At 47.4% G+C, this 72,089-nt stretch overlaps 1 protein-coding gene across 1 annotated transcript; it reads left to right on the top strand.

The window, feature by feature from the left end:
• Positions 1–27,887: 27,887 nt before the first annotated feature.
• Positions 27,888–49,372, top strand: WLS (Wnt ligand secretion mediator). Its single transcript, XM_073643868.1, has 12 exons — positions 27,888–28,117; positions 37,008–37,283; positions 39,604–39,728; positions 40,692–40,853; positions 42,214–42,350; positions 42,434–42,602; positions 42,835–42,932; positions 43,287–43,350; positions 45,402–45,545; positions 46,280–46,363; positions 47,452–47,605; positions 49,196–49,372. Exons 1-12 carry the CDS (start codon positions 28,012–28,014, stop codon positions 49,303–49,305), a joined length of 1,629 nt encoding a protein of 542 aa, XP_073499969.1. The 5' UTR covers positions 27,888–28,011; the 3' UTR covers positions 49,306–49,372.
• Positions 49,373–72,089: the final 22,717 nt, after the last annotated feature.

The raw sequence follows: 72,089 nt of genomic DNA, 5'->3' as shown, positions 1-72,089 counted from the left end.
AACCAAGGAAGGCCAAGCAAGAGGGGATGAGAGAGACCGGACAGCACGTAAAAGGAGATCTTCTCCGAATGCAGCATTCCCACCTGAAGAGTTACAGGCTCAGTGACAAACAAGATGGTCTCAGAGAGAAGCTTTCCATCCACAGAGGAAACCGCTAAAGGATCAGCCAGACATATGGTAGGAATCTGATAATGCTCCACAACGGCCTGTTGAATGAAATTCCCCGCGGCTCCGGAATCCAGATGGGCAGTCATGAAGAAGCGGGTCTCATCACTGGTAACTGAAACAGAGAGAGTCAAGGGCGGAGAGGAAGAACTTTTGCCTAGGACGACCTCTCCAAGCGGTCCTAGACACTGGAGTTTCCCGGTCTCACCGGACAGGAGAGGATTTGAAGCTCTATACTGCCACAGTAGAAGCAACTCCCCTCAGCGAGGCGTATCTTCTGACGAGACTTGACCATGTTAACTTGGTCTATTTGCATAGACTCTGGAGAAGACACTGGAAGGGATGCTGGTTGCGAGACTGGCCTTTTCTCACGGGTCGCCTCCTTAGAACGCTCCTGGAAATGGATGTCGATCCGTGTAGCTACTGACACCAGGTCGTCCAGAGAGGGAGGTATATCACGACCGGCTAGCTCATCCTTGATCCGTCCAGAAAGGCCCTCCCAAAAAGTGGACACCAGACCCTCATTGTTCCAGGCAAGTTCCGATGCGAGGGTGCGAAAACGCACGGCATACTGTCCCACAGAGAGACTCCCTTGGCGGAGTCGGAGAAGAGAGGAGGCAGTCGAAGATTTTCATCTGGGCTCATCGAACACCTTCCGGAAAGCCGCGAGGAAGGCCTGGAGGTCAGACACCAGAAGATCCCCTCTCTCCCACAGAGGGTTAAGCCACGCCAACGCCTCTCTGGTGAGGTGAGACATGATGAATGCCACCTTGGTCTGGTCGGAGGCGAACTGCTGTGCCAGTAGCTCAAAGTGCAGCGTGCACTGATTAATGAAGCCCCGACATAGGGCAGGGTCACCACCGAAATGTGGAGGAGCAGAAAGCCGGGGTCCTAAGCCGGATGCCACAGCGCCACTGGGTTGAGGTGCCGCCGGAGCGGGTGCCAGCTGGTTAGAGACTGACACAGTCGGGGGGGACAGCGCGTCCAAGCGAGAGTTGACTGTCCACAGATAGGACAGGATAGTATCCTGTTGGGATCTCTGGCAAGAGATCTCTTGGTACAGGTCTGAGAGTGAAGGAGTCTGCAAGCCACCGGATTCCATGGCCTGTGCAAACTGTTACGGATCCGGGTGGTGGAACCTCTCTGCTGCGATGCAAGGAGGGACCAGAGGGGCGTAACTAAGTGCCTACCCGGACCAACCCTGGCCACACGGCGGCTTAGTCAACTCCGTGAACCAAGGAGGGACCGGGAAGGTGGACCAGGTGCCACTCTGGGACCAACCTTGTGTGAGAGGAGGTGACTCCCACGGGACTGATGGCTGAAGCCGACAGGCACAGCAGATGAGCACAGCTGGTAGACAGGCCGGTGATGCGGGTAGGCAAGCAGGCGGGCACGGCAGGTAGACAGGCAGGCGGGCACGGCTGATAGACTGGCAGGCGGGCACAGCTGATGGACAGGCAGGCGGGCTCGGCTTATAGACAGGCTGGCGGGCACTGGAACCTAAGGGCTGAGGAGAGTGTTAGCACACAGACAACAACCTTGCACAGGCACCTCCATTTTGAAAGAGGTGCTTTAAATAGGAGCAGTCCTCCGGCGATTGACCGGGGACTCTTTAGGACGGCGCGCGCGGCCCCTTTAAGAGGGAGGGAGCGCACGCGAGTGCGCCCTAAGTACAGTGCCCGGGGAACTGCTGCTTGGTGTGCACACCCCGGGCAGATGCAGCAGGAAAGCTGGAGGATGCCGGACCGAGACCGCGGCGGTGAGGGGATCGGCGTCTCTACCTGGCAGGAGGCAGAGACGCCGATGCTACAAAATTTTATGTATTCAAAACGGAAAGGTAGGCAGTGCTTGTAAAAATATACAAAGATGTTGCAAAATCATATAATCACATCTAATAAAAGGGATAACAAAAGAAAAGTACTAAACCTGTGTCACATAAATGGCTCAAAGCTTAGTGGAGGGAGGTACTCCTTAGGGAAAACGGACAGAATTACAGCAAGCTGTACCTTCCAGGACTGAAAAATGACCAAAACCCAAACTCTGATTTTTTTAGATCAAGGTGACGCCCATATACCTCACTTTGCTGAGCTCATATGGGGGCTGGTTTTGGGATGTGCTAGGTCTTTCAGAAGCCCATGAGATCCCCACCTTTCAAGATATCTTCGCCCATGGAGGTCCCAGGCGGGGGATATTGTTGTCAGATAGAGATGAAACATGGCATGGATAGCATCATCCATCTTCCTGATATTAAGTTGGAGGTTTTCGACCGGCCTTACTGTGATGTGAGTGAATGTGTTATGTTCATCCCTTCTCCGTGACACCAGAAATATATCTCCCATAAATAGCAGATTGATGCAAACCCAAATATTCATCACTGACCACTGGCTCCAGAGAGTCTGAGATAACTTCTTTGAACAGAGGAAGCTAATTCCTTTGAAAAGAGAAAGCCGCTGTACTTCTCCACCTCTGAGTACAAAAATCCTAGGCTTTTTGGCTGGGTCTCATCAAATCTCCCTATGGTAATTACCTGATCATTGCAGAGGTCCTGCTTCAATGGAGGTTGAAGTAACATCTCTTTCTCACTTCCCCAGTTCTAATTAATCTCATATGTTCAATGTGAGGGTGATATGTCCCCTCTCCAGAGATGTCTTTATGGATTTTACAATTTTTCTCTACGACAATGACATATCAACAGGAGACAAAAAACACAGTGTCAAAAACGTGATAAAAGCGCATATTAAAAAAACCACACTAAAAATGCAGTGAAATAATGTAAGCAACCTAATTAGCATAATAGGTGCCGAAATTATGCCGAAAATCTGCAACATTAAAAACTCACCAACAGCTCATCGTGGGAACGTAGTCAAAGTGATATATGTTTTTAGCCCAGAATTCTGATATAAAGACATCAGCTGTATTGGCTGTAAACTATAAAATGATAATTACAGTCAAAATAATCTGTATAATTTTCTTCAGCTTCAAAACAATCACGGATGCTTTACATTTTTGTTTACTAACAGGGAAAAAAAATTACCTTATTTTTATGGACTGTACAGTTGGCAACCCTGACTGCACTCTGTTTCGGCTCTCTGCCTTTCCTATCACTTGTAATATTGTAAGAGGATAGGCACAGACTGGAGGAGCTGTGCTACATTTAAAAAAGTGTCCCCTGTAAAAAACAAGCCAAAAAAACCCCAAAACTAATAGTATACTAAACACTAAAATTACGATAAATTTTGCATTTTTACACACCTTTTCCAACCTTAACTAGACTTTTGGCTAAGATTGGGGTTAGGGCTAGGGTTAGAGATAGGTCTAGGGTTAGGTCTAGGGTAATAAAACCATTAAAAAAGAAAAAAAAAAGTTAAAAAATACATAACAATGTATAACTTTTTAAAATAATGTTATGTCCAATTTCATCAAAAAAGCTGAAAAAATAGAGGGCCAAAAGCCAAACTATAATTACATTGGTATTTTCTTAAAATACAGTACAATTTTGGCATTATTTACGTATGTGGCACACTCAGTCCTTAAGTTCTTGTTGTTCTTATACAATTTAATAAATAAAGAAATTAATAAAAAATACATACAGTATAATTGCTCCATTTGCTGCCTGCACCAGTTTTGATGAATCTCATTATTAGTATTATTATTATTTTTCCCAATCTCATTATTTAAAGGAAACTTCACCTGGTATCAGGTTCCCTTCAGAGAGTAACTGAGAGTGAATGGAAAATACTAAAAAAAAATCTAATTTTATTTTTCCTCTAGGAAGTCTAAGAACTAATTTTAATTGAGGACCTTTTTTCGTGCCCTTGATTTGCCAGCCTGAAGGTAAAACTGGAATGAATGGGGGCACAAATGCCGCAAAAGGGACAGAATTAAGAAAGTGACGTCTGTGTCCTAGTTCATTCCAAAACTGTTTGTACGCCCGATCCTCTCCGTCTGTATCATTTCCCTTTAGGGGTTTTTGAAAGAAAATCAGAATATATGTCACATTAAAGCCCTAGCTCAATGTATTCAGTCGCAGCAGGAAGTCTGGGGATTAATCAGGGTGAGTGCTGTGAATTTTAGAGAAAGCTTCTCCTTTCAGCTTCACAGCGGGTGGTAAGGATACAGCTACAGTACATGAAAGCAGACGCCTCAGATCTTGCCATCATTACTTGCACTGCTGCATTCCTGCAGAGTCCATTGCACTTTACTATTCTCTACCCTCCTCCCTCTTCTTATCACCCTTCTTCTCGCCACCAATCCCACTTTCTTCTTTTTCAGCTCAGACAGAAGAGGGCCCCTGTGCAAGACCAATAGATGGAACCCAATAGCTCATCATAATGCACAATTCCTGCTGCTTTTAGGGTGGAAATGGGCCCCCTTAGCCCTTGGGCCCCTGTGGAGCCGCACAGGTTGCACCAATGATATGTCCTCCCCTGCTATGATATTCTATGGGGCTGTGCACACGTGCAATTTTTTTTTCTTCAGAAAATATCGGAGACATGTCCAAATTTGACCCAAGAGTGGGATAAAAATCGGCAATGCAATTCTATGGGTCTGTGATAAAAATTCGGACTGCACTCGGATGCCATACGAGTACGGTCTGATTTTCATGGACAGTCACAAATTAGAAGGTCGAGAAGCTTTCTTTTTTTTTCTCTCCACGTACAAGAAAAACGGATGACAGTCGGACCACACTCAGGTCACACTAGGATCAAACTCGGATCAGAATAATCAAGTCTGTTTTCTCATATGCGGAAAATACTGGCATCTGAATGAGTCCTTACATTTTTATACATTTGGATAAGAAAAAAATGTCACTGTCCAGAGGCGTACATAGGAATCATGGGGCCCCATAGCAGAAGTTCTAATTCCCCCCCCCCCCAAAAAAGTAAATAATTGTCGGGGTCACAGAAGAGCAGATCTCACAACTTTCCAGCCTTTACATAGTAATTTTCCTCCTGCTGAAGTCCTAGATTCCTTTTTCATTGCCCCCATAAAGTACGATGCCAACAAAAGCTCCCCCCCAAACACAGTATGATATCCCCATGGTAAATTCCTCCACATGCACAGTATAATGACCCTACTGTACCCCACCTCAACTCCTAAGGTAAAGTATCGTGACCCCAACACAGTATGATCCCCCAACTGTGACCCCCACACAGCCCCCCACACAGTATAATGGCCCTACATACAGTATAGTGGCCCCACACCTCTCCACACTCCACAGAGTATAATGCACTGGCCATGGTCCTCCACGCAGTATAATGCACTCCCTATGGTCCTCCACACAGTATAATGCACTCACCATGGTCCTCCACACAGTATAATGCACCCCCCATAGTCCTCCACACAGTATAATGCACTCCCCATGGTCCTCCACACAGTATAATACACTCCCCATGGTCCTCCACACAGTATAATACACTCCCCATGGTCCTCCACACATCATAATGCACTCCCCATGGTCCTCAACATAGTATAATGCACCCCATGGTCTTGTACGCAGTATAATGCAGCCCCCCATAGGGTAAAATGCAGCTTCCCCCCACCATAGGGTAAAATGCAGCCCCCAGTCCTCCAGTTTTATCAGTACTCACTGATTTATAAATATATACATACTTACCGCTCCTCGTTCACTGCTGCTTCAGTCTCTACAGCGCGTCTCTGTCATCACCTCAGCAGCTGCCAGCTCCACTGTCTGACAGAGCGTGGTGCGTCATCACGCCGCTGCGTCAGAAGCAGAGGAGGAATGATGGGAGAGAGAGGGTCACATGACGTTCCCTGCTCCATCATTGCTATCAACTAGGGCCGACTCCAGGTTTTCGTGGGCCCCGGGCGAAAGAGTCTCAGTGGGCCCTGTGGCGCCCTGCTCCGCATTGGTGCCACAGATCCCGGAGGGGTGAATGGACGGATTCCTCCACAAGAGGCCCTCATAGCATTCACACACCTCCACCTTCCACCTCAGACCACCAGAGGGAGCCCGTTAGGGATATAAATAGGGAAGGTGGAGCTAGGCAGTTTAGTCAAGTCTGAAGTCTGGAGTCTGTGAGGAAGTCAGTCTGCTGCAGCCAGAGAGGTTGTCAGGTCAGTACAGACTCAGGGGGCTCAGTTAGTGAGCCTAAGGAGTGCCGACGCCGTAAGAGCGGTGAAGAGTAGCGAGGCCTACTGCCAGTGTGAAGCCTAGTGAGGGCCCCGAACGTGGCCGAAGGCGAGTGGAGTAAGCAAGCTACATAGGGGGCAGAGGAGCTTAACTAGCTCACCCCACAAGCATTTTCTGGACACCGGGTCCGCGTCTGCAGGGATCCCCAAGGCCCAGCAGAAACAACCGGAACCCCTGGTGAACTACATGTCCCAGGAACACAAAAAGCTGACTGTCATTCCAGGGTCAGGAGTCACTGAGGCCCAAGAGACCAGGGAGTGTGATCTCCAACAGAAGGCCCTACCACCAGGTCAGCAGGTGCAAGACAGAGACCAAGTTAGGCCTAGCTCCAGGCAGGTCATAAACTTATCAGGAAAAGGCAAGAACCAGGAGGCCCCATACCCGCTCACTTAGGAGAGTCCTGAAATGCACCCTTCACCCTACAGTGCCCTGGATCGTGTCTGAAACACCATCAGTAAAGGTACTGAAGTGAACTGTTGTGAGTGTGCCTATTCTTCCTCTGACCCGGCTGGGTCCCCTCTGTCCTGCATCCCTTCTCCTACGCTGCCCTGAGGCCCTTCTCCACCTGTGGGGAGCCGCACCAACTAAGCTGCCTGATCACCGGCCTCAGAGGACTGTCGCAGTGCTGGTGATCCTCACCAGACACCACGGGTGGCGTCACAAACTTTCCCTATCCCATATAACTTTCCCCATTCCTTGCTTTTTGTTAAGGGTCCGGGAGGTGGAACCTCTGTGCTATGGTGCAAGGAGGGACCCAGAGGGGCGTATCTAAGTATCAACTCGGACAGACCCTGACCGTACGGCGGCTAACGACTCCGTGACCAGGGAGGGACCGAGCCAAGGGACCAGGTGCTACTCTAGGGACGACCTTGTAAGGGAGCAGGTGACTCCCACGGTACAGATGGCAGGGACTGACCGGAATAGCAGTTAGGCACAGCAGGCAGGCTGGCGAGCAGAAGCCTCCAGGTAGGCTATCAGGTAGACACGGCAAGTGACGGAAGGAGTCTCTAGGTGGGCTGGCAGGTGGTCACGGCAAGTGACGGCAGGAGTCTCTAGGTGGGCTGGCAGGTGGTCACGGCAAGTGACGGCAGGAGCCTCCGGGTAGGTACGGCAGGTAACAAGCAGGTAACAGGCAGGTCACAGGCCAGTGCTCCCAGGTGAGCGGGCTGGCAGGCACAGCTGGTAACAGGCAGGCAACAGGCAAGTGCTCCCAGGTGAGTGGACTGGCAGGCACGGCAGGTAACAGGCAGGCAACAGGCAAGTGCTCCCAGGTGAGCGGGCTGGCAAGCACGGCAGGTAACAGGCAGGCAACAGGCAAGTGCTCCCAGGTGAGCGGGCTGGCAGGCATGGCAGGTAACAGGCAGGTAGCAGGCTGGCGGGCAAGACTGGTAGTCAACCTAGCAGCGGGAGCTGAGGGCTGAAGCAGAGGTCAGAAACACTGTGCAACAACTTTTGCTCGGGCACCTCCATTTTGGAGGAGGTGCCTTATATATGGGAGCATCCTCGGCTATTGGCCGGGGACTCCTTAGGACGGCGCGCGTGGCCCCTTTAAGAGGGAGGGAGCGCGCGCCCTAAGCACGGTGCCCGGGGAGCTGCGCGCGCCGGCAGCAGGAAGAGGAGCGCTGGAGAACGCAGAGCGGGGAGCGCGGGGAGCGAGGAGGTGAGTGGGACAGCGTCTCTGCCTAGCAGGGGGCAGAGACGCCGATGCTACACTTTTTAAGAATGACCCCAGGGTACGGGCCTGGGAGCCGACCACCGCGACATCCCCCAAGGTCAGGCAATAACAAGGCCCGGGCGCCAAGTCGTCCCCATCCCCTGGGCGCGTCAGCCCCGTTAGCACGTACCACTATTCATGATGCACAGATACGGCAGAGAAATATCGGTATAGTACACAGGGCCCAGGCTGTCCCCTCATCCTTCATATATGCAGACATGCACATGTAGCGCCCCGAGGGTTCGGTCGCTACAGAGGTATTGCATCTCAACCAGATGTGCGATATCTCACTTCCAGGTAAGGATGAAGTGTGGATCAGGACCCTGACCCCTGCATGCATTACACCACATTTCCGGGGGGCAGGGCGACCGATATTCTCCAAGTGGAGCACGACAGTCCCTGTCCCTGGCTGGAGTGGGGGGAGGGAACACCGAGGAAGGGGAACCCTGTAGTGCATAGGAGGGAGAGAGCAGTTCCTGGGTGCACTGAGAAGGAGGTATAAAAGGTGGGCACCATCTTAGTTCAGTTCTGTGTTCAGTTCAGTCAGAGAGAAGAAGTGACAGAGTAAGGGCCTCTGCATGGGGCTCTGCTCCGGAGGCGGGCCTAGCCTGTGAGGCCCAGCCAGCACTGAAAGAGCAAGGAGAGAGAGTTGAGAGTAAGAGGAGAAGACAGGGAGCAGAGGCTCAGACCGATCTCTGCTCCGCAGGCAGGCCTGAGAGAGCGGCCAGAGCCTGGAGGAAGGAGAAGGAAGGAAGAGGAGCGGAGGAGGCTCCAGGAACAAGGAACGAAGGGACCCCAGGGGTGTGGACCGGCGAGTCGCCACCGCACGCCCGAATCTACCTGCGTAGGGAGGTCAGGCCAAAGGGGGAGACCGGTCCCCGAAACTAGTGGAGGCGGGGAACTACCCTCAGCTAGAAACCGGAGGCTGTGACATTTTATGTGGCGCAGCCCCTCGCTACACCCACTAGGAAGGCACCACATATGGTCAGGAAAACGGCACCAACGTTTACCCGAGAAGGCCCGAGGCAGCCGGACAGAAACGTGGTCACTGGTGGGGAATGACAGGCTAGAGAAAGGACACGCAAAGGGGGTCCTGTGAAACGCTCCAAAGTTATCTGGGAGTCGGCCGAGCCCCTCACCTGGTGAGCACAGTGCGACGTGGGACGTTATGACCAGCTGGAGTAACGTGGATAAAGAACTGTGAGTAAATACCCTGGACTGCATTACAGGACTCTGTGTCGTTACTGCTGCTCCCGCGCACCATCACCCCCAACATCCGCACTCGCTGCCCTGAGGCTATACTCCTCCCGTGGGGAGTTATACTACCCTATGCTGCACCCACAACACCAGTCTCAGCGGTCTGCCCTGCAGCGGCAGTTCACTCTGACCGCAATCCACGGGTGGCGTAGTCGGACATTCAGTATATAGACTGGCCATTTGGTTTGACCGCCCTAGGCACGGACCGGGTCGCAGCCACGGAGACTACAACCTCCAGCATCACACGGGCCCCGGCTCCGGGTACTCCCCCACACACACGGCCCAGGGGGCGTGTCAACTTTGGCGTAGTCGGCAGGATTTCGTGCCAGCAACCACCGGGTACTGCGTGCCTGAAAAGAGACTGTTTTACTGTATTGAATGTGGCGCCCGCCCCAGCAGAACGGACGCCATTATGTGCGCGCCAAAAGACAACAAGAAGCCACCTCCCATCGTGGGCCAGGTCCCAGAATGGCACCAAAGAAGGAGCCCACCCCCAACAGCCATGAGTGCGGCTGTAGAGATGTCCATCAACGTGGGGGGGCTGCCCCTGAGAGTGATTGCCAGCAGGTTGCCCTGGGACCACCCCCAACAGGGGCGGAAGGAGAAGAAAACCAAGGGGCAGGGTGTGGTTTGGATCAGTCTCGGCAGACCACACCTGGAGATGGCGGGCAGCACCAACTCCAGCACCCTGACGAGTGGCCTGCTGCTGGCCGAGGCGGTCCCGTACAGCCTCACGGAGCTGATGGCTCAGCTCCCTGGAGAAGACCCGGAGTTCCTTCGGACTGCGCTGCAGGATCTGGACCGGAGGATGGTCCAGGCGCAGCGGGAGGCCATCGCGGGATGGGGAGAAGAGATGGCCCGGCGGGTCGCGACCCGGCAGCAAGTGACGCCGCCATCATCGGACAGCGAGCCAGCCCCTGAGGACGAGGAGTGGAGGCCGGAAGCCGAGAGCAGCGCAGCCCTGGAAGCAGGTAGGGGGACACCCCTGCCACCAGCCCTGATGCTACAGACCTGCCTCTTGACCCTGTCGCAGAGTCAGACGTCCCGGGAGTCGCTGCGCCTCCCCCGCTCCCGCCGCCGACACCTAGGCCCCAAGCCGCGAGCACAGCCGCCGGACCACGCCCCAGGCCATGCCCCCTGACCCCGGGTGCAACCGGGAGCGGCCCGCCCCAAGCCTGGTCGCAAGGCCTGATACCCCCGGGCGCTTTCCACCCATGAGCGCCCCCGCTCCCAATACTACCACCCCTGGGCACAGACTTATACGCCCAGCTTACCGGTCCTGAGGGAGAGCCGGTCCCCCTGCTGCACGGATGGGTCCACCCCTGCCAACGGAGGGATCCGTCCGCAGAGGCCCTAGCCCCACTTCCTCCGCTCCCTCCAGCTTCCCAGCCAACCACCGTCCTCCAGCTCTCGGATGAGGAGGTCCAGGTTGAGTGGGACCAGACCGGGGAAGACCTAATGGGGTTCTCGCAGGAGACGCGGGCAGCCGCAGCCCGCAGGTGGGAATTCTGTCGCCGGGAGGTGGCGCAGCTGGAGAAGGAGGAGCAGACGTGGCGCCAGAAGAGGGAGCAGCTGCAGGCCCGGAGCGCGGAGGAGAAGATGCGGACCCTCCGAAACCCCCAAGCTGCCCGCGGTCCCAAAATTACCGGGACCGTGGTTAAATTCCATCAGGAGAAGGGGTGGGGGTTCATCCGGGACCCCACCACAGACACTGACATGTTTGTTACCCGGAGGGACGCGGAGAGCCACCTGCCCGAGGGTCACCGGGGACGGGATCTGTTTCCGGGGGACTTGGTGTCTTACACCCGACATCGAGGCCTGCGGGGGTGGTACGCTCTCAATGTCCAGCGGGTAGAGGAGTGGCACTACCCTGAACCCTACTACCAAGAGGACCCGGACGGGTCTGAAGAGTACAGCGAGGAGGAGGAGCGTCCACAAGGGGGACATCGCTACTAATGAGCGACAGCCTGACTGTACAAAGTTACCCGTCGGGGTAAGAGAAGAAGAAGTTTGATAAAAGTTCATCCCGGCTGGGGACTGTTACCTGTTGTTTTGCTAAAAGTTACCCAGAAACGGGTCAGTAATATCCGGCTGAGGACTGGGAGCAGCCAAACCTCTGTGAACTATCCGGCTGAGGACTGGGAGCAGCCAATCCATGTAAATAGTTGCACTTCCTAAAGTGCCCTCTATTGGTTTTATAAACGTTGCAACAACAGACCTCAGAACAAAAACTCGTTTGGCGTGGCGGAAGACGTGGTCCAACGGCCGGATCACCTATGCCCTGCAGCCACGCCCAGGGCCTACGTTGAGGGTTTAAGAACGGGTCCCTTATGTTCAAAAGTTTTGCCAAGTTTGCACCTTAAGAAAAATGGACACCTGGTCGCAGAAAGAACTGTGACCTGTTGAAAAGAGTCATCGCCGTTGATATGCTGCTGATGATGTTTTATATGTTTTCTACTAAAAAGAATGTTTTATATGCTGGTGAAAAGAGAAAATGTTTCCCATAAAGGGAAGTTGTGTGCAGTTGGTAGTTTTAAGGTGTGAAAAGTTTAATATAAAAATAAAATTTTTGCATGTCCTAATTTCCCTTGTCTTTTGCTATGTTCCAGCCCGCGGACGTGCTGTGATTTACCAGGGGGGAATGTAGCACCCCAAGGGTTCGGTCGCTACAGAGGTATTGCATCTCTACCAGATGTGCGATATCTCACTTCCAGGTAAGGATGGAGTGTGGATCAGGACCCTGACACCTGCATGCATTACACCACATTTCCAGGGGGCAGGGCGACCGATATGCTCCAAGTGGAGCACGACAGTCCCTGTCCCTGGCTGGAGTGGGGGGAGGGAACACCGAGGAAGGGGAACCCTGTAGTGCATAGGAGGGAGAGAGCAGTTCCTGGGTGCACTGAGAAGGAGGTATAAAAGGTGGGCACCATCTTAGTTCAGTTCTGTGTTCAGTTCAGTCAGAGAGAAGAAGTGACAGAGTAAGGGCCTCTGCATGGGGCTCTGCTCCGGAGGCGGACCTAGCCTGTGAGGCCCAGCCAGCACTGAAAGAGCAAGGAGAGAGAGTTGAGAGTAAGAGGAGAAGACAGGGAGCAGAGGCTCAGACCGAGCTCTGCTCCGCAGGCAGGCCTGAGAGAGCGGCCAGAGCCTGGAGGAAGGAGAAGGAAGGAAGAGGAGCGGAGGAGGCTCCAGGAACAAGGAACGAAGGGACCCCAGGGGTGTGGACCGGCGAGTCGCCACCGCACGCCCGAATCTACCTGCGTAGGGGGGTCAGGCCAAAGGGGGAGATCGGTCCCCGAAACTAGTGGAGGCGGGGAACTACCCTCAGCTAGAAATCGGAGGCTGTGACATTTTATGTGGCGCAGCTCCTCGCTACACCCGCTAGGAAGGCACCACATAGGGTCAGGGAAACGGCACCAACGTTTACCCGAGAAGGCCCGAGGCAGCCGGACACAAACGTGGTCACTGGTGGGGTATGACAGGCCAGAGAAAGGACACGCAAAGGGGGTCCTGTGAAACGCTCCAAAGTTGTCTGGGAGTCGGCCGAGCCCCTCACCTGGTGAGCACAGTGCGACGTGGGACGTTATGACCAGCTGGAGTAACGTGGATAAAGAACTGTGAATAAATACCCTGGACTGCATTACAGGACTCTGTGTCGTTACTGCTGCTCCCGCGCACCATCACCTCCAACATCAGCACTCGCTGCCCTGAGGCTATACTCCTCCCGTGGGGAGTTAAACTACCCTCCGCTGCACCCACAACACCAGCTTCAGCGGTCTGCCCAGCAGCGGCGGTTCACTCTGACCGCAATCCACGGGTGGCGTAGTCGGACATTCAGCATATAGACTGGCCATTTGGTTTGACCGCCCTGAGCACGGACCGGGTCGCCGCCACGGAGACTACAACCCACAGCATCACACGGGGACCCGGCTCCGGGTATTCCCCCACACACACGACCCAGGGGGCGCGTCACACACACAGTACGCAGACACGCACACACACACAGTATGAATATATGCACGCACACACACAGTATGAAGACATGCACGCACACACACAGTATGCAGACATGCGCGCACACGGTGTGCAGATGTGCGATCACACACACACGGTACGTAGACATGCGATCACACACACAGTATGCAGACATGCAATCACACACACACGGTATGCAGACATGCCATCACACACACGGTACGCAGACATGTGATCACACACGGTAGGCAGACATGTGATCACACACGGTAGGCAGACATGTGATCACACACGGTAGGCGGACATGTGATCACACACCAACGGTACGCAGACATGCTATCACACGCAGTATGCACACATGCGATCACACACACACGGTACACAGACATGCGATCACACACGGTACACAGACATGCAATCACACACACAGTATGCAGAAATGCACGCGCACACACAGTACGCAGACATGCACGCACACACAGTACACAGACATGCACACAAACACAGATATGTACACATACAGACATACACACATATTTGAACACATTCTTAAAAACACATAAAACAGACATAAATATATATATATATATATATATATATATATATATATATATACACACAGTCATGCACACACACACACAAGACACATTAGAAATATATTTAAAATGGGGATTGGGGAATCTGGCGACAAGCCTCACTTACCTGCCCCCGGCCTGTCTCCCGTTCAGCCGTGCAGGGCCGCTGGCATGTCTGATGGCCATCACAGACATGGCCCTGGACCATCAGGGGGGCTCGTTCGCTGTCAAGGCCCTGGACCATCAGGGGGGCCTCCTCACCGTCGGGTCCCCTGGACCATCAGGGGGGCACCCCTCACCGTCGAGGCCCTGAACCATCAGGGGGCCTCCTCGCTGTTGGGGCCCTGGACCATCAGGGGGGCCCCTCACCATCAAGGCCCTGGACCATCAGGGGGGTTCCCTCACCGTCTGGGTCTGGGCCGCTCCCCCAGCATCTGTACAGCCAGGACCTCACTCCGGCGCTGCAGCTTGTCTGCCGGCACTTCCCCAGACATAGCCGCGCTGTGTGTGGCTGTGTCTGCTAGTAATGACGCAGCAGGGGCGACATACAAGCACAATTAAAGGTGCAGTGTCGCCCCTGCGTGTCATTACTACCATACACAGCCGCGCAGCGCACAGCTATGTCTGAGGAAGTGCCGGCAATCTAGTTGCAGCCTGCAGCGCCGGCGGATCAGGGGGTCAGGAGCAGGGAGGGGCCCGATGCAAGGGTGGCGGGAACCCCCATGCAGGTACATGGTGCAGGCGACTGCTATGGGGCCCTCTGGCTCACGGGCCCCATAGCAGTCGCATGGCCTGCCGCCATTGGCGGTACGCCACTGTCACTGTCCAATTGTGCACGTTTCTTCAGAAGTGTCTTTAGTTTGAGCCCTTTTAGAGAGAGCTCCTAGAGGCAAACTTTAGGGAGATTTCCTAGTACCCACCTACGATCAGCAGAGAAAACATTGAGTTAGAGATTTACTCCTTAACAATGAAATTGTAACATCAAAAAGGAAAAGTTTTGGAATTATGGAAATGGCGTTGCCCATGTGGTCTCCAGACCAACCTCTGGCTATCGTTGTGTCCAAGACGAAAGCTGGATTCATTGCTGAATAAGACAGACCTTCATTCCAGCCTCCATTGCTCCATTTGGAGACCGCTTAGACAACTCCATGAAGTTATGGTCATTTCTCCAAAGCGTCCCATGAGATGTTTTCAACACAACAACTTCATGCCGCATGTTGTTGGAGCTATTGTGAGCAGCCTGCGTGGCCTAAATGTGCTTCCATTGCTTTTTTGGTCTCCAGACTTGTCTGTCATTGTGCATATCTCTGATGTGACTGGTCAGTTATTACACAGAAGCTGCCAGCAGCGGATCTTGATGATTCCCCCAAGTGCATTCAGCGGCAGAACCTTCCTCAGACGACCATTAATAACCTCAGTGATAGCAGCTGAGGATGGAAGTGCCGGGATTTCTGCACGTGCCACTCATTCAATTCCAATTTTTAATCATTTGCAGATCAGTAAAATGTCTCCATCTTGTGATTTCCAGAATTCTACAACTTCTCCTTCTTGGAGTTGCAAATCAATGTCGAGGAGCGTATAATATTAAGTGTTATTCACCAAATGACTGTAGACATCTAGGTATTCAGATATCAACAGAAAACTAACTTAACCCACTATGGACAATTGATTTCAATGTTAACCTCTTCATCCCCACCACCGGTGGTAGCAAGTATAAACAGCTGAGCCACTCTTGACCCTGGAGGGTTTAAAGTATTAGAAAAGAAAAAAATAGTGTCCCGAGGAAGGGCCACCGAAACATGTAGCCCTGTTTAATATAATCACGAATAAATGCTTTAAAAGGATAACCTGGATTCTTCTTTAGCAGTGCTGAGTTACTGCCACTCTTTTTTTATTTTTAATTACTAAAGTATTACTCATAATCACACTAGACCACCATGGCTAATTAATTTCAGTATTTATTTTACTCACTTATATAGCACCATTAATTCCACAGTGCTTTATAGACATTATGGGCACTGTCCCCATTGGGGCTCACAAACTAAATTCCCTATCAGTATGTATTTGGAATGTGGGAGGAAACCCACACAAACATGGGGAAAATGTACAAACTCCTTGCAGATGTTGTCCATGGTGGGATTTGAACTTAGGACCCCAGCGCTGCAAGGCTGCAGTGCTAACCACTGAACCACCGTGCAGTATGAAACTTTTCCACATACCGTATATACTCGAGTGTAAGCCAACCCTAGTATAAGCCGAGGTACCTAATTTTACCACAAAAAACTGGGAAAATTTCTTCACTCGAGTATAAGCCTAGGGTGGGAAATGCAGCAGCTACTGGTAAATTTCCCCATCCTGGTAAGTATTGTCCAATCATCACCAATCCTGGTACGTATGGCCCCCTCATCCCAATCCTGGCATGCATGGCCCCCTCATCCCCAATCCTGGTATGTATGGCCCTCTCATCCCCCATCCTGGTGTGTATGGCCCCCTCATCCCCAATCCTGGTATGTATGGCCCCCTCATCCCAATCCTGGTATGCATGGCCCCCTCATCCCCCATCCTGGTATGTATGGCCCCTTCATCCCCAATCCTGGAATGTATGGCCCCCTCATACCAATCCTGGTATGTATGGCCCCCTCATCCCCAATCCTGGCATGCATGGCCCCCTCATCCCAATCCTGCCATGCATGGCCCCCTCATCCCCAATCCTGTATGTATGGCCCTCTTATCCCAATCCTGGTATGTATGGCCCTCTCATCCCCAATCCTGGTATGTTTGGCCCCCTCATCCCCAATCCTGGTATGCATGGCCCCCTCATCCCCAATCCTGGCATGCATGCCCCCCTCATCCCCAATCCTGATATGCATGGTATAGAGATCTAAGGTTGTGGGTTGTAAGTAATCACCTAGACAGGTTAACAATGCAACAATATTTTATTAATCACAGCCATGGTAATAAAGCAATTCCAGGTAAATGGCCAAAATACAGTTCTCTCAGTCCTTAAATTCCCAATCTGGGTTCAGTAGTTCCACTGGCTTTGGATAAGGCCATATTCACTGTCTTCCAACTTTTGGTTGGCCCACAGATTTCATATCTCCAGCCAGTATAGTCTGTAGCCACAGTCCACGATCCTCTTGACGGCAGATAAAATGATGAAAGAACAAGTATCCAGCAGCAACAGTCCTTTTAAGAAAGTTTAAATCCAGACGACATAATCCATAATGGTAACATGTTTATCCATCCTTCCAAGTCCACGGTCTCCATCCTCATCCTTTAATGTCCTTCCACACAACTCCTCACTAAAGCATGTGTCTGCTTTCTTCCTTGGGGTCAGCCCCCTCCAAAGGTCAGAAGTGATGACACTCTCCCCCTTAAGCATTTACTTTAACATGAGACTGCATGTAAGACCTCCTGTGGTGGCAGCTCCGCTGTGTCCACTCTTTCCATCTACATAAGGGGTCCCTTGGCTAAAGGCCCCGTCACACTAAGCGATGCAGCAGCGATCCCGACAACGATACGACCTGTCAGGGATCGTTGCTGCATCGCTAATACATCGCTGGTGAGCTGTCAAACAGGCAGGCTCGCCAGCGATCAGGGGAGCAGCGATATCGTGGAAAGAATCGTTCCACGATGTCCTGCTCCCGTTACCAGCCTGCTGAAGCAGGAGCAGGCTGGTAACTATGGTAAACATCGGGTTACTAAGTGCGCGTGTGCCCCTAGTAACCCGCTGTTTACCATGGATACCACTCTGCTGCGGTGCGCGGGAGGCTACCGTTCACCTTAGCAGAGTCATATCCATGATAAACATCGGGCTACTAGGGGCACACGCGCACTTAGTAACCCGATGTTTATTATGGATACGACTCTGCTAAGGTGAACGGTAGCCTCCGCGCACCGTAGCAGAGTGGTATCCATGGTAAACAGCGGGTTACTAAGTGCGCGCATGCCCCTAGTAACCCGATGTTTACCATGGTTACCAGCCAGATCGTTGGTCCCGCTGGTCACACACAGCGATGTGTGCTGGCCAGCGGGAGGCCAACGACCAAAAAATGGTCCAGGACACTTTGCAGCGATCAGCGACCTCACAGCAGGGGCCTGATCGTTGCAAAGTGTCACACATAGCGACATCGCTGGTGAGGTCGCTGTTGCGTCACCAAAACCGTGACTCAGCAGCGATCTCGCTAGCGATATCGCTATGTGAGACGGGGGCTTTAAAGAACAATGGTCCAGTGCCCCTGAGATAAGTTCACAGAATGGAATGGATACCTGAGATTGAACTGATGAGCAAACAAATCACTAACAAAATACAGCAAGCAAATCACTAACAAAATACAAAAATAAGATCAATGAAAATGGGTGCTCAGTGCTGGAAAAGTATTTAGTAAGTGGCCAGGTCCTCACACTCCTCCCCCACTTTTTCAGCACAGACACGAATGTAAGAGGTCTCGCCTTTATGAGAACAAAATTTTGTATCATCCAGTTTCCTCAAAGCATATTCCATGTCGCCCTTGTGAATATACTCCACAGTCCCCATTCCACTCTGGTATACATCAGTGTAATAGACATCTCCAGCTTTTCTCATATGATCTTTCAGATCCTGCCAACTTACCGATGGGGGAAGTCCTGAGATGAGAACTTTGTATTTAGTTAGCTGGTTCATGGGTCTGTCCCTTCTGCGGGGTCCTCCATATCCGCCCCCTGATCCCCGGTTGTCCTGGGAAACTCCCCACGTGCCTGATGAGAACCAAACTTGTATTCATTGCGACCAACCCCAGAGTGCTGACACTCAGTTAGGGGAATGGTCACTTGAGACCAGGTAAATAGTGTTCTGGGGGGACAATATCTGGGCTGACCAGGGTGATGGTAGAACCAGTGTCCCGAAGTCCCTGGGCCCCCTCCCTGATGTCATTTACCTCCCCCAGGTCACATTCCTTCATGATAGAAGTCATTGTATTTTGTGTATTACTCACCACAGGTGGGGGGTTAGTCTGCAGACAGCGCCGCTCCCTCTCGGCTGAAGCAGTGAGAACCGATCCCTGGCTTACGGTTACAACATTGGCCCAGTGGCACACCAATCCTGCTCCCAGATTGTTTCACAGCAACACATCTACTGGTAGGTGCCTTACTACTCCTACATCCACCATTCCATGACTGTGACCCCAGTCTAAATGTAGTCGGGCCCTTCAAATGTTCAAAGATTCTCCTCCAGCTATGTTGACTAACATATGGCTGCCGAGGATAATACATTGGTCCGGTACTAAATAGTCTTTTATCAATGCGACTGAGGCTCCGGAGTCACAGAGCCCCACAGCCTCCACGCCCTCTACCCAGACCGGCTGCAGATGCTGGTTAATAGACTCTGAGGTGTCCCATCTAGTCCGGGACACTTCTCTTTGTACCACATATGCCTCTTCTTCTTCCGGTCGGGGTAGTGGGATCCTCTCTCCCTCAGCATTCCAGCCCCATTGCAGCACAGTGTTTACAGGTTGGGGACGCGGATGATGTGGGCTAGAACGTACCCGGCATTCCCTGGCAAAGTGTCCCATGCGTCCACAGTTATGGCAGTTAAGCCCTCCTCGCCCCAACACGGGCTGTACTTGGGGGCTTGAGCAACTTCCCCCTCTTTGTGAAGTTCGAACTCCCTGCCGTTCCTCCCCTGGCCAGTCCATGGGTTTCAATGGCCTCCCTGTAAGCTCCTGTTCCCTATCACTAGGGTTGAACTTCCACGTTGCCCTGGCCGATTAGCAGACCAATCATCATCCAATCTTGCAGCCTCATCCAGGCTGAGTGGTTTTCTATCTGCCACCCATTCTTTTAAATTACCTGGGAGCTTTGACATAAATTGTTCCAGCGTGATTATATCCATTACATGTTCTGCTTCCCGAGCCCCCAGTCCTTCTATCCACCGAGTGCATGCCATACGTAGTGTGTTGGCAAACTCCCGATGTGTGTGTGCAGCAGGCTTGTCAGTCTCCCGAAACTTCCTCCGGTAGGTTTCCGGTGTGACGGCATACCTCTCTAGTAATGCGCTGCGAATGGAAGAGTAACATCTCTGATCCCCAGAAGACAAGTTATTAAAAGCTTCTCTTGCTTTTCCGGTCAGACCAACGCTCAAAAATCTGGGCCAGTCACCGATTGACACCTCATGCAGCAGACAGAGGTTCTCAAATAACCGGAGATGTTCACCAATATCTGAGGTGTCCTCATTAAACTGTGGTATATCCCGGTACCTTAAAGATGCAGGCCCCTCTCTCCTGTTATCCACTGTCATCTGTGATGGGGCGGGTGGGGGTACTGCTACATGCACACCCAGAAATTTGTTTAACACTGCCGCCCGCTCTATTTCCGTGGCCCGCTCTCCTAGCGCGTCCAGCATCCGCCTCAACTCAGTCGGTCCATCCTCCGTCATCTCTTCTGCCAAGTCACCGCTCAGTAACTTTCCCTGGTATGCTCTCTAGAGATAGGTGATCCCACCCCTTGCCACCAGAGATCTGAGGTTGTGGGTTGTAAGTAATCACCTAGGCAGGTGCAACAATATTTTATTAATTACAGCCATGGTAATAAAGCAATTCCAGGTAAATGGCCAAAATACAGTTCTCTTAGTCCTTAAGTTCTCAATCTGGGTTCAGTAGTTCCACTTGCTTTGTATCAGGCCATACTCACTGTCTCCCAACTTTTGGTTGGACCACAGATTTCGTATCTCCAGCCAGTATAGTCTGTAGCCACGGTCCACGATCCTCTTGACGGCAGATAAAACGATGAAAGCACAAGTATCCGGCATCTCCAATCCTGCTATGTATGGCCCCCTCATCCCCCAATCCTGGTACGTATGGCCCCCTCATCTCCAATCCTAGTATGTATGGCTCCCTCTTCTCCAGTCCTGGTATGTATGGCTCCCTCATCTCCAGTGCTGGTATGCATGGCCCCCTCATCTCCAATCCTGATATGTATGGCCCCCTCATCCCCAATCCTGGTATGTATGGCCCCCTCATCCCCAATCCTGCTATGTATGGCCCCCTTATCCCCAATCCTGGTATGTATAGCACCCCTCATCCCCCAATCCTGGTATGCATGGCCTCCTCATCCCCAATCCTGGTATGCATGGCCTCCTCACCCCCCAATCCTGGTATGTATTTCCTTAAAAATCAGGAGCATGTTACCTTAAATGACTGCACCAGGACACGAGAAGCGAAAACCTTGTGCCAGACAGCGGAACTTTACATCACATCAATGTGAGATGACGGCATCCTGCCAGATACAACAATGTCCTTATAAAACCTTCCAGGATTGATTGCACATTTAATAATGAACATCAAGGTCATCGCCGCACAGACCTCGCTCCTGACTATGACACTAATTCACCATGGTTTTACCAATGAGGTTTTAGAAGAAGAAGAAAAAAACAGATCTTTGGCGACTCGCTGGGGTTGAACTTCAAGCCTCAGTGGTTTTGTTAAAGTGTCTCCGTCAGTCCCATAGAAATCGTGTATGGCCCACGGCGGCTTCTAACTGCTCCTCAGTGCAAGAAACAAGTGAGCCGAGCACCCCTGATTCCTGAGAAAGAGTCCGTCTACCAACACTCAATGTGCAATATCTTACATCTCTTCTCGCAAAACAAAAGAAAACAGGTATTAGTGCAATTCCTCAAAACCGTCTCCTCAATACAAGATGGAAACCGCTCACGTTACTTGAAGACCAAATGCAAAATGTTTAACAGGATCCCCCCTAAATATTCCATTTACATTAATGGTGTCTTGTTATATGGCAGAGCAGCTGGGGATTTAACAAGTAAAGAATACTTTTTTTTTTATTTTATTCCATCCACCCCCAACACCTATCCACAGCCTAATATTTTGTCTCCACAAAAGTTAAATTTTTATCTTCTGGACCAGAGTTTCCCATCTAGAAATCCCCTTCAGTGTTACTGTGACATCCTGGGGTAAATGGCGGCGAGAGCACAGGGCACTAGGCAGGAAGCCTCCCATGGCGTCCTGCAGCTACGCTGATTTATTCAGATGCCTCTGTGTCTTTAAAATATGGATGCCATTTAATAAAGCAGAGGTGCTGCAGGAAGCAATAATCAGCAGGGGGCACCATGTGTATAGCTTATATTCTGGGGGCACAATGTATTTTATATATATTTAGGGGGCACACAGTGTATATTGTATATATTCAGGGGGCACAGTGTGTATATTTTTATATTTAGTGGGCACAGTGTATTTTTTATTTATTTTCAGGAGCCATGGTGTATATTTTATATATTCAGGGGGCACAGTGTATTTTTTATATATTCAGAGGCTAAGGGTATACTCAGATAATCTTTTTTTCTATATGTAGCGCCAACATATTCTGCAATTTACAGACATTATGGGCACCTTCACCATCGGGGCTCACAATCTAGATTCCCTATCAGGATGTCTTTGGAGTGTGGGAGGAAACTGGAGAACCAGGAGGAAACCCAAGCAAACATGGGGAGAACATACAAACTCCTTGCAGATGTTGTCCTTGGTGGGATTTGAATCCAGGACCCCAGCGCTGCAAGGAGGCAGTGATAACCTCTGAGCCACCGTGTACAGTGCTAACCGCTGAGCCACCGTGTACAGTGCTAACTGCTGAGCCACCGTGTACAGTGCTAACCACTGAGCCACCATTCTGCCCTAATATATAAGTTATTTTGTCAACAAAAAGGTTGGAATACAGTGTTCTAGATCCTTGATACACAAATATGGAGGCCCTCCCAACTATTATACATCATTAATAACACCACTATTTTGTCATATGCAGAGGGACCACCCTGCCGGGATAAGACCACAACTTCTTTTTAACAGAAGTGCAACCAAAACTTGAACGGAAAAGGAAGAACTTGACGTCCCCACCAAACAGCAACGTCATCAAGTATGTGACGTGTGGACAAAGACTTAGACAATCTCATGGCAGGGGCCACATTTTAGGGTTCACATTACAGCCATCATGCATAGACTTCCATTCATTCTGTATTGACCATATAACCCTATGATGATTCAAAACAAGTTTAGCAGAACAAAAGGAAAGTTTTTTGGTATTTTGGCTGTACTATGACTAAAATATTTAATACAGCGGCTGATTGAAACTGGACAAAAATTTTAGAGAAATTTTGCCAGAGAGTCCTGGGAAAGCCGTATTAGCCGCCATATTGGTTGTCGCCTAACTTTCCTAGAAACTGAAGAAAACAACTCACTTGTTATTTAAGCAGAATTGCTTTTTTTAAAGGGGGAAATGCTCTATAAATATTAAACTTCTTCCCATAAGTTATCAGAATTGTAAATTGACCACTTGATGGGTAATCGCTTCTACATATTTTTCCATAAATCGCTTTGTAAGTCTGTGTTTCCAGCAGTAATTATTCCCGTCGAGCTTATTGACTTGGAATATTCATGACTTAATTAAAGTGAGTAGCGACAGGACCCAGGCATAACAAAGATACCCCCGTCTAATTGGTCTGGTTGCTGTCAGTAGCGTTTGCAACAACAAGCTCTGCGCTGCCAATTCCTGCTCATTAGTCCAAAAAAAAATAAAATAAAAAATAAAAAACTCTGTTCTGTTTGATCAGAAATGATTATGTACTGGCCAGCAGGGGGTTAAAGCTGGTGCTCCTAATTTAACAAAAGAGCCATTTTGCTAGATGGCAAATGTTTGGCAGGAATATACACAGTGTCCTCTGAAATACTGGACGGGGTCCAACTGTGTGGAATTCTCTCATCATCCGCAAAGTCAGGTCCGGAATGCTAACAGACACTGGAGGGTTGTGTAATGCAAACAGGTCGAGACTGCAGCATAAAACACAATATAGGGAGCCCTGCAAAGTGCAAAAGCGACCATGAGCCTCAGCCAGTCCTGATGTACCATGGAAGCGCTACACTGTATCATCAGGACTGCATCCTCCTCTGTGATGTCACATAGACCAACACCAGGGACTCATTAAAAAGGTTTAAGAATTTTTATTTCTTCGCCTTTTATGCCATTTATTTTGCACTGGATCCTCCACTCTAAAAGCTCAAAAATGACTTCATTGCAAATCTCACATTGAGCCACATATGAGCGTCACTGCAAAACTGGAGAATTAACTGCAACGCGCATAGAAAAAAAGGGGCCACACAACACAAATTTAAAGGGGGTCTCCGCTCTGACAAACCATTCATGTTAAACTTATTTTAAAGTATCACCATCACCTTGCTGGGACCCCCACTAATCACCTGTAATCTATTTTACAGGGAATAGGAAGCATTACATAGAACTAATTCATATATAAGGACTGCAGGACAATCAAGGTCCTCCAAAGCTACTCAATAGACCAATTGTTTGCCCTTCACAATCTCTAGTATAAAATGCAAACATATATTATTGTGCCAAGTTATACAGGAGTAAAAAAAAAGCATGACTTTCTAAAAAAAAAAATTAAAAAACAGCGCCACACCAGTCTATTGGTCGTGTGTGGTATTGCAGCTCAGTCCCAATCACTATATTATTTATTTATTTATTTTTAATGAAAAAATAATTATTTCACGTCTACTTTCTGGATAATATTCTGTAGTTTTTCATACATTATTAAATGTTGGGATTGTTAGATTGTTGATCACTGATTTAGTTTGTACATGTGTTCTCTGGATTGTAAAGTGCCTGGGGAATAATTGGCACCATGTAATTAAAGATTATTATTCTTACACCTTATATTAATTGTACCAGTTGTAACGATCATTTGTTTAGTAAAATTACTTTTTATTAAAAAAAAAATAATGGTGTTCACAGTTTTTTGATTCTGGAGCTATGGACCTTTTCACTTAGTGCTAATTTTTATGGTGTTTACCATGGGGACGGTGCTAACAGGATAATTATGCCGAGCAGCCTAAAGATCCCCCCTATAGAATCCTATGAGCCACGCCCCCTTGGCTAAGACCATCAAAATAAGCCAGAGGTCCATATCTATGGAACAGTATGACAAATTAAAAAATAGAAAAGTGAATAATAAGGGGAGCAGTGGGAATAAAATAAAGAGTGCCCACTTATCAACTGTTGAAAGGTTCTCGCTAACTTTTTTATTTTCAGTCCCTTAAGGGGACTCTTTTACACAAACATCTGTTAAAGGCATTGTCCCATCAACAGGCTAGCTGATCACTCGTGGTTAAAGGGTTTTTCACAAAATTGCAGGTTACTGAATAGGGGATAACTAGGGGCCCGACCGTGATTACTCGAGAACAGAACCCCATCATGAATGGAGTAGAAGTATGCATGCCCGACCTCCTCTCCATTTATTGCTATGAGACTGTCAAAAGTAGTGGAGTGCTGTACTCGGCTTTCTCCAGCAGTTCCATAGTCAATGACTAGTGCGTAGGTTGAGCTTGTGCTCCTCAGCCTCATTCATGTCTGGGCTCTGAAGGGCTTTGTTCTCAGGATCATCATTGGTTCCAGCGATCAGAAACATAGGGGATAACTTGAAATTTTGGGAATAACTCTTTTAAATTATCCCAAGAACAGACTTGTTTATTGTCTCATTAGAATTGAGCATTGGATGAGCATTCCCTCCACCGCCTCATTCATCGTCTATAGGGCGGAGATTGCTGAGTCCAATACTCAGCTATTTTCAGCAGTCCCATAGACAATGAATAGAGAGGTGGCATGCACGTCGGGTAATAGCCTTTGGCCACAGCCCCACTATCAGTATTATTTCTCGGGAGTGGGAGACAAAACCAGGAGTGGGTGATAAATGCAGAATCGGTGACTTGTTTCTATTATACCTTTTCTCTGATTTTTCCTCACCTGGCCTTAACATTGAGAATACTGAGCCATATATGTGACATTGATGGGGGTGCCAGTGCTCGGACCCCCAGAGAGTTATTACCAATCCAGTAGATAGATAAATAGGTGCTAACCTGCTAAAATGAGAATAAGGCTTTAATGTATGTTATCAATTCTGCAGACCCATTGTATGTCAGGTTTCTATCAATGGTGCAATGACTTAGTGTTTGCTTCACTGTCGTGCAGCTGTCAGAGGTGCGTCCAACGGAGATTTCATCCCTATATTGGGCAACAATGAGCTATATGTCTCAGACATGGTGACACTGCAGTAGTGAGGAAACATTCATCAGTTCAATGAATCTGGGGAATCTCGAGTCATAACCTTGATAGTTGCTTTGCTGAACTCACAGGAGTTGGAGCTGTTCCTCATTATATGGCAAGAATGAAAACCTCCAGCCATCGGTGGAACTCAGTTGCATTTATCCATCATATAGATATATTTATCAGCACCAGGTGCGGTGCACTACACCTCCTAGGAAAACTGGTGACTTCCCGGACAGTCAACGTGTACTACAAATACCAGCGCTCCCTTCTTTTCATGATCTATGCCATCATTTTTCAATCATGAAACAAGTCTAAGAAGATGGGGAGAAGAAAAAGGCGTTTCATGGGGTTAGTACATAATTACTAGAAGTAATAAATGATAGACTGTATCTGCAGGTTGTGCTGGAGACGGTACAACACTCTGGAGCGGCACCTGTAGTGTACACCGGACCACGCTGCCGGTACTGGTATCCTTCAAAGCTTGGGTTGCCAACATCACTAAGTGGTAGAAATAAAAGAAGAGAAAGATCGCCTGTGTTGGGGAAACATATAATATCAGCACCACTTGGAAGAGTAGTAAACTTGTTGGTGAAAATGTGTTTATTCTACAGCTGTCAATGAAACAAAACAACGCGTGTCAGGGATTCTCATCCCCTCTATCAAATACACTTGGTAAATAGGACCAGTATTCAGAATGCATTATTTTGCTTTACTTGATAAAGATGGACCTTGCTCTTCTGCTATAATTTTTCAAGGGAAGGTTTTATCAAGGCTTGGAGTTTTCCTGCTGTAAGAGAAATGAAACTGTGGATATATTTCCTACATGAATATTTGTCACCTTTCAAATATATTCCATTATATATTGTACTGATGCTGAAGTGACTATTGTATTATAATTCAGAGCTTCACTCATCATACATTACTGATCCTGAGTTACATCCTGTATTATACTCCAGAGCTGCACTCACTATTCTGCTGGTGCAGTCACGGTGTACATACATTACATTACTGATCCTGAGTTACATCCTGTATTATACTCCAGAGCTGCACTCACTATTCTGCTGGTGCAGTCACTGTGTACATACATTACATTACTGATCCTGAGTTACATCCTGTATTATACTCCAGAGCTGCACTCACTATTCTGCTGGTGCAGTCACTGTGTACATACATTACTGACCCTGAGTTACATCCTGTATTATACTCCAGAGCTGCACTCACTATTCTGCTGGTGCAGTCACTGTGTACACACATTACATTACTGATCCTGAGTTACATCCTGTATTATACTCCAGAGCTGCACTCACTATTCTGCTGGTGCAGTCACTGTGTACATACATTACATTACTGACCCTGAGTTACATCCTGTATTATACTCCAGAGCTGCACTCACTATTCTGCTGGTGCAGTCACTGTGTACACACATTACATTACTGATCCTGAGTTACATCCTGTATTATACTCCAGAGCTGCACTCACTATTCTGCTGGTGCAGTCACTGTGTACATACATTAATAATAATAATCTTTTCATTTATATAGCGCCAACATATTCCGCAGCGCTTTACAATTCACACAATTTACAGACATTATGGGCACTGTCCCCATTGGGGCTCACAATCTAGATTCCCTATCAGTATGTCTTTGGAGGAAACCGGAGAACCCAGAGGAAACCCACAGAGAGCATACAAACTCCTTGCAGATGGTGTCCTTGGTGGGATTTGAACCCAGGACCCCAGTGCTAACCACTGAGCCACCTTGCTGCATATGTTTCTTTTTCCTGTTTGTAAACTGTTCTTTATCTCACTGTGCTGGTCAGTATCTATATGTAGTGTGCATTAGATGTAGTGTAGAGGAGTGGGTGCAGGACATTAGGGCAGCAGAGGAGAGGCTGCAGGTCACCGGTCTGGTCACTGTGGGGCAGTGCAGCTGCAGCAGCAGAGCAGGCAGGGGAGGTGCAGAGCCCCGTCACGTGACCTGGAGGCTGCGGCAGCTTCGGCTGATAAATCTGGAGGCTGCAGAGCGCTGTGTGCGAGTCCGGGCACCCCAGGAATTGACACGCTGAGAGCAGCCATGGCGGGGGCCATCATCGAGAACATGAGCACCAAGAAGCTCTGCCTGATGGGGGGCATACTGTTCGTCTTCCAAGTGCTGGCTTTCCTGGTCGGGGGTCTGATCGGTGAGTTCTACGCTGCAAAACTTTTCTCCTTGTGTCTGCAGCCTCCGTGCTCCCTCCATGCATCCCAGTCTTCCTCCCCGGGGGTCCCCGGTCCTGAGCCGCTTATTTTATTCCTGTTCCCGCTGGTTCTGATCTATTACTGGGGTGCAGAAGTTTCTGGGCGCACCATCCCCAACTATTCCTCGGTCGCAAAGGGGTTAATGTACTTGGTCAAACTTCGGACACTTTCTAAACTTGAAGCGGTTAACCCAAATAGTTAATTTTGGATTTTATAGGGGACAAAGTGCCCCCCATCCGCCTCTTCCTCTACTCCCCCCACCCTCCAAACTCCTCCCTGATCAGCCATTGTTAAGATTTACACCCCAGGAAGAGAGGTCCCAGCGGAATCCTCCACCTTGTGGGGTCTGGACTTTATAGAGGGGTCTTCCTGCACTTGTCACCTAGATTACATTGTATCTTTCTTTTGTTTTTTCTTTCTCCCTGGTGGAGATTTTAGCACATGCCATGTTTTACTTTTACTATTTACATTTTCTTTAAGACTTTTCATAAATATTTAAAAATAGCAATTGATCAGAAGAAAAAATCCGGTTCCTAACTTGTTTGTTTTTTTTCTTTTTTTTTTCTTTTAAAGACAACTATCTGTCTAAGCATAGAAGTATTGTGATAATGGGAGAGTTTCACAATTTTTGAAAACCAGTTCAATAAATGTTATGACCGATTGAAAAAAAGATTTCACTTTGTTGAACTTTGCTCGGATCCTCTGAAAAAATATGCAAATTTCTGCTAACATGGGAGAATCACAGGCTCTAACCAGACATTCTGAGCGAACACCATTACATTTTTTTTTTTTCTTTTAACTTCCTAATTGTCATCCTCCATTATCAGGGTAAATAGTGTCCTCCCAGCTTCTTCTCAAGGAGAATACTATCATTTACTGCACTTTACACAGGAAGCCCATTCTCTGCACTCCATAAGTTTTATGTGAAATCAGGAGATTACTTAGCTTGTCCCTGAGGCCAGACATGGATCACGGGAAAAAAAAAGTCTTCCTCCCAACTTTGTAGCTTCAACTTATTTCAAACGGCCTTATGCCAGGTTCAGATTGTGTCTTTGTGTGAAGTTAAAGCTTCCTGACAGAGGTGCAGAGGCCGGAGCATTCCTGCGTTCAGTTGCGAAATCTACATGTGAAGAATATTTCATTTCTATTTATTTTTTTAACTTTTAGTTTTTTGCTACACTGTCTTTGATAAGGACTCAGTAACTTTCCTTTTGGGTCTCATGCACATGGTTTTATTATGGATTAATGTTGAACTGATCCATAATATACCCATTCATTGCTTCGTTCTTGCATCGTGACTATACATTATTATTATTATTATTATTATTATTATTATTATTATTATTATTATTATTATTATTATTATTATTATTATTATTATTATTATTATTAATAAATATATATATATATATATATATATATATATATATATATATATATATATATATATATATATATATAATATATTTTTTTCCCCTGGAAGCTTGCATCCCTTATTATGTAAAAGCTCTGTTTTATAGCAAAGGAATAAAGTGCATTTGGTAGCGCCCAGGTCTATAGTACAGATGCATAGGGACTGCTGTGCAAATAGCAATGTTGTACAGAGCAGCATTAACCATTTGCTATAACAAATCGGGGTGAAGTATCTGGTGTATATGACTGTGCCGCCATAATATTATCTAGTAATGTAAACAATCAGCCTGGATTTGGTTGCTGATCTTTAAAATGTACAACTATGAATCATGAAATGCCTTGATCTATAGGAATTTTCTATACACTTTTTTTTTTGGGGGGAGGGGGGAGTGAGCTAATGTGCTCCCTGCTGACCCTCTAGTTTCAGTACCATTCATGCTCCTCCTTTTGGTTAATCTTGATTTACTTTGACTCACAAATATAAAACTTTGTGCCAAAAACCTTGCATCCTTTGCATGAGCTAAATAGTGTCCGATATCAAAAGCAAAGACTGAGTGGTCTTGTGTTCTTTGATTTTTCTTCTTGCATCTGTTCTTTCTGGTTGGTTTACATCAATGGCAGTGGAGAGGAATTTGGCCTTGGGATTTTGGAAAGAGAACTCAGTTTGAGTCAGGACTGACCTTTTTTAAAAAAAGATGAGGGCAGAGGGACAGAATATATACTTGGTCAGGACTGTGTGGGTGCTGGACATCTGGGGCTGCTTCCAGGATGAAATGTTAGAAAATTCCAGCTATCACCTTTCCAGAAAAAATCCTAAAGAATAAATTGAAGAGGCTCCCAATTCAGATGAAGCCCCATTCACAGCCTGCAGCAGGAAACAATTCTTTTCCCAGAGTGGAGTTTTGTTATATAATAATAATAATAATAATATTAATTAATTTTTATTTATATAGCGCCAACATATTCCGCAGCACTTTACAATTAAGCGGGGACATGTACAAACAATAAATTCAATACAAGGTGAGACAGTGAACAGTTACATCAGGAGTGAGGTCCCTGCTCGCAAGCTTACATTCTACAAGGAAATGGGGGGACACAATAGGTGGAAAGTGCTTGTTTTTTCAGGTCAGGCAATTATAATAAGTCGGGATTATCATATAAAGCTGTATGATCCGGTCATCAGCCTGTATGTTAAAGTGCAATACTCAATTACCGAGTGCAGTTATCGTGTGCATGGAGGGTGTAGAAACAGATGAACCATAGGGGGCAGATTCTGAGTAGTATTCAGGAGGGATCAGGGGAAAGTTAGTTTACTGGGTATTTGGGATGGTAGGCTTGTTTAAAGAGATGGGTTTTTAAAGCGCGCTTGAAGACATCGGGGCTAGGCATCAATCGGATCGTCTGGGGTAGAGCATTCCAGAGAACTGGCGCAGCACGAGAGTAGTCTTGGAGACGGAGGTGCGAGGTTCGGATTATGGGGGATGTTAGCCTTGGGTCATTTGTGGAACGGAGGGCACGTGTAGGACGATAGACTGAGAGGAGATATAAGGTGGTGCAGACCTGTGGAGAGCTTTGTGGGTGAGAGCGATGAGTTTATGTTGGACCCTGTAGTGAATGGGCAACCAGTGTAATGACTGGCACAAGGTGGAGGCATCGGTGAAGCGGCTGGACAGAAATACGACCCTGGCTGCCGCATTCAGGACAGATTGGAGAGGGGAAATTTTGGTAAGAGGGAGACCGATCAGAAGAGAGTTGCAGTAGTCCAGACGAGAGTGAATAAGAGCGACAGTAAGAGTTTTAGCAGTTTCCAAAGTGAGAAAAGATCTGATTCTGGAGATGTTTTTAAGATGCAGGTGACAGGAGCGAGTGAGTGATCGGATATAGGGAGTAAAGGAAAGGTTAGTGTCGAATATGACCCCAAGGCAGCGGGCTTGCTGCTTGGGAGTTATGGTTGACCCCTCCAAGGTAATTTCGATGTTAGGTAGAGTTCGGTTAGTAGATGGGGGGGGAAACACAAGAAGTTCAGTTTTGGAGAGATTCAGTTTGAGATAGAGGGAGGACATGATGCTAGACACAGCAGACAAACAATATATGGTCTCTCGCTCTGGAGGATAAGACCTGACCTGTATTGGGCTCTGTTCACATGACAAGTTATAAGATTGTCGCTGATTCAGTATAAAAAAAAATCCAGTTGCTTGTTTTTTTTTTTCACCTCCTGAGGTGGCGCTGCATGGAAATTGTAGGTTCCAGCTGATCAGAGTAGATGCCTTGTTCAGTAAACTCTGTATAACTAGTGCCATCTATTGCGATTTCCTGTGTGATTATTGCCCAGAAACCTCAACAGTCTCTTAAGTGATTCACGTCCCCCCCCCCCCCCTCCATGTCCAGACGTGTTGTGACTTTTATAACTCATCCCTCATGTATTTTCCCATGGATCTTGCATTTTGTGCCATTAGATCAGAGGAACCTTTCTCCCTTTTGATGTGCGGAGGTTCCAGCTTCTTGAGGAATGCTCTTTTATGTGGAGCGAGGAGGCGCTGACCTGTTTCCTGGGCCGGGTGCACAAGTTACGACCTGCACCTCGCTGATCCCTGATCTGTGCAGGAGCTTTAATATCTGCAGAACCACAAAGGATGAGATTGTGCCATTAATGTACCAGAATAAAGTGTCTGATCGCTGGAGAGCCGGCCTTACCGCACTTCATGAAAGTTTGTTATAACTCTGCTCTAACGAAGTAAAATGATTATAAATTGCACCTTTTTTTTTTTTATATAAAAGGTGCTAAAATCTGTGTGCCGCCTACTCCAAATCTGCTTAGAAGGATCATGTAAGCTGAGCTCTAGGATGCTGTATGTAGGGCTGATTTAGGAGGTTACCGTCAGGGAGAAACGGCAACATTGAAACCCTATTGTCGTGCTGCAACATCACATCAAATGATTCCTTAGTGTCACATTGTCTCCTGCTGAGTCACAAATGTTTCATATATATATATATATATATATATATATATATATATATATATATATATATATATATATATATATATATATATATATATATATATATATATATATATATATATATATATATATATATATATATATATATATATAATTTTCCCTTCTGCATAATCACAGTTCTAAAATTGTTGCATGATGGCAAGTTGTGTAACCTTTCTGAGAATTATTATCGCCATGTACCCATAGCCTAAAGTGAGGTTTTATAAAATCGAGGGCCCAAGGTAAGGCTACGGTGCGAAGAAAACAAAACAAAAAACTGCAAACGGGGTGCCTTTGTTTTACCTGGTATGGCCGCATGCCTGGGGATTACTTGTTAAAGGTCAGACCCCACTGAGGTTCATGATTGTGTAAAGGAAGCAACATCCCTTTAAGAAACTCTGTGTGAGAATCCTGCACACAGCAGCCCGAATCTCTGCTTTCTGAATGGTGTACATCAGATAGAAGTCGGATAAACCCTCCAATTTCACTGTGGACAGCCGACTGTCTCGTGTGTATGGACTGATTTCCTGATTCTCCCTCACTGCAAAGGGCAACTAGATGGGGCATGTTGAAATTCAACATGCCCAATCTTTCCCTAACCCTCTTCCTGCAGATAAAGTTACTATTACATTCTTGTGTTCTTAATGGGGAGAAGGAAATCTGCCTCTGCCAGTCTCTCTTGCTTGAGAACCCAACATTGTTGGGAAGAAACTTGTGCCCCCCTCATTATATTTGATGGCTTTGTGTCCTCTTTATGGCCAGGCTTCATCTATTTCACCTCCTGATACATCCCTTATTACTGTAAAGATCCTTTTTGCCGAATGCTCATTCTCTACTATTGGCCCATGTAAAGTTCCCGGTGTAGAGGGGTTGGTAAACGAGCGCTCGTTAGCGGTATCCCCGCTCTGTAAGTGATCTGGACATGTTTATTTTTCCCATCCCGCTGCTTGGTGTAATGAACCGTTGCCCATTGTGCTGGGCCGAGCCGCATGCACACAGGAGGGGGTAATTGAGCATAAAGCGGACTGGACGGATGATTCTCACCATATCTGTGCACTTGACATCCAGCAATTAATTGGTGCGGACAATAAATGACTAGGACTCTGACAAGACCTTGTTTTTAGTGCCAGCCCCGGAGCGCTCGTCTATTAAACGTGTCCTGACTGTATTCTGATCTGAACAGTTGGGGAAAATCTGTAATTTGTCACATCAATAAAGTATGAAAGTTTCAGCTCTGTGCTGATCTGCCATTAATCACCCATATATATGTTTTTAATTAAGAAATTTATATATTCAAGCAAAACTACCACCCCCGTTTTCGCTTTACCTGGCATGGTGGCCTCCAAAAGTATTCTCTGGCCCCCGGCAGTGTCAAGGTAAATGTCATTTTGCAGCCTTTACAAAATAATTTTACTTTTACCGAAACCCTAGATTCCTTCTTCATTGCCCCCACAACATATGAAGCCAACAAAAGTGCTCCCTAAACACTGTATGATGACCCCACAGTGAATTCCTCCACATGCACAGTATGACGACCCTACTGTACCCCACCTCAACTCCCCCGGCAAAGTATGGTGACCCCCCACACAGTATAACTGCCTGCATACATTATAATGACCCCCCCCACATAGCCTTCCAGATATTATAATGCCCCCCCCCATAGGGTATGATGCACTCTCCCCCCATAGCCCTCCGTACGGTATGATGCACTCCACAATGTACTCACTGACTTTAAAATAAATACTCTCCTCCTCATTCCCCCGCTGCTCCGTTCTCTGCAGAGACCGTTCTAAAGCGCCACACATCTCAGCGCAGAGGGCGCCATGTAGTGACATCATCACGCCCGCTGCGCTGAGACGTCAGACACCGAGGAGGAAGCTTCACCTGACGTTCCCTCTTTTATTACTTTCAACTGTATCTGCAACCAAGAGGCCAATACAGTTGAACATGCGATGATGGCCGAGTGACCTGCCGCCATTGGAACGCCACTGTTGCTGTGGCATGCTGGCACTTATAGTGCTCAAGCTGCAGTTAACCATTGAGTGCAGTCTGTCCCTCTCTCTATTAACTTTTTTTTTTTTTCTTTTCCTCCCTCTGATCAAATCGTGTTCCCAGGTCATTGCTCACGGGCAGAAGCATGAGGGGTTATTAAATGTTGCAATTACATGAAATAAAAGTTCATTGTATTTTATATCCATAGAAGAGAATATTAATGTAAAAAGAAAATCTTTTTTTTCATGAGGCCAGTGGGTCATTAAACCTTTACTACTTAGTTGGACAGAACTCCAAAACCCTAATGTTGTAATTAAGTTGCATGTCTGCACCAGGGTATTGCAGCTCTATATTGGGGGCAGGGACAGTTTGATAGATCTCATGCCCACCAGTGTTTCATCGGAGGACATGGCCCATGTCAGCGATCTGGGTTCTTCCGTTCCCAGGAGACTTTCATCCATCAGAAAACCTTTTAGCACTTGTGCCGCCTCCATTGGACCCCAGCAAAGTGTTTGTTTTATATCAGTCATTTAACACCAGAGCCATAAAAGTGCAGGCAACTCTTTTTATTGTGTTGTATACAGCTCTAAAATATATAGAACGCCCCACATCCTTCCATCCTGCGATAGGATTGCATGAAGTTTTTGTCCCCTTTCACCCTTTCTCGGAGTGCTGGGCGACACGACCTTCCGGCACTTTTCTCCATTAATGTTCTATAGGGTTGCATTAACTATCATTTTCCAATTTTCCCCCACTCATAAGAAGGGCAGACGGGACCAACATCGACTATCCTCCAATGGCCCTATGGTAGGTTTGCTTTCGAGCTGTGTGCTGGGCGTCCTAACTATCAAATTGCCATTGTTTTTTTTTTTTTGTTTTTTTTTGCGAATCTGATGGTCAAAGGGGTTTATGCAAACTGAGGGGCTTTTCTATAGGGAGGGATTAAATTTGGGATCAGTAACTTTGGGAGATGCGGTTACCATTGTTTAAACACGTAATATTCTGGATAATTCAATATCCAAAAGATCGTGTCCATTGTGCTTAGCTGTCATTGCATCTAAAGAGGTTGTACAGGATTAGAGAGAGGGGGAAAAAAAAAAACTTCTCAGAACAGCGCCCCACCTGTGCACAGGTTGTATGTGGTATTGCAGACCCAGACAGTTTAGATGAGCTGTAATATCAGACACAACCCATAGGCGGATGTGGGGTAGCTTCTGAAATAAAGAACAGGGGAAAAACATGGCTACTTTATCACCTTTCCTGATTTCTCGCGCCCTCCCCCCCCCCAGCCCTTGTGGGACTATTGTCTCATCAAGAGATCAGCAATCTCCTGCAAAGCTGTTAATCCTGGGACCTATGTAGGAAATGTGGGACCCCCAACACTGAAGGTCACTCTACGACACTGGGGTATTCAACATCCGTAATTGGCACCTACCTCCATGGTGTGATGCTTCTTTAATGCCGTCTATAATGGCATCTCTCTTGTCTGCTTTTTACATGGCCATTAAAGGGATGATCCCACCACTAATTTTCCTACCAAAAGGCCTGGAATGCTGTTAAGTCTTTTTGATTTTAAATTAAAAAAAAAAAAAAAATGTTTCTAATAAATACATACATTTGTAGTAATACATTGGTTTGCTAACTCTGGCCAGAACCTTTTCTTCTGGCAGCTGCCAATATAATTCTTAACAAGCGGGTAGACAGCCATTTCTACTGTCTCCTCCGTGGACGGAGGGTCCCTATGCACAGCGAGGTCTCTGCAGAGAGTGAGCGCTTGGCTCATTAGGTGGACGTGCTCATTACTATAAACTGTGAACACCAGGTGGCGCCATGCGATATAAGTAGGGTTGGGGCCAGATGGCAACTTTTGGCCATGACACAAGTTGCACAGCCAAAGATCGCGTTGCGCAGGTCAATGAGCGGCTGCATTGCGACCATGAGGGCATTGATAGGCACATATAATAAAAAAAAAAAAAAGTCAGATCCAGTTGGATATTATTTTTTATTTTTTTCACCTCTTGTCTTGCTTGCTCCATGTATCTGCATTAAGCCACAGCCCCACTATCAGTATTAGTTCAGTATTTTTTTTCTCCGGAGCGGGAGCCAAAACCAGGTGAGGAACAATCAGAGAAAAGGTAGAATAGAAACAAGTCACCAATTCTGCATTTATCACCCACTCCTGGTTTTGGCTCCCACTCCTGAGAAAATATACTGATAGTGGGGCCGTGGCCTTATGCTGCAATTAGCATTTACACAGCGCAATCTTTGGCCACGTCACCGGTCATGGCCAAAGTTGCCATCTGTCTCCAGCCTAAATGTTGCAGCTCTTCACTGGACCTTTTTCTTCTTCATGATGTAACCAGTTGATCTAATATTTAATTATCAGCACGACCCCTTTTTTTCTAATCCCTTATTTTGCTCTTTCCAGCTCCAAAGCCGACGACCTCTGCCGACTTCCTAGCTGTAAAGTGTGTCGATATACGGAAAGGTAATCACGGCGCCCCCAAGTGGCTGATTCCATGGGGAAGGGATCGCTGTGCCAGCCTCCGAGGCTTTGAGGAGGCGGCCAGTCGGCTTATCCAAGCCAACGACATCGTGTTCTCGGTGCACATTCCCTTCCAAGGCCAAGAGATGAGTCCCTGGTTCCAGTTCATGCTCATCATCCTGCAGCTGGACATCGCCTTCAAGCTGAATAATTACATCGGTGAGTGCTGGTGGGGGATGTGGCCGTCTATTGGCCTCCGTGTGCCCTCCCCGCCTGGTGCTGGTGGGGGATGTGGCCGTCTATTGGCCTCCGTGCGCCCTCCCCGCCTGGTGCTGGCGGGGGATGTGGCCGTCTATTGGCCTCCGTGCGCCCTCCCCGCCTGGTGCTGGCGGGGGATGTGGCCGTCTATTGGCCTCCGTGCGCCCTCCCCGCCTGGTGCTGGCGGGGGATGTGGCCGTCTATTGGCCTCCGTGCGCCCTCCCCGCCTGGTGCTGGCGGGGGATGTGGCCGTCTATTGGCCTCCGTGCGCCCTCCCCGCCTGGTGCTGGCGGGGGATGTGGCCGTCTATTGGCCTCCGTGCGCCCTCCCCGCCTGGTGCTGGCGGGGGATGTGGCCGTCTATTGGCCTCCGTGCGCCCTCCCCGCCTGGTGCTGGCGGGGGATGTGGCCGTCTATTGGCCTCCGTGCGCCCTCCCCGCCTGGTGCTGGCGGGGGATGTGGCCGTCTATTGGCCTCCGTGCGCCCTCCCCGCCTGGTGCTGGCGGGGGATGTGGCCGTCTATTGGCCTCCGTGCGCCCTCCCCGCCTGGTGCTGGCGGGGGATGTGGCCGTCTATTGGCCTCCGTGCGCCCTCCCCGCCTGGTGCTGGCGGGGGATGTGGCCGTCTATTGGCCTCCGTGCGCCCTCCCCGCCTGGTGCTGGCGGGGGATGTGGCCGTCTATTGGCCTCCGTGCGCCCTCCCCGCCTGGTGCTGGCGGGGGATGTGGCCGTCTATTGGCCTCCGTGCGCCCTCCCCGCCTGGTGCTGGCGGGGGATGTGGCCGTCTATTGGCCTCCGTGCGCCCTCCCCGCCTGGTGCTGGCGGGGGATGTGGCCGTCTATTGGCCTCCGTGCGCCCTCCCCGGCTTTTGCTGCCAACCGTCAGTTATAAAAGTGTAACAGTGCCAACCTCTAGGCATGACCCCGTATCCAGTATATGTGACTGGCGCACCCTTTGGTACTTGCAAACCCAGACCTCCATAGTCCCTAGCATGTGTCACACTGCCTTGCCGCTAGCTATGTCTCCAGGAAATACTGGCTTCCATTACCGATCCCACAAAGTATCTTGCCCAACATTTCCTGGCTCCTATCTGGCAAACTTGCATCATGGTGGATTCCTGCATTGCTTCCTAACTGGGTAGATGAGAAGTCTGGGTAAGCTGGGCGATGAGCCCTGAACTGTAATGTGCTTCTTAAGGGGGTTGTTTAACTAAGAATGAGGGTATTTGGGCATCGTAGAGGGTCTGATTTCTGCCCCCCCCCTGTATGAGCTGGAACAGATGGATGGACTAGATTTAAAATGTAGCGGTATATGGTGACCACCGTCCTTGTGATTAAGGACTAGTGTCCTGGCCTGACACTGCTTACCCCAGTGTTGTATTTGCCAGGGGGGGGCTCTGTGCAGAAGTGTGTGACTCCGGTTGATCTGCGCAGGGGCCACATTTTTAAATGGGTTTTTTTAATATTAGATAACCCTTTTAAGGTGAACCCAGCTTATTGCTTCCGTGCTGTCCTTGCACACGACACCGGTCTGCTCTGCTCACTATAGAGAAATAGTTGAGCTTTTCTGAGTCTGATATTACATTGATCGGAGAGAATTCACTTCCATTTCCTGGACACTCCAGACTTTTCCATATCTTTCTCTACAGATTAGACGGGTGGTGGTGCCATAGTATGGGAATCTTTCCCTGCCAGTAAGAGTTCAGTTTCTTTAGTCACTTGTGGCTCCCGCCTCCGTCCCGCATTGTTAGGCGGCCACGATTAGAGAAGTAACCTCTTTAAATAGCACGCCGCCTCATCTGCAGTGACTGATTCACTAAATGCAGAGTCTGAGTTATTCTGGATAAACGCCAAAAACAACACGAGATTTATGAGCTGTTCCCTGAACTCCGCAAACAGAATCCCAAACCTTTCAACCGATATCGGAATGTTCTGCGACTTGCTGTCTTCAAGATCCCTGCTTGCTGTCAATGGATGGGAACTTGGTTATCACCAGAGGTGCACACCGGGCCTTGCTGACTACTCACAGCTGAGGGTTTGTTAAAATTATAGCCGGCCTGGCCGATCATATGTGACTTTCAGAAGCTGGACTCGTGTTCTCCTCTCTGGTTGATACATTGTTGCACATTATCAAGACAGATGTGATTTACACTGGATACAATTACAACAACCTGCGAAAAGTATCGAGCCTCTGATTGTCGGAGAATGGTCCCATTCACTGACCACTACCACAGATCTTGTGGCTTTAATAAATTTACAGAATTTTTTTTTTTTCTGCTTTTAGAGGATAATGCGATGGTGACTCTTGACGTGGTGATGGCGTACCGGGATGAGTTAAATGATCCGTGGACGGAGCTGGCACGTTCTGTAGAGCAGCGGAAACTCCAGTGCGCCTTTCATGCCCCTAAGGTGATAAATTCTGGGGTCTGTAGGGTGTGGATTGGACCTTATTAATTTAAGGCAGGGAGCGTCCTCTGTACCTTAGTCTGTAGGGTGAGTAACACCCGAATGTAGGATCAGACTGCTGTATAGGACCTCGAAATGGTAAGAGAAAAAAACGGCAATTCTGGCATTTTTATATTATATTTAAATTAATAATAAACTGTCAAAATGCCAGAATTTTTGTTTTTGTCTTACTTTTTTCTTTTCCCTCTTACCATTTTGGGCTCCTATACAGTAGTCTGCTCCTGCATTCACGTGTTACTCCACTCCCTCTGGAGTAACACTATATTATATAATACATCTTTTAATTTGTTCCCTTTGGGGACTGGACCCTGCAGTCACTTGATCACCTATCCAAAACACTGTCACAGACCACTTTGCCAGTAGATGTCGCTGAGGACTTGAATGGCCTTTGCTTTATGATCAGTAAAAGTTCACCCTATTGTCCTGAGAATAGAGGCGCTGCGTCCTCCTCGCATTGTCTCCTGGCCACCCGGCTGTGCATCTCCCTGTTCTCATGAATGGGGCTAAGCTGCAATTCCGCTGTTGACTATATGATAGAGAAGAATGTTGAGGGAATAATCTACTTTTGTTTCCCATCTTATTTTTATTTTTTTTTTTCAAATGAATTTGATCAATAATAAAAAAAAAAAAAAAAAAAGTTGCAAAAGTGCACACACCCTATTTATGTACTGCAATATTGTATGCCCCAAGTGACTGCAACCTGGGGTCAATAGTTTGCAGTCAACTGTAGAGTAAATTAAGATAAACTTTAGGTTTGTCATTTTAAAGCGGTGGTCTCTAGTAGATGTGGAACTACAACTCCCAGCATTTACTGACAACCAGAGAGTTTAAGGGCATGTTGGGAGTTGTAGTTTCTCCATAGTGGCATACTGGGTTTGACGTGACGCCATTCCTTCTCTCATCCAGACCGCGGACAATCAGGGCCGTTCCTACGAGTGTGACGTCCTTCCGCTCATCGAGTTGGGCAGCGTGGCACATAAATACTACCTGGTGAACATCAGACTTCCCGTTAATGATCAGAAGAAAATTAATGTGGGCATCGGAGAGATTAACGACCTGCACTTGGTGGTGAGAAATCCTTTTATTATTCCAAATGAATTCTGATAGAAGCTTTTAAAGGATAATTAGACTGAAAAAAATGAGCAGCTTCTTCCCACATGATTCATTCCGTTCAGCATAAAGATCCTTTTATAGATGAGCGATCATCTCTCCTGCCATGTGGTGTTCCATAGAGGATGCAAATAATTCATAAAGTCTTGTCCATAGAGGGCGCTGTTGTCTGTGCTGTAATAACTTCCCAGTAGAGGGCGCTGTTCTGTGTTTGCTATCTATGTGATCTATTTCTTATGTTCACTTATATAGTACTGACATATTCCACAGCTCACAAAGGGATTGGCAGACAGAAATGCAGAAAAGTCTCAGGTTGGAAGGCGATAGTCTGATGCAATGGAAAAACACAACTGGTTCCACAAATGTCTATTTAAAGGGGGTGTCCCACCATAAAATATCATATTGTATGGGTTAAAAAAAATATATCAATGAACACTAGGTGGCGCCATCCATGTCAGTAGATGTCAATTTTCACTGGATAACTGTAGCCTGTGACTGCTGGAAGTTGTAGTTCCACAGCAGCTGCTGTATCAGTTGTTGACCCCCTTCCAGGGACTTTACCTTTTTTGCATGACAAAAAATGCAAGAAAAAAACTACATCAAACTCATGGCAAAACTTTGTGTAAATGTTCTCCCACAAAATGTGTTTGACTTGATCGCTTCAAGTTCGGAGCGATTTCCATGAGTAATAGTCTTTAAAAAAAAATTAAAACGTTAAATGTATTTCTCCCCCACCCAAAACTTTGTCGGGGGGTGAAGCATCACCAAAATTGGGGGTATGGAGAAGGGAGTGATGCGCTCTGTTGAAATCAATAGAAAGTTCATTCAAAGAATATTTGAAACTTTAGTACTTTAATTTTTCTATATAATGAATGTATTATAGCATGTTTTAGTGCAAATTCGCTTTGACATACAAGGGTAATATCAACATTTTAAATACTTTTGCGTAATCTTTCTATTGATTTTCAATGGGAAATTAACTTCTCCTAAAAATACAGATTGTCCAAAATGAAACCAATGTAGAGCACAAAAGGAAGCTCTCTCCAGCCCTTGGATATAATTGGCTGGTGGATAGGTGCACTTTTCTTGAATGGTAACCTACCCTTTATCTTTAGGGGTATTCTGAAATTTATAGTTAACCCCCATCCTATAGATATGGGATAGTTTCATGATCGCTGGGGGTCTGACCCCTTGGTACCCTCACCAATCTCTTCAAAACACCAGTTCTTGAGTCCTGGGGGTCCCGGTCTTTGTGCATTGCCTTAATTGTACCTGCTTTTATCAATTCCCACATATATAACCTTTCTCCTATGTCCAGACCATCTTCCAGAACGGAGGCTTCACGAAGGTGTGGTTTGCTATGAAGACGTTCCTGACCCCGAGCATTCTGATCATCATGATCTGGTACTGGAGGAGGATCACCATGATGACCAGAGCCCCGGTCCTGCTGGAGAAGTAAGGTCCTTTGCATTGCTGTCGGCTTCTATGGTGCCTGTGGATGTTCCTGGAGGAGTCCTAACTTGTGTTCGCTCCCACAGAATTATCTTTGCACTCGGCATCTCCATGACCTTCATTAACCTTCCCGTTGAATGGTTCTCCATTGGATTTAACTGGACCTGGATGCTACTGTTCGGAGATATCCGCCAAGGCCTTTTCTATGTGATGCTCCTGTCGTTCTGGATCATCTTCTGTGGGGAACATATGATGGTACGGGTCACTGTCCCAGGGTCTGCTTCCCTTATGGTGGGTGTATGACACTGGGGGCCTGAGTCACTATTGCATTTGCAAAATAGAGCGTTTTTTTATTTTTTCTTTCCAAATTCATGAACTGGGTACACTAGTTTTGATGCATTTGGCTCAGTCAGTGACACGAGGGAATTTATTATTATTTTTTTTTTTTATCAATTTCAATGTTGAATTGGACTCCGTGTGTCTTTAGGACCAGTCTGAAAGGAATCGCATCTCTGTCTACTGGAAGCAAGTCGTCCCCATCGCTTTTGGCTCCTGCTGTCTCTTCATATTTGATATGTGTGAAAGGTAAAGGGTCATATTCTGCATCTCAATTCTTAAATTTGCACATTATTATTATTTGTCCTAAACCAAAACTTCTGAAAGTTTGCAGTTTTCACTCTTGACGAATAGTCTGACACTCCTTGTTCTACAGAGATCACGTCGCATCATTCCATCAGGAAGGATTTTAATGACTCCTTTATGTAGAATCCAGCATTCACAATAGGTGATGTCACAGCTCACCTCCTCCTCCTCCTCCTGTACAATGTCCTATGCCCACAACACTCTCGCATCAGAGTAATTGAGGAGTCTCCAGACAATTGTTTTATTAACATCTGTTACAATTTTTAGTTCTAGTTGTTTGTCGCTTTCTTCCCTCAGGGGGGTGCAGCTAAAGAATCCATTTTACAGCATATGGACCACAGATGTAGGCGCAGAACTTGCTGTATCCTTTACATCGTTTTGCTAAGAAGACCCCCAATACTGCATGTAACATCCCCTTTAACCCCCAATCTTTCAGAGTTCCATTAAAGGGATTGTCCAGGACTACAATACTGACAGTGACGGACAAGCCCTTTAAGACTAACCACATCTACTATGCACCTCGTGAGAGCACATGGTTGTCAGAGCGCCCCCTGCTTGTGAGGACTCTGCCATCAGGTATTGCATGGCTGCCATCTCTGGGTATGTGGCTCCTCGGGCACGTTTATCCAGATCACCTTTCCCACCTGAGCCCCTTGAACCTTGGCATTTGCCCAGATGTTTCTGGGTGCATCCATTGCCCAGGGGTCCTGTATTTTGTCCTTGAAATCCCTGTGTATAAAATTCCTGGATTTTTAAAGGGTTAAGAAAACCTTTCCACCAGGGGACTGCAGGCGTCGTGGATGCTCTTTGGCATCATGGATGCTCTCCGGAGCGGAGGAGAAGTGACAGGTCTCCAGCTCCATTCATACAAGTGTGAAAAATGTGTTAAATAATTGATTCCTGTTCATCTCACATGCAGAAGATGGATTTCATGTCAGGACATCGCAGAGAGGGGACGTGAGGATGAGGACGGGTGCAGGGGCTGGTTGTTGCAGACCTTGTATCTGCAAGAAGCCTCCATCAGATTTGCTGTCCCTGATTGTCAGCAGCTGTACCCACTCCCTCCAGGTCTGGCTGCCCTGTGGCTTTATAGTAAAGGATTATTCCCATCTTGGGCATTTATAGTTTGGCACAGGATATGCCATAAATGCCTCAGTTTCCTCAAGGGTCTTTATCTATTGGGAGATTGGGGTCTCTCCAATTCCGAGCCCGCTGGTCCTTAACTCCCGCACTCTGTATCTGTGACTTCATTGTTCTGCATTAACAAAATCCAATATCATGTTAGATAAGGGAATGTGTCAGTCCGATTTATATAAACGGGACATGCCGCTGTATAGTAATGCAAAAGTAAGCATACCCCTGGTGAAAACTGGCCATCGTACGGAGCAGAAAATGACCTGTATGACTGCGGTGCTGCAGCGGGACTGCTCACTGTCTATCCCACCCGGCATTGATTGCAGTCTCGCCTGGCATGTGAAGCTGTATTGGGACTGAGTGGACTGTGACTAGTTACCACTGCAGCATCGGCCACTTAACTGGCAGGGGTTGTTTGTGGCAGTTTTGTAGGCAAATGTGCCAGTTTTTGGAGAGGTAGTGTAGTGTGATGTGATAATGGGAATGAACCCCACCTCCTTCACCACCTCTCTCCATGACTGTTCATGACATGCCTCAGTCTCAGCCATTCTCAGATGTTGGAGCACAAGAGGTCTGCTAACAGTGGTGAATTTTGGCGGGTTTCCACGAGACCTGCAAATTCTTTTCAAGGGTCGATATTGACAATTTGCATATCTAATTTCCCATAGGAGCATACAAGGTGTTTAAGCTTCCTCATACTGGCATGCCAGACCTGGCATGTCATCCTCGACAAGACCTGGGAAGTTTTCAGATTCTTCAAAACCCTGGAAGCCTCCTCCTCCTCCTAGTTCTTTTTGCGAGCCTGCTGGAATTTCCCAGGATATTGGGTAGTAATACGGTATATTGTGATCCATGGTAACATGTCTCTGGTTTAGATTCATTAGACTAAATGATTCCGTTTAACTTTCAGCCAATCCTATTCCTGTGCTGCAGTTTTTATGGATCTCCTGGATGCATATAGGGTATGTGCACAAATTGAGTATTTTGTGTGCAGACTTTCTGCATTTCTTGGCAGGAAAATGCCGCCTTAAAAAAAAAAAAAAAAAAAAAAAAAAAAAAAAAAAAAAAAATGCGGGGGTTTTTTTTTTTTTTTTTTTTTTATATATAGATTTAAAGGGATATTGCTGATAATACATCTGGATTGAGTTGTAGATTTCAGTAGAACACGCTGTTTGCGCTCCAGACTTTCAAGTCTTGCCTTAGAGCACAGATGTCGGACTCATCACAGAATCCACAATTAGTCATTCACTAAACCTTTCCCTTAATGGACGTTCTCAGATGGCTTTCATTATAGTGGCTGGGATCTGCGCCTGTCTCTACTTCTTGTTCCTGTGTTTCATGGTTTATCAAGTCTTCAGGAACATCAGTGGGAAGCAGAGCAGCTTACCGGCAATGAGCAAGGCCCGCCGGCTGCATTATGAGGTGAGTGACGGACCCCGGGGTCAACGGAGGAGGGAAACTTTCTGCAAAGTCTGTGTCTCTGGAGTAACGAGCGTGCACTCGGAATATCTGAGACTGTGAATGCTACTTCTGTGGCTGGGTGCGATGCAAAAAATATCCTTAAATCACCTTAAGCCGGTCTTCTGGCCAATATGTGTTTGCTTTTGGGTGTGCAAAATTTGATCTGAACAATGGAGGATGTGTCTTGACAGTTTGAGCGAAAACCAAACTGTATGGAAAAAAAAAGTCCTCCTAACCCTTCTGCATAAATGGGAATCACATGACTGAAAATCAATATAGATACCCCTATATACCGTATGATGTCTTTTGCACTTTGTGGCACATCCCTGACTACTGCAGTGTACGGAGCGGTGCCAGTCCCGGTGCACCATGGTGTCCAATCAGCTGATTGTGGGGTGTAGGGAGTTGTAGCCTCACCAAACTAATACTAATAAGTTATCAATAGTTAAAGAATAATCTTTTAAGAATAAAAATTCATCTGAGCAGGTGCTAAAGGTGACCACCAAAAAATGGGCTATAAACTATCGTAAAATATCTGCCCGGAAGAACCAAACACTCGTCCCAGAACTCTCTTGTGGCTCGTGGGAAGGGATGGCTTTCATTTTTATTAGACTGAATCCTCCTATGGAAAATGTTTGTAGTTCTTTTTACTTTTTTTTTTTTTTTTTTTTTTTTTTGTTTTAATCTTTTTATAGGGACTGATTTTTAGGTTCAAGTTTCTCATGATCATCACTCTGGCCTGTGCCGCGCTCACCACTGTGTTCTTCATTACCACGCAGGTAAGTCAATTTCTGACTTTTATATATCAGGTTGTTCTTTTGGACCCTCCAAAAAAATAAATAAATAAATTCTGACTTGGAAAGCTGTACTTCATTAGGTTTTGGGTCACAGTCGAGGCGTCCTTGATATTTCAGAAAGGGGCCATGCTACTACCACTGACCATTATTTAAAAAAATAAAATAACACCCCCTAAAAGATGGAAGGGGGAGCGGCAATAGTAAAGGGTGAGGAGAAGGAAAATGTAATTTTTGCACAATAATTCAAATATTTGTCTCATAGGGTCCGGCAAACCTGATCATGCTTTATTTTGGGTACTGTAATGGGGTCAGACAACAGCCCTTATGATCAAATTCCAATAGATTGTTATTGTAGTATTGGGAATATTTGTCTCTTGCTTTTCTCAAATTAGAAGTAATCAACTGAGGACTGCAGGCTGCATGCAATGTTTCTGGTAGCAAGCATTCGCTGGGGAAGGGGGTGTAAAGACCCAATGTTACAGAAAACCTTACTTTTAAAGTAACCCTGTTGTGAACAGCTAAAAATCCACCACAAATCTCAGATGTGTATCCACCAAACCGTAATTCATGGGTCAGAAAGCTGCTGCCACAATTTTTGATGAATAAACAGCTGGGAAGGTTTTTCACCTGGCCCGCCTTGCTCTGATGTGCTCTCACTGGATTGAAGCCTACAGAAGCAGGGCTGTACGGTGGACCAGGTGAGCACAAATAAGCATTGCTAAAGCCTGGAGAAATCTCACAGCATACTACACGTAGAATTTCCAGGGCAAATTTGAGCGAATGTTGACTTCTAATTTCTGCAGATTCTCTCATCCTTAATGCTCCCCTTCCGTCCAGTCAGATGGAGCTGTATTCTCTGGATTGCTGGGGGTCCCAATGCTTGGACCCTTGGTGATCTGTAGGATATAACTATTCATATATCATGAAAGGGGTTAGAATGAAAAGTTTTTTCCAGAAGTGCATAGTTTGGTGGGTGTTGCTGGGGCTGTTAGTGCTCCTCTCTGTACTTCACCCCTTATTTGTGGACATTACTATTTCTATTGGAGTTGGGCTAACTGTTTTGTTTCCAGGTGTCTGAGGGTAACTGGAAATGGGGCGAGTACAACATTGAACTGAACAGCGCTTTCTTCACCGGTATCTATGGGATGTGGAACCTGTACGTGTTTGCGCTCATGTTCCTGTACGCCCCTTCACACAAAAACTATGGAGACGACCAGACCAATGGTAAGAGGTGCGGCATGATGCCACATGGGGGCTGATGCCCAACGGATAAATGGGAACATCGGAAAAATCTGCAGTCGGAGGTGTCTCCTTGTGGTGAATTGGTGTCTGCCCCACTGGTGGCCTGGCTGGCACAAGCTGTCATTCCATCGGTGGTCTGACAGGTGCCAGTTAAGTGTGACCCCCACCATAATGAAGAACTCTGACCTCAGTGTTACAGAAGCAACCAATCCACTGCACAGTGAGGTCCTATAGGGACATGAAATAAAGGGAATTATTTACCAAATGTAGGGAATTCATCAGGACAAGATGGTGATACATAATCTATTATCTCATCTATAGAATAATAAAAGGCAATCTACAGGATTATGTGGGCTGCCATCATGGCGGAGCTGTTGCTGTTTAGAGATCCGCATGACAGCAGCCACAAGAGCAATAGAGTGAATACGTTCGTGAAGGGAGTATTATGGGCATGCTCTGTGACCTTTATAGAGGTCTTTGTACGAGAGGAGGAGAAGGTGAGCTGTGATAACACAGGATCCACCATTCACAATAGGTGATGTCACAGCTCACCTCCTCCTCCTGTACAATGACTGATAACACCTCTCTATATACAGTAGATAACACAGGATCCACCATTCACAATAGGAAACCCTCAAAAGGAACCTGAAGACTCGCCTCTTCCGACAAGCCTACAACCTGCAGTAACCACCGCTCCACCACACCGCTGCACGACCTGCTCTACCCCCACCTACTGTATCCTCACCCATCCCTTGTAGATTGTGAGCCCTCGCGGGCAGGGTCCTCGCTCCGCCTGTACCAGTCACCGTCACATTGTGTTCAAGATTATTGTAATTGTTCTTGCTATGTATACCCCTTTTTCACATGTAAAGCGCCATGGAATAAATGGCGCAATAATAATAATAGGTGATGTCACAGCTCACCTCCTCCTCCTGTACAATGACTGATAACACCTCTCTATATACAGTAGATATATATATACTCTATATACAGTAGATGACACAGGATCCACCATTCACAATAGGTGTTGTCAGTCATTGTAGTCCTGACTGTGGTGATAATGAGACTGCTGAAGTGATGACTACAGAACGGGAACGATCAGTCTAGTAATAAGCTCAATGGCAAGAGTGAAAAGTGCACCTCTTTGTTTTTTACAGACGTGTGGAACAAAAAAAAAAAACCACATTCATGCCGTCTGAATGTTAAAATGAAAAGAACTTCTGCGGTTCTTTTACTCTCAGGACCGAGCCCATAATGTCCAGGGTGTTTTCTCATGGCATCTGCCCCAGTCCATACGCCCTATGTGGTGTGTGTTTGTTTTTTTTATGGAAGGGCGAGTGGAGTAAAGGATCATTCACATGAGCAGATGAGCGAGGGTACAGAGCTGTAGTGTGGGATGGGGCCGTCCATAGGTGCAAATTTACCAACTAGGGTGGGTGGAGGAAGCGGTCGCCTCATTAGCACCAAAGATCCATGACGATGCAAATATCCGCATTTCTGGGCCACTTTGACCAGTATCTGCTTCATGTTGATGGGCCGTGTTCTTCCAATATTCATACTCTCTATCTGCAGGTGGAGCCGCCGTGAGCAGCGCAGAGGAGCTTCAGCTGACAACGACCATAACACACGCGGATGGACCAACAGAACTATACCGGCTGGCTGGCAAAGAGGCCCAGGAGTAACCCTTTTATTCCCTTCTGGACGGGCTCGGTGTAGACTTTTTTTTTTTTTTTTTTTTTCAATATTCCACTATTAAAAGTTGCCTCCGATAGCCTTCCCTACATTTCTCCTATTTATAGCTGGATTTCTCTGTTAGAGAAACATTTTATTGTAATGTAGCCTTTTTTTTTATAAATATATTATATACAGATGGTGAAGAGTGCTCACTTACACTGGTGGATATACTTTTTTCTTTCTTTTTTTTTTTTTTTTTCCTTTTGCTGCAGATTTTGTCCATCGGGCCCCAGATTTGCGCTTTTTTTTTTTTTTTTTTTTTTACTGGAAACAATATTGACAATTTAAAGTGTATACTTCCTCGTGTTCATAAGCAATATCCAATAAGCAATAAAACATTTTCTTTTTGTAACTGTGTTCTTGCATTTTTAACTATAATATAGTTCAATAACTACAGGGATTTTGTAACTTGTGTGTTGCTGCCATCTAGTGTTTATACCAAGTTACTGCATCTGCCTTCATTATTTGGACCTATCAATGCAGTTGGCCAATATTTCAGTTTGCACAATGCTCTGAGCACCAGGAAAGATATTGGTACAGACTTCAAAACATTCACAGGCCACTTTTACCTATCACATTATTTTTTTGGGGTTTATAAGAGTCTGTTGGCCATCAGACACCTATACAATGCAGCCTTTCATTAGGAAAACAGAACATTCATTAAAGAGGTTGTTATATGAACGAAGTACATTTTAATTAATAGACCTTGGAATAATAAATTCCACAATTTGGATTTTTCTTGGCTCCACAATTTTTTACACATGAGGGTATACAGACAACACAGCAGGGGCTCACAGCTGCTTCTTTCTGTGAGAATCCCTTTTCCTTCCTGTTTTATCACAGGAGTGAGTTTCTGCGGCTTCTCCAGTCCTGCGAGATAATCATAAATTAAGTCAGTGACATAGGAGCTCAGGTGACCACTGAGTTCTTACACCACTGACTTGAGCTCAGAGGGATGGAGACAAGGCAGAAACAGTCACTCCTGTGATAAAACAGCAAGGAAAATGTTCTCACAGAAGCAGTTGCGAGCCCCTGCTGTGTTGTCCTACATACTCTTCCGCTTCTTACACCGGCCACGAGCTGTGGCATGTCATGTACTGACCACGAACTGCAAAAGCTTTGCAGGGTCAGACATGGCAAAAAAGACTGTACATAGCAGCACAAACTATTTTTTTTTTTTTTTTTAACACGTAATTTTGGAACTTAATGCTATTCCAAGATCTATTTATTTAAAATGTACTTTTGTTCATGGGGGGGGGGGGCACTTTTATTTATGCAACTTTTTTAAATGCTTCAACCTTTCACATGGTTTTGATTTCCTTAGACTTTTAATGATCTTATAGCAAATTTACACCTTTTCTGTAAATCTCCATAAAATGTATATAACTTTTGTTAATACATTACTGATCCTGAGTTACCTCCTGTATTATACTCCAGAGCTGCACTCACTATTCTGCTGGTGCAGTCAAGGTGTACATACATTACATTACTGATCCTGAATTACATCCTGTATTATACTCCAGAGCAGCACTCACTATTTTGCTGGTGCAGTCACTGTGTATATACATTACTGATCCTGAGTTACATCCTGTATTATACTCCAGAGCTGCACTCACTATTCTGCTGGTGCAGTCACTGTGTACATACATTACATTACTGATCCTGAGTTACCTCCTGTATTATACTCCAGAGCTGCACTCACTATTCTGCTGGTGCAGTCACTGTGTACATACATTACATTACTGATCCTGAGTTACATCCTGTATTATACTCCAGAGCTGCACTCACTATTCTGCTGGTGCAGTCACTGTGTATATACATTACATTACTGATCCTGAGTTACATCCTGTATTATACTCCAGAGCTGCACTCACTATTCTGCTGGTGCAGTCACTGTGTACATACATTACATTACTGATCCTGAGTTACATCCTGTATTATACTCCAGAGCTGCACTCACTATTCTGCTGGTGCAGTCACTGTGTACATACATTACTGATCCTGAGTTACATCCTGTATTATACTCCAGAGCCGCACTCACTATTCTGCTGGTGCAGTCACTGTGTACATATATTACATTACTGATCCTGAGTTACCTCCTGTATTATACCCCAGAGCTGCACTCACTATTCTGCTGGTGCAGTCACTGTGTATATACATTACATTACTGATCCTGAGTTACCTCCTGTATTATACCCCAGAGCTGCACTCACTATTCTGCTGGTGGAGTCACTGTGTACATGCATTACATTACTGATCCTGAGTTACATCCTGTATTATACTCCAGAGCTGCACTCACTATTCTGCTGGTGGAGTCACTGTGTACATACATTACATTACTGATCCTGAGTTACATCCTGTATTATACTCCAGAGCTGCACTCACTATTCTGCTGGTGGAGTCACTGTGTACATACATTACATTACTGATCCTGAGTTACCTCCTGTATTATACTCCAGAGCTGCACTCACTATTCTGCTGGTGCAGTCACTGTGTACATACATTACATTACTGATCCTGAGTTACCTCCTGTATTATACTCCAGAGCTGCACTCACTATTCTGCTGGTGCAGTCACTGTGTACATACATTACATTACTGATCCTGAGTTACCTCCTGTATTATACTCCAGAGCTGCACTCACTATTCTGCTGGTGCAGTCACTGTGTACATACATTACATTACTGATCCTGAGTTACCTCCTGTATTATACTCCAGAGCTGCACTCACTATTCTGCTGGTGCAGTCACTGTGTACATACATTACATTACTGATCCTGAGTTACCTCCTGTATTATACTCCAGAGCTGCACTCACTATTCTGCTGGTGCAGTCACTGTGTACATACATTACATTACTGATCCTGAGTTGCCTCCTGGATTATACTCCAGAGCTGCACTCACTATTCTGCTGGTGCAGTCACTGTGTACATACATTACATTACTGATCCTGAGTTGCCTCCTGGATTATACTCCAGAGCTGCACTCACTATTCTGCTGGTGCAGTCACTGTGTACATAGTGTGAGGCAGTGACCGGGATCATATACGAGGGACGTTATATATCCCCCAGAATGTGTACAGAGACCTATTAAATCCATTGGAGTATATTGCAGTCACAGACACAGCTGCGGCTGCAATGCAGGAATGAAGGTGAGCAGTGACCTGGTCAGGCTATCTGGCTAAGGCAGATTAGTAAAACCCGCCGGGCCTTCATTTCTTGGAGGAGGTCACAGGAGGCAGTGGGGCGGCCTCCTCCCTCCAACCCGGGTTTTCCAGTGGCTCTTGCCACACGTCCTTTAAAACCCTGTGTGAGGAGCTGCCCATTTTCTAAAGACTATGATACTTTTCCAGCAACGGACCACCATTTTGTTAATATTATTATTGTGTTTTGTTAGTGATTTACTTGTCATGTTTTATATAGTTCTGATAACTTGTCAGTGTGAACACTAGATTCACTTGTAAAATGTCCAGCATTCCACTAATCTGTATCTCAGGAGTCCATTGTTTCAACAGCCAATGGTCTCATTAGGTGAGTTTGGATTGAGACACAGTGGAGCCGTCATCACAGGGGGTCTTACATGCCGTCTCAGATAAAGGCTTCTAGAATATTCTTCATTGTTTAGCGAACAGTGAATGCTTGAGGGGTTAGGGTGATCACTTCTGTGCTGGGAGGGATGTGGAGGGGTGGATGGAAGGACACTGGAGTGAGGGGACTGATGGCTGTGGACGTGGAGCTGATGGATGGATGGCTTATGGAGTGTTGGAGATCAGTTATCAACTGGGCTGGATAAACGTACTACAGTTGTGGATATGTCGTTGGATATCAACTTTATTCTAGGACTGTTGCTACTGGATACCTGTGCTTCCATTGTTTTATCCGTCATCTGGAGGATCGTGGACTGTGGCTACAGACTATACTGGCTGGAGATACAAAATCTGTGGGCCAACCAAAAGTTGGGAGACAGTGAGTATGGCCTTATCCAAAGCCAATGACACTACTGATCCCAGATTGAGAACTTAAGGACTCAGAGAACTGTATTTTGGCCATTTACTAGGAATTGCTGCATTACCATGGATGTGATTAATAAAATATTGTTGCATTGTTAACCTGCCTGGGTGATTACTTACAACCCACAACCGCACATCTTTACACCCTGCACTAAGGATTAGTGTTGTTCTATGTTGGATCCTGCGAGGAGCAGAGCACGGAAGCTCAGCAGGACGGAGTGTGGCTGAACCACCGCCTAGGAAGGCTCTGCACCCGTCAGGCTCTGAGCGGCCCGGTGCGGCCGTTGCCCACGGCAACCGTTGTTTATGGACTCATGTTAACCCGGCTGCGAACCGGAGGAGTTTCTGTTTACCCGTGAGTTGCTGAATAAACCTGTTTATGTTGGACTTACTTGGTCACTGCCTCAGTTTCTGCACTGTGTGAACACCGCCGCCTTACAAATACATTACGTATCTTATGTTATATCCTGCAAATATTTTTGCACCACTTTATTATGCAGTCTGCCATGTAATGATAAAGTAAGTACATGTGTCTCATCAGGTCTAAGCCTTTTTTTTTCTATACGTGTGCTGTTTTCATTTGTCAAATCTGATGACAGAGCCACTGTAATTGGAGCCAGTATTTTCCCAAAAGAGGAGTGAAGGGCAACTTTATTCAACCTGCCAAACCCTACTCTAATCTGGTGAAGTGCCCTGAAACTGCCTTCTGCCTAATATCCCTTATTCATATAGGCTTATTAAAGGGTCACATATCGTCCATGATGCAGGGAGGAGGGTGCAGACTTGTTTTGGTCATGTTCTCGCTTGGATGGGTTCTGGGACAATGTTGGCAGACTGCTTAAGAAGGGTTATAAGTAGTGTTGAGCGATACCTTCCGATATCGGGAAATATTGGATCGGACCGATACCCAAAAAGTATCGGATATCGCCCATTCCGATACCGGAAACCAATGCAAGTCAATGGGACAGAAATATCGGAATGAAAATAAACCCTTTCTTTCCTTGTAGGTTAATTCTACATGAAAGAAAACAACTAAGAATAATGTAGAATGTATTGGGGGAGGTGGGGGAGACAATAAAGGCATAGAGGTTTAGCCCAATCAAATGGAATGCTATTTAGGAATTAATATATTTTTTAAGACGTTCTGAGTTACAAAAATATTGACTATGTTAAGCTTTTTATATTTGGTCAGATATTTATGTTTCACTACTTCCATGCTCTTCACCTTCTTTTTTACTTCTCTCACACTTTCTCCTTCATCATCCTCAGCATCAGCATCTTTTTCATCAACTTCTTCTTCACCTTCTTCATCTTCTTCTTCTTCACCTTCTTCTATTATTCTTTTTTTTTTACATTCTTCATATTCTTCTTATTCAACTATTATTCTTCTTCATATTCTACTTCTTCATCTTCTTCATATTCTTCTTCTTCATCATATTCTTATTTGTTGCAGGCATTCCTGTAGTTGTTATCTATAAAAGTTTGAACATTACACCTTTCGCTCTGCCCGTCACAAAAGATTTACAACAGGATTTGTCCGCGTTCAGTTTGGCCTGCAGCAGCAGGTATTTTCCAGGGGCACCACGAGGAGGAACGGACTCACCCCCATACACTGCTTAGTCATCTTCTGCTTATAATTTAGATAATATCTTTTGCTCTGATTTTTAGTCTTATGCTTAATGTTCTTCCGCTTTTTGTTCTGCAGCTTCTTGTACTTCTGCTTCTTGGCTTTCTGTCTCTTGTTCTTCTGTATCTTGGTGGTTGTCTTCTTGTTCTTTGTCCTCTTGGTCAACTTCTTCAGGGTCTTCTTCGGGGTGGTCTTCAGGGTAGTCGTCTTCAAGGTCGTCATCTTCGGGGTCCTCGTCTTCTTCGGGGTGGTCTTCAGGGTCCTCGTCTTCAGGGTCGTCGTCTTCGGGGTCCTCGTCTTCTTCGGGGTGGTCTTCAGGATCCTCGTGTTCAGGGTCGTCGTCTTCGGGGTCCTCGTCTTCTTCGGGATGGTCTTCAGGGTCCTCGTGTTCAGGGTCGTCGTCTTCGGGGTCCTCGTCTTCTTCGGGGTGGTCTTCAGGGTCCTCGTCTTCAGGGTTGTCGTCTTCAGGGTCATCGTCTTCTTCGGGGTGGTCTTCAGGGTCATCGTCTTCGGGGTCCTCGTCTTCTTCAAGTTGGTCTTCAGGGTCCTCGTCTTCAGGGTCCTCGTCAGGGAGATCCAGAGTGATTACCAAGAACCATTTCAAAAAGCTTGAACTTGGAAATGTAGCAGAAGGTACAAGAAGGCTGAGGAACTGCCGAGAACCAGCTGATGGTACTGGAACCCGGATGGGTAGCAGAAGGTACAAGAGCCAATGGAACTACCAAGGACCAGCTGACGGTACTGGAACTCGGTTACTAAGCAGGAGGTACCTGTGCCAGAAAGCACTACCAAGGACCAGCAGACGTTGGTGGAACTTGGATACCGCGAAGGAGGCGCCTAAGCCAAAGGCACTGCCGAGAACCAGCTGACGGTACTGGAACCCGGATGGGTAGCAGAAGGTACCCATGTAAAAAAAAGTTGCAAGGCCGCGAGCCGGCCGCAGTTACCAAAACCCACAGTCCTACAGGGGGTGCTTGTCCTATTGGCACTATGGAACCAGCCTTCATTGCCAGATCCCGCAGCCCACATAGGAGTCACCTAAACTGCAGGCACCATAGAGTCGGCTAACCCGACCGCAACACGACAGGACAACGCATTGGAGGCAAAGTGACGTTGACACTACCCGGAAACAGCTGGCGTGCTGGAACCAGGCTGGGCAGGAGGGAGTACCCGTGCCAAAGACAATTGTGAGAACCAGCTGACTGTACTGGAACCCGGATGGGTAGCAGAAGGTACAAGAGCCAATGGAACTACCGAAGACCAGCTGACGGTACTGGAACTCGGTTACTAAGCAGGAGGTACCTGTGCCAGAAAGCACTACCAAGGACCAGCAGACGTTGGTGTAACTTGGATACCGAGAAGGAGGCACCTAAGCCAAAGGCACTGCCGAGAACCAGCTGACTGTACTGGAACCCGGATGGGTAGCAGAAGGTACCCATGTAAAAAAAAGTTGCAAGGCCGCGAGCCGGCCGGAGTTACCAAAACCCACAGTCCTACAGGGGGTGCTTGTCCTATTGGCACTATGGAACCAGCCTTCATTGCCAGATCCCGCAGCCCACATAGGAGTCACCTAAACTGCAGGCACCATAAAGTCGGCTAACCCGACCGCAACACGACAGGACAACGCATTGGAGGCAAAGTGACGTTGACACTACCCGGAAACAGCTGACGTGCTGGAACCAGGCTGGGCAGGAGGGAGTACCCGTGCCAAAGACACTGCTGGGAAACAGCTGGCGGTGCTGGAACCCAGGGTAAATACTAAAAACAGAGTGGAGCCAGAGGCGTAATTGGAGCAACTTTAAAATCTGTAGTAGTGTGAATGTGGACAGAGCAGGAGAATTTGCCGGACACACAGCAGGGGAACAGCTGACGTTACTGAACCCCAATAACACTGGAGCAAGCGTTGACTGTGCAGATGGCACTTCTGAGCAGCAACTAGCGGTATTGGAGCCCAGGGTAAATACTAAAAACAGAGGAGCCAGAGGTGTAATTGGAGCAAGTTTTAAATCAGTAGTACAGTGGATGTGGACAAAGCAGGAGAATTTGCCGGACACACAGCTGGGGATCAGTTGACGTTACTGAACCCCAATAACACGGCAGCAAGCGTTGACTGTGCAGACGGCATTTCTGATCAGCAACTAGTGGTATTGGAGCCCAGGGTAAATACTAAAAACAGAGGAGCCAGAGGTGTAATTGGAGCAAGGTTTAAATCAGTAGTACAGTGGATGTGGACAGAGCAGGAGAAATTGCCGTCCGCACAGCAGGGGAACAGCTGACGTTACTGAACCCCAATAACACGGCAGCAAGTGTTGACTGTGCAGACAGCACTTCTGAGCGCCAACTGGCGGTATTGGAGCCCAGGGTAAATACTAAAAACAGAGGAGCCAGAGGTGTAATTGGAGCAAGTTTTAAATCAGTAGTACAGAGGATGTGGACAAAGCAGGAGAATTTGCCGGACACACAGCTGGGGATCAGCTGACGTTACTGAACCCCAATAACACGGCAGCAAGCGTTGACTGTGCAGACGGCACTTCTGATCAGCAACTAGTGGTATTGGAGCCCAGGGTAAATACTAAAAACAGAGGAGCCAGAGGTGTAATTGGAGCAAGTTTTAAATCAGTAGTACAGAGGATGTGGACAAAGCAGGAGAATTTGCCGGACACACAGCTGGGGATCAGCTGACGTTACTGAACCCCAATAACACGGCAGCAAGCGTTGACTGTGCAGACGGCACTTCTGATCATCAACTAGTGGTATTGGAGCCCAGGGTAAATACTAAAAACAGAGGAGCCAGAGATGTAATTGGAGCAAGGTTTAAATCAGTAGTACAGTGGATGTGGACAGAGCAGGAGAAATTGCCATCCGCACAGCAGGGGAACAGCTGACGTTACTGAACCCCAATAACACGGCAGCAAGTGTTGACTGTGCAGACAGCACTTCTGAGCGCCAACTGGCGGTGTTGGAGCTCAGGGATAATACTGAAAACAGAGGAGCCAGAGGTGTAATTGGAGCAACTTTAAAATCTGTAGTAGTGTGAATGTGGACAGAGCAGGAGAAATTGCCGTCCGCACAGCAGGGGAACAGCTGACGTTACTGAACCCCAATAACACGGCAGCAAGTGTTGACTGTGCAGACAGCACTTCTGAGCGCCAACTGGCGGTGTTGGTGCTCAGGGATAATACTGAAAACAGAGGAGCCAGAGGTGTAATTGGAGCAACTTTAAAATCTGTAGTAGTGTGAATGTGGACAGAGCAGGAGAAATTGCCATCCGCACAGCAGGGGAACAGCTGACGTTACTGAACCCCAATAACACGGCAGCAAGTGTTGACTGTGCAGACAGCACTTCTGAGCGCCAACTGGCGGTGTTGGTGCTCAGGGATAATACTGAAAACAGAGGAGACAGAGGTGTAATTGGAGCAACTTTAAAATCTGTAGCAGTGTGAATGTGGACAGAGCAGGAGAAATTGCCGTCCGCACAGCAGGGGAACAGCTGACGTTACTGAACCCCAATAACACGGCAGCAAGTGTTGACTGTGCAGACAGCACTTCTGAGCGCCAACTGGCGGTGTTGGAGCTCAGGGATAATACTGAAAACAGAGGAGCCAGAGGTGTAATTGGAGCAACTTTAAAATCTGTAGTAGTGTGAATGTGGACAGAGCAGGAGAAATTGCCGTCCGCACAGCAGGGGAACAGCTGACGTTACTGAACCCCAATAACACGGCAGCAAGTGTTGACTATGCAGACAGCACTTCTGAGCACCAACTGGTGGTGTTGGAGCTCAGGGATAATACTGAAAACAGAGGAGCCAGAGGTGTAATTGGAGCAACTTTAAAATCTGTAGTAGTGTGAATGTGGACAGAGCAGGAGAAATTGCCGTCCGCACAGCAGGGGAACAGCTGACGTTACTGAACCCCAATAACACGGCAGCAAGTGTTGACTGTGCAGACAGCACTTCTGAGCGCCAACTGGCGGTGTTGGAGCTCAGGGATAATACTGAAAACAGAGGAGCCAGAGGTGTAATTGGAGCAACTTTAAAATCTGTAGTAGTGTGAATGTGGACAGAGCAGGAGAAATTGCCATCCGCACAGCAGGGGAACAGCTGACGTTACTGAACCCCAATAACAGGGCAGCAAGTGTTGACTGTGCAGACAGCACTTCTGAGCGCCAACTGGCGGTGTTGGAAATCAGAGATAATACTGAAAACAGAGGAGCCAGAGGTAATTGGAGCAACTTTAAAATCTGTAGTGGTGAGAATGTGGACAGAGCAGGAGAAATTGCCGGACACACAGCAGGGGAACAGCTGACGTTACTGAACCCCAATAACACGGCAGCAAGTGTTGACTGTGCAGACGGCACTTTTGAGCGCCAACTGGCGGTGTTGGAGCTCAGGGATTACAGTTCAGGTGATAGAAACATGAACACAACAGGAGACCTGGATACTGTTGCCAACCAATTATTTATTCTGGAAGAGGACTGGTAAATTCATGAGAGATCCAGGCCTTGATCATTTTGAGAAAATTAAGCCGGTCAACGTTATCGGAGGATAGTCGCATGCGACGGTCTGTTAGTACACCACCTGCGGCACTAAAGACGCGTTCCGATAATACACTAGCAGCAGGGCAAGCCAGCACCTCCAATGCATACTGGCTAAGCTCTGGCCATGTATCCAGCTTACAGACCCAAAACTTGAAGGGGGAAGAGCCGTCTGGGAGTACACTGAGAGGGCAAGACATGTAGTCTGTCACCATCTGACGGAAACGTTGCCTCCTGCTGACTGGAGCCGTCTGTGATGGTGTAGACATTTGTGGCGGCGGGGACACAAAACTTTGCCACATTTGGGCCATACTGGTCTTGCCTTGTGCTGAGGCGCTGCTTCTGCTCCCTCTTTGTGCAGAGCTTCCTCCACTGCCTCGACGCACTGAGCTGCTTTGTAAAGCACTAGCAGCACTGCTCTCGGTTGGAATGGAGAACATGATGGAATGCACCAGTGCGTCTTGGTACTCCCGCATTTTACGCTCCCGGTTCAACGGTGTTATGAGGCTTTGTAAGTTGTCCCGGTAGCGAGGATCTAGGAGGGTGGACACCCAATAATCAGCCGTGTTGAGAATGTGGGCGATGCGGCGGTCGTTTCTCAGGCACTGCAGCATGAAATCAACCATGTGCTGCAGACTGCCAACTGGCCAAGAAACGCTGTCCCCTGCTTGAGGCGTGATCTCTGCCTGCTCTGCATCACCCCACCCTCGCTCTAGATACTGACTACTAGAGCAGTGGTCCCCAACCTTTTTTGCACCAGGGACCGGCTTGAAGCAAGATCATTTTTCCATGGCCCAGCAAGGAAGGGGTGGGGTGGGCGGGGCTTTGGTCATATGGGGGCGGGGTAATGGAGGGATTTGGAGTTTAGTGCATACTTATCATATAGTGTAGACCAGGTCCCCGCCAGGAGCTATGCCAGGAGCCCCACATAATGTGCTGTGCCAGGAGCCGCATCACTGAGGCCCCATCACGCCCTGCAGCAGGACAGGGCAGCTGTCCTGACAGCTGCTGTTCAGCTGCATTTACTTCATCCCAGGGGCGGACACAGACTGTAGTGGGCCCCTGTGCAAGAAATTTTTGGGGGCCCCCCCGCCCTTCATAAGGCAACAAAGTTATGTAAACATAACCCCCCCCATGTGCATCTCTCACCCCCCCATGTGCAGCTCACCCCCCGTGCATCTCTCATCCCCCTCCGTGCATCTCTCACCCCCCACGTGCATCTCTCATCCACCCCCCGTGCATCTCTCATCCCCTCCGTGCATCTCTCACCCCCCCGTGCATCTCTCACCCCCCCGTGCATCTCTCATCCACCCCCCGTGCATCTCTCATCCCCCCCGTGCATCTCTCATCCCCCCGTGCATCTCTCATCCCACCGTGCATCTCTCATCCCCCGTGCATCTCTCATCCCCCCCGTGCATCTCTTATCCCCCCCGTGCATCTCTCATCCCCCCCGTGCATCTCTCATCTCTCCCCTCCCCACCATGTGCATCTCTCATCTCTCCCCTCCCCCCATGTGCATCTCTCATCTCTCCCCTCCCCCCCATGTGCATCTCTCATATCTCCCCTCCCCCCATGTGCATCTCTCATCTCTCCCCTCCCCCCCATGTGCATCTCTCATCTCTCCCCTCCCCCCCATGTGGATCTCTCATCTCTCCCCTCCCCCATGTGCATCTCTCATCTCTCCCCTCCCCCCATGTGCATCTCCCATTCCCCCCACTCCTAGTTAATTGTATTTAAAAAAAAATAAAACTTGTTATACTTACCCCCATGCGATCCCTGCAGAATCCTGGCGCTCGTCCAAATCGCTGACACCAGGTTCTCCTGCCTTCCGGTCATGTGACGGCGCCGTCACATGACCGGAAGTCAGAGGAATTATGAGATGTCCAAGACCCGGCGCTTTGCATGGGGCCGGGGGCCCCATGAGGAGAGAGACGCACAAGAGGGGAGCTCCGAGGGGGCTCCTACCGGCCGGGCCCCATACTGGAGTCAGGGCAGTCATGCCCTGATGGCGGCCCTGCTGGAGGCTGGAGGGGCCCCCTCTCCCTCGGGGCCCCCGTTCAATGAACCGGCTGCACGGGCGGTAGTTCCGCCCCTGCTTCATCCTGCTTCAGGACCTGTGGTGACATCACAGTTATGTACCTTGATGTCATCACAGGTCCTCTACAGGTCTACCCTGCGGGAGTCTAGAACAGCGGGCAGCATCCACCCCACACAGTGTGCTCTGAGCCACCGCAGACCAGAGCACACTGTCAATGTTTAGTGATTGTCTGTGGCGGTGCCGCGGACCGGCTGAAAAACCCCAACAGCCCGGTCCTGGTCCGCGGACCGGCGGTTGGGGACCTCTGTACTAGAGCATTGTGTACCTCCCTCCTCTGGACAGATGTCTTCCTCCTCCATTGACTCTTCCTCATCCTCCTCACAAAGTGTCCCCTGCCTAGGCCTTTGTGAGGAACCACGTTGCGCAGACTGTAGAGAAGCAGATGGCATTTGTGACTCCTCATCCTCCACCTCTTCCAAAACCTCCTCCCTTAGTGCTTGCAGTGTTTTTTCAAGCAGGCAGTTAAGGGGGATAGTCATGCTGACTAGTGCATCATCTGCACTCGCCATCCACATGGAATAATCGAAGGCACGCAAAACGTGGCAAATGTCCTTCATAGAGGCCCACTCAGTGGTGGTGAAGTGTGAACGGCGCGCACTGCGACTTGTTTGCGCCTGCTGCAGCTGGTACTCCATTACTGCTGCCTGCTGCTCACACAACCTCTCCAACATATGTAACGTTGAATTCCACCTGGTGGGTAGGTCACATATGATGCGATGTTCTGGAAGACATAATCGGCGCTGCAGAGCTGCAATGCGCGATCTTGCGTTGCTGGAACGCCGCAAGTGAGCGCACTCTATGCGGACTTTGTGAAGCAGTGCATCAAGATCCGGATAGTCCCTCAAAAAACTCTGCACGACCAAGTTGAGCACATGTGCCAGACATGGGATGTGAGTGAGGTTGCCTAGGCCCAGAGCTGCCACCAGATTTCGGCCATTGTCACACACTACCATGCCTGGCTGGAGATTCGCTGGCACAAACCACACGTCGCTCTGCTGCTTGATGGCATTCCAGAGCTCCTGCGCTGTGTGGCTTCGATTCCCCAAAGAAATTAATTTTAATACGGCCTGTTGACGTTTGGCCACGGCTGTGCTCATATCGGTCATCATAACAGGACCGTTCACGGGTCGATGTGGAGGTAGACCGTGACGGCTCCTGCAGCGCTGATTCAGAGGAACTGGAGTATGAGGAGGAGTCAATGTGTACAGACTGGATTCCTGCAATCCTTGGAGTTGGCAGAACATGTACAGCGCCACTCTCAAGATCTGTACCCGGCTCCACAACATTTACCCAATGGGCAGTGAGGCAAAGGTATCGTCCCTGTCCATGCTTACTGGTCCACGCATCGGTGGTCAGGTGGACCTTGCTACTGACGGCGTTTTGTAGCGCATGTTTAATTTTTCCCTCCACATGCTGTTGCAGGGCAGGGACGGCTTGCCTGCTGAAATAAAAGCGGCTGGGCACGTTGTATTGTGGGACTGCCAATGCCATAAAGTTGCGGAAGGTGTCAGTCTCCACCAGCCTGAATGATAGCATTTCAAGGGCCAGTAGTTTAGCAATGCCAGCATTCAGAGCCTGTGCTCGGGGGTGGTTTGCCGAGTATGGGCGCCTTTTCTCCCATGCCTGTGCTAACGATGGTGGTAGACTGGCCTGGGAGTGTGAGGATGACAGGGAAAGTGGTGCTGTAGGTGGAATTACACTGTGTCTCTGTACAACAGTGCCAGAGATTCTTCCATGGCGATCCTGTGAGGAAGCCGAACCAGCTGTGTGTGAGCTGGAGGAAGAGGCTACAACACGAGCTGAAGAGGTGGTAGGTGGCGCTGTAGGTTGGCCTAGGTCTTCAGTGTGTTTTTGTAACTCCACCACGTGCTTGGTCCGCACATGTGTCCACATATTTGTGGTATTGAGGTTGCTGACACTTTTCCCTCTTTTCACCTTCTGATTACACAGCTTGCATTTGACAAAGCAAATGTCATCTGCAACTGTGTCAAAAAAGGACCAGGCACTGCAAGTCTTGGGACCGCCCGCTTTGGATTTTGGAAGAGCCATGCTCCTAATGGGTGCCGAAGTGGAGGCTACAGGCAACCAAGTCTGCCCCCTCCTTCTCCTTCCTTTTTGGGCCGTTCGGGGAATCTCTTCCTCAGAGCTGCTCCCACCATCTTCCTGTCCCTCACGCCATGATGGGTCAAGGACCTCATCATCTACACCACCCTCTTCAAACAACTGCTTCTCCTGGGTAGTCTCGACAGTACAGTACGCACCAGAAAGTGGCACCTGAGTCTCATCATCAGATGCGTACTGAGGTGTGCTGCTGACCATAGGCACTGGCCCACCCGCCTCTTCAGATTCAGAGAGGCAAAACGGTTGCGCATCACTGCATACTACCTCTTCTTCAAATTCTCAAATTCTGCTTGGCTGGCCCCCCTCTTTCCAAGCCAAGAGATTCAGAGAACAGAAGTAGAGATGGCTCCTGTCCAGGGCTTTCTGACTGCCTGGGCAATTTGGCAGGTGGTGAAGAGACAGATGGGTGCTCTTCAGTGCTCAGGACCTGAGAGGATCTGGAACTAATTGAAGTCGATGCGTTAGCTGCCATCCATCCGACAACGGCTTCAATTTGGTCCTCCCGCAGCAGTGGGGTACGGCTAGCTCCTACAAAGCTGCGCATAAAGGACTGTTCCCTGGTAAAACTGGGGGATGCTGAGTCAGTGGTGCCCGCAGCAGGCACAGAATCCCCACGTCCTCTCCCTGCAGGCACAGAATCCTCACGTCCTCTCCCTGCAGAAACTCCACGCCCACGACCACATGCCTTACTCCCTGCCTTCTTCATCTTGGTAGACTGATAAAGATAGGCAGAAAAGTACTAAGGGCTTAGTGTGCTTATTCCTGAACAGCTGCTAACAGGTATAAGAAACACTAATTTTATAAAGTGTGGACTAGACTTTAATATGAGCTAATGTGGCCTACACAACTGTAAAGTGGAGTGTTTGGTGAACTTTATTTAGTTTTTTTTTGTCACAAAAAGACACTGGATGTGCCCAAAGATGTAATACCGATAGTATCACAAACTTTTTGTAGCTATTACAATGTAGGAAGGTAACCTACAATGCAATAGATGAGGCTACAAAAAATAGGCTAAGGCTATGTGCCCACGTTGCGGACCTGAAGCATATTTTTTACGCTTCTCCCTGGCGGGAAAATCGCATGCGGATATTACATGCGGGTTATCAAGCACTTCTCCAAGCATCACTTGGAAAAGTGCTTGACAACTTGTTCAGAATGGTAAAAAATAAAAAAATAAACTTTATACTCACCTTCTGATGCATTCTCTGCCCCGTCCGGAGGCTTGAGCGGCTCACGCTGTTGTGTGCAGGACCTGCGGTGACGTCATTGAGTCATGTGGTGGGTCACATGACTCAATGACGTGGCAGGTCCTTCAGACAACAGCGCGATGGAGGGAAAACATCAGAAGATAAGTATAAACTTTATTTTATTCTTTTTTTTACAGGTTCTTTGGTACCCAGGTCTGGATGAGAGTCTCCTCTCATCCAGACTTGGGTACCATCCGCACATTGATTCCGCTGCGCTTCCGCAAAATTAATGAACATGCTGCGGATTTTTGACCGCAGCATATACGCTGCGGAAAAATCTGCAGCATGGGCATTGACATTGCGGAATGCCATTGGGGACCATGGGGTGCGGATATACATGCGTTTTTCAAGCGTTTACGCTGCGGAAATTCCGCAGCATATACGCTTGAAAAACGCTACGTGGGCACACAGCCTAATACTAATCTGGCTGGGGCTGCAGGGCACAATGCTGCAGAAAGGCTCCTCTAACTACTCCTATATAGTGTGTTTGGAACCAATGTAGCTGAATACGGATGGATCCACCACACTAATAGGAGAAATCAGGAAAAATGTTCAGTTAGCAAAAAAGGACAATGTATGAGGCAGTGACGCACGCTGAGCGCACTACAACCAGACGTGGCTGAAGCACACACTACAGGGTGAGCTGCACTCACACACACAGACCTTGCAGACAGCGGTGAACAGCACAGAGAACTGTGCACTAGCGCTGCAAGGCACAGCGATTTATAAAGTAGCTTGGGTAAAGCAGAATAGACCAAATAGGTAGCTAAAACTGTCCCTCAGAACAACAGCGTCCTATCCCTAACTGAATTCACAGCAGAGTGAGCTCAAAATGGCGGCGGCGGCTTTTATAGTGCATCATGACATCATTTCAGCAGCCAATCACAGCCATGCCATTAGTTAAGATGCCTACATGCCTAACAGGATGTGCCCACACTTCTTAGGATCCTCATTGGCTGAATAAAATGACACTGGCTCATTGCATTATGGGAACTTCCGATTCCAGTATACGATATTGTAAAAGTATCGGAATTAAGTATCAGAATTCCGATACTGCGAATATCGGCCAATACCCGATATTTCAGTATCGGAATGCTCAACACTAGTTATAAGGTTAAAGTTCCTCTAAATCTTGTGTTGTAGGATACACAGGGGGTTCATCTCCAGTACAGTTGGCTATAGCCAAAATGATCAAACTAGAAAGTCTATTGCTAAGCATTGTCTGGCTCGTGTTCTGGCTTCAATAGAAGATAATTGTGTCCGAATAACACACTTCTAATGGGGAAAAAAAAGTTTACATTAAGAGGGGTGCAACTGCAAAATTTGGAAAGTAATGGGGTGACTGGATTACATGCCCAGCTGTAGTATCTGAAGTGCTAACAGATGATGTGATATTCACTTTACTAGTACTCTGCGCTATTGTACTAGACTTTAACTGGGTATGGTTGGATTTCGCACTCCAAAAAGGGTGGCTGGGGCGAGGTTGCTAATATAAAACTGTGGCACCCCAGGGGTCTGGTTACCACAGAAATAGAAATATTACGTCTGAGAGCAAGTGGGAGGTTTCCTGGTCAGGAGCCCTTAAGCATGCAACACCTCCTGCCCAGACCTGGGAGGGGAGGAATCTGCCCTATATAAACTGGGTCTGGGGCGGGGTTAGTCAGAGAGAGACAGAGCCTGGAGACAGTTCCAGACACAGGGAGAGTTACAGCAGGAGCTCTGTAGGAGCAGGAGCTGAATGCCAGGGACTGGAAGCGGATGTATTGCTCGTCCTGGCTGAAGAAACTACTACCGGACAACGGGGTCCGAGGCTGTGGGAACCTCTAAGGCCAGCAGCAGAAACCAGCTGGCAGGGGATTCCAGGTTCCCTGGCCATAGAAGCCCGGAGGCTCAGTCACAAGGAAGGGACCAGCACCGCCATCGAGGAGCGGAGGCTATCAGAAGGTCCCAAGTCACCAGCCATACGGGTGAGCACCACACGGTATACTCAGGGACGTGGGCTACTTCCACTCGCTTACAGCAAGGTAGCCAGGAAGAGTGCAGATAGACGGGGAGGCCTACAACTCCACCTGGGCAGGGGAACTCCTGTTTGCTCACAGACTGACCAGGCCCCGTATGCTAGCCAGTACTCCCGGGAGGGTCTGCCTTAATATCATCAGTAAAGACCCTGAACTGCACTGCTAAGACTCTGAGTCGTTCCGGCGTTCTCACCGCATACAGCACTATTAGTACTGGGACGCCCGCGCACCATCACTCCCATCATCCACATTCCCTGCCCTGAGGCCATACTCTTCCCGTGGGGAGTTATCCCATCTTTTGCTGCGCACACCACACCAGCCTCAGCGGACTGCCTCGCAGCAGCGGTACACCCTGACCGCAATCCACGGGTGGCGTAGTCGGACAATTAACCTAAAACCCCTAAAAGACTGCCACTGGTTTGACCACCCTGAGCCACGGGACCGGGTCGCCGCCACGGAGACTACAACCCCCAGAGACTCGGCTCCGGGTATCCCACACGCATCCACACTAAGCCCAGGGGGCGCATCAAAACGAATGAGGCAGTTCTAATCAAGAACAATGGATGTTTATTCTCTATTTAAATCTCTGATTTACGTTGATGCTGTTACTTCCAATGTTCTGTCTTCTGTTTTACTGAAAATTATATAAAGTTTTGATTAAAAAAAAGGTCACATCAACTTAAGTCTCTGACTCCAATAGGTGGAACACCAGGCCCTGTGTAGTCTATTCTGGCAGTGATGACCCCTTCCATTGGATGAGGATATGATTGCAGAAACTGACCACAGCGGGTTTATTTGTATTGTGTGTATCCTCGGAGAGACTCAAATCAGCAAAAGAGCTGAATACACAAAACAACAAGCTTTTATATGTAATTTTTTTTTCCCTCTTTTTTTTGGATACCGTGGCACAATACAAGTGAATTCTCATGGAGCGTTAGAGTTGGTGTGAATAGATCGTCCAGCAGTCATGACAGTGGTCTGCGGCCGTCGCTTGGGATTATCGTCTCTCTTCTTTTAAGGAGCCGATCTGCTGCAATGTCGCGTGTCTCACGCTGCAACAATGTTGTGCATTTGTTTCAGAATCTGCAGCAAAAAATCCCTGGAAGAAACTGAGATTAGAAATTTAAGCTGCTGCGGTACAGCCTGGGACTGGGCTCCATTAGATGGGGCTAATCCACGTGTCCCTATCTGCTGTTGGTTTGACATGTCGCTTACTGAAGTGGTTTAAAGAAAGGGGGGGGGAATGAATTGACATGAAAAACATATGAACGTTGATGCGGTTCTACTGTTGAAATCGATGGAAAACTTTAAGGGTTTTTCACACTGATTTTGCTGCAGAAAAACAAACTTTTGTCCATTTAAAAAAAAAGTTGTGTGAACGTACCCCAAAATGAATTGTTTGAAATAGGTTCTTCTACAATTAAGGTAACGGTGCAGAGCAGATTTCTCATCTCCGCGCCCCATAGTGCACACTTCACCCATTCCTGCTGCCCTGAACACTCGTCACATTCTTTCCTATCATTATCACTAAAGTGCCGGCCATGTTTGCAACTTACAAGGAACCTGATCCGCTTACAAATCATCAGAGAGCAGCCAATCTCGGACGTCTTGCTTGGAAGGTTCTTAATAAAGCTGGTTAAATACTGTAACGGCAGTCACCTCGCGGAAGCAAATCAGCGTTCTCTGCAGATTAAATATAATCTATTGTGATAATGAGCCTGGAGCACAGGATGGCGGCACAAACAACTCCGTAATAATACAAAATTATAGCAGAAGGGGCAGAAATACCTCCACAATATCCCATGTTCTGCTGGTGATGTCATTGCTTATCAGCATAAATCTAATGCACACAGTGACTGCACCAGCAGAATAGTGAGTGCAGCTCTGGAGTATAATACAGGAGGTAACTCAGGATCAGTGATGTAATGTATGTACACAGTGACTGCACCAGCAGAATAGTGAGTGCAGCTCTGGAGGATAATACAGGATATAACTCAGGATCAGTAATGTACTGTATGTACACAGTGACTGCACCAGCAGAATAGTGAGTGCAGCTCTGGAGTATAATACAGGATGTAACTCAGGATCAGTACAGGATAAGTAATGTAATGTATGTACACAGTGACTGCACCAGCAGAATAGTGAGTGCAGCTCTGGAGGATAATACAGGATGTAACTCAGGATGAGTACAGGATATGTAATGTATGGACACAGTGATATACAGTACAGACCAAAAGTTTGGACACACCTTCTCATTTAAAGATTTTTCTGTATTTTCATGACTATGAAAATTGTACATTCACACTGAAGGCATCAAAACTATGAATTAACACATGTGGAATTATATACTTAACAAAAAAAGTGTGAAACAACTGAAAATATGTCTTATATTCTAGGTTCTTCAAAGTAGCCACCTTTTGCTTTGATGACTGCTTTGCACACTCTTGGCATTCTCTTGATGAGCTTCAAGAGGTAGTCACCGGAAATGGTCTTCCAACAATCTTGAAGGAGTTCCCAGAGATTCTTAGCACTTGTTGGCCCTTTCGCCTTCACTCTGCGGTCCAGCTCACCCCAAACCATCTCGATAGGGTTCAGGTCTGGTGACTGTGGAGGCCAGGTCATCTAGCGTAGCCCCCCATCACTCTCCCTCTTGGTCAAATAGCCCTTACACAGCCTGGAGGTGTGTTTGGGGTCATTGTCCTGTTGAAAAATAAATGACGGTCCAGCTAAACGCAAACCGGATGGAATAGCATGCCGCTGCAAGATGCTGTGGTAGCCATGCTGGTTCAGTATGCCTTCAAGTTTGAATAAATCCCCAACAGTGTCACCAGCAAAGCACCCCCACACCATCACACCTCCTCCTCCATGCTTCACGGTGGAAACCAGGCATGTAGAGTCCATCCGTTCACCTTTTCTGCGTCCCACAAAGACACGGTGGTTGGAACCAAAGATCTCAAATTTGGACTCATCAGACCAAAGCACAGATTTCCACTGGTCAAATGTCCATTCCTTGTGTTCTTTAGCCCAAACAAGTCTCTTCTGCTTGTTGCCTGTCCTTAGCAGTGGTTTCCTAGCAGCTATTTTACCATGAAGGCCTGCTGCACAAAGTCTACTCTTAACAGTTGTTGTAGAGATGTGTCTGCTGCTAGAACTCTGTGTGGCATTGACCTGGTCTCTAATCTGAGCTGCTGTTAACCTGCGATTTCTGAGGCTGGTGACTCGGAAAAACTTATCCTCAGAAGCAGAGGTGACTCTTGGTCTTCCTTTCCTGAGGCGGTCCTCATGTGAGCCAGTTTCTTTGTAGCGCTTGATGGTTTTTGCAACTGCACTTGAGGACACTTTCAAAGTTTTCCCAATTTTTCGGACTGACTGACCTTCATTTCTTAAAGTAATGATGGCCACTCGTTTTTCTTTACTTAGCTGCTTTTTTCTTGCCATAATACAAATTCTAACAGTCTATTCAGTAGAACTATCAGCTGTGTATCCACCTGACTTCTGCACAACTCAACTGATGGTCCCAACCCCATTTATAAGGCAAGAAATCCCACTTATTAAACCTGACAGGGCACACCTGTGAAGTGAAAACCATTTCCGGTGACTACCTCTCGAAGCTCATCAAGAGAATGCCAAGAGTGTGCAAAGCAGTCATCAAAGCAAAAGGTGGCTACTTTGAAGAACCTAGAATATAAGACATATTTTCAGTTGTTTCACACTTTTTTGTTAAGTATATAATTCCACATGTGTTAATTCATAGTTTTGATGCCTTCAGTGTGAATGTACAATTTCCATAGTCATGAAAATACAGAAAAATCTTTAAATGAGAAGGTGTGTCCAAACTTTTGGTCTGTACTGTGTATACTGTATGTGTGTGTATATTATATATATAAATATAATACACACACACACATACAGCCTCTGGTTTTGCAGCAATGTATCAGAGAATAAACATCCTCAGTTTCCCGTTTTTATGTCGCACTTTCTTTCTCTTTTCAGTCTTTTCATTAATAAATGATTAAGGAGCGGCACTGTCTTCACTATGAATATGTAAATCCAGCGTCTAATTACATTCGCTGAGGGAATTGGCGGAATCCACATTTGTTTGCAGTGTAACAAACAACAACAAGTTCAGAGCCAGAAAGGAAATCCGGAATATACTAAAACTGGAGGACAGATAATGATAGAGAGCTGGGAATCTTCACTTCATCTGTAAACTGACCGATGTGGCCAGGACCGACTCCAGGAATACACCAGTCCCTCATCACCTTTTATTTTTCCTCCCAATCTCCTAAAATGTGTAACTCTTCTATTTTTCAGTCGGAGGAGCTGTATCGGGGCTTGTTTTATAGCAGTGTGAGCTGTAGTTTTTATCATCTCTGTTTTAGGCTTCCTGATTTCTTACCAAAAAAAAACGATTCCATCATTTTGATATTCTTTGTTTTTTTCATTCCGGCATTCACTGATAAATAACATTTTATTAGTTTAGACAGTTAAGCTTGCGAAGATACCAAATATCTTACTTCTTTTTTTTTTTTAGATTTTAATTACATTCTGAGAAAATGAGGGTGATATAAACCTTTTACATTTTTTTATTTCCAGAGAGTTTTTTTAAATATTTTTAACATTTTTTTTTTTTCAATAGTCCCTCTAGCAAATGCCATCTGGGCCCTTGTCTGGGTTGGCCGGGTGTTGGCACCAGCCGTGGGAGGTGGGCACATATCCTAAATGGTCACATCATCTTTTAGTCGTGCTATATGAGACGGCACCGACGTTCTATTACATTGCATCCATCTATGGTAAACATGGCAGCGTTTCCACCAGGCTGTTTCTGCAAAAACGGCGCATCCGTCCGCACAAATCCAACCTGCTGCTGTTCAGGGCGACCACACGGCTGCGGATTTATACAATGTAAAATGTGCGTCTTAACGGGATCATTTTTGCAAAGAAATCCAATACCGCGTTGACCTCTGCGTGTTTCATTTTGCATTTCCGTTGCAGTGTGCACGTTTCCTATGTTTCTTAGTAAATCCCGCAGTTGCAGGTGAGTGAATGAACTGGATGACTGCGTCCCGCCTCGCGAGTCTC

This window comes from Phyllobates terribilis, unplaced genomic scaffold (assembly GCF_046119375.1).
Source record: "Phyllobates terribilis strain yellow unplaced genomic scaffold, ASM4611937v1 Scaffold_8__6_contigs__length_399053987, whole genome shotgun sequence".
Taxonomy (NCBI): domain Eukaryota; kingdom Metazoa; phylum Chordata; class Amphibia; order Anura; family Dendrobatidae; genus Phyllobates; species Phyllobates terribilis.
The sequence above is the reverse complement of the archived record's forward strand: the minus strand, read 5'-3'. Positions and strand labels throughout refer to the sequence as shown.

Coding starts and splice junctions, on each gene's coding strand:
- WLS (XM_073643868.1), top strand. CDS start 28,012: ATGGCGGGGGCCATCATCGAGAACATGAGCACCAAGAAGCTCTGCCTG. Junction 43,351..45,401: donor ATGTAGGCGCAGAACTTGCT/GTATCCTTTACA, acceptor GGACGTTCTCAG/ATGGCTTTCATTATAGTGGC. Junction 45,546..46,279: donor CCCGCCGGCTGCATTATGAG/GTGAGTGACGGA, acceptor ATCTTTTTATAG/GGACTGATTTTTAGGTTCAA.